At 45.3% G+C, this 72,089-nt stretch overlaps 1 protein-coding gene across 1 annotated transcript; it reads right to left on the reverse strand.

Annotated features, from left to right (window-relative positions):
- Positions 1 to 5,235: 5,235 nt before the first annotated feature.
- LOC144146860 (uncharacterized) lies at positions 5,236 to 24,362 on the reverse strand. Its single transcript, XM_077678818.1, has 5 exons — positions 24,184 to 24,362; positions 21,139 to 21,296; positions 20,738 to 20,811; positions 19,555 to 19,638; positions 5,236 to 5,435 (listed from the first exon to the last, which is right to left on the reverse strand). The coding sequence occupies exons 1-5, from the start codon at positions 24,304 to 24,306 to the stop codon at positions 5,302 to 5,304; spliced, it is 573 nt and encodes a 190-aa protein (XP_077534944.1). The 5' UTR covers positions 24,307 to 24,362; the 3' UTR covers positions 5,236 to 5,301.
- Between the last annotated feature and the right edge of the window lie 47,727 nt (positions 24,363 to 72,089).

A 72,089-nucleotide genomic window follows, 5' to 3' on the forward strand; every position in this document is an offset into this window, starting at 1 on the left:
GGTATACTTGATGCTGTTTTATTTAGGGTTGCTGTCACTAATTTTGTTTGTATTCAGCCTTTAGTTCTACCCTGTATCAGGCAATGTTACCTCCTCACAAATTTTCTGTTGTATTTTTAGTTGGATGAAGTACATGTACGTACCACTCCTCTCTGTAATTCCCCTGGACCTGGAGGGTGACTAAATAAATAAATCGAAAAGCAAAACAACGCGTGGCTTAGTTACAATACCAAAGTTCACAAATTTGGCTTTACAACCATACCAACAGCGCGCCATTTTGGGCCTCAACAAACAGTAATTTTCAATGTTGCGTGTTCAGGTTAATATTTTCCTGTTCACATTTTATTTGTCCATTACTGTACATCAGGTTTCGCACAATACCAAAAATGTAGCGAGAATATTCAGGGTTCGCGTCCGGTTCAGAGCCCTGAACAAACTTGCACCCCTCTGCAGGAAGGTTTAAACGAACTACAATGCAGATAAGATCCGTGAAAAGAAGCTTGTCCGGCAATTTGTAGAATACAAATGTGCAGTTCTTACAGCATCCCACTCAATTGCAAAGAATGGGACATACGCCATATAGGCTGCTGCATTAATGACTGCCAGTGCGAGCATGCCAATGTGCTCAACAAGTCTATTGGAGGTCACCTACTGAACATTGCAAAAATTGCGGGTGGACGCCGCTGTTCGAGAAATCCAGCATCCTAGGCCGATGTTGGGAGCAGAAAGCACGCGGGAGATTCCAGGCGCACTGCAGTGAAGTTTGCATTAGTGCTACAGGTGTCTCACCGATTGAAAAAGAGATCTGTTTTTTGTGAAATTGACCCGTGTCCTGTCATTTCTGGGTAGCATTTTTAAAAATTAAATGTTTGCTGCATCGCTTTTCAAACTATTTTTTCTGTCTTCCTTTCGTGCTGGACCAGCATGCAATAAAATCAGAGCGTTGATACTATTAAGTGTTTGTGCCTGTCCGTAACGTCCTAGCTGTGGCACCACACCTTTATTACAATCCGTCACTGAAGTTATCCTAGCTGTGGCACCGCACCTTTATTACAATCAAAAACAATACCCTTCCTGTTTCGTATAAAAAAACAGGGGTCCGATACGCGCAGATATTGACGAATGCTTTGCACATGACTGGAACAGTTTTAAAAGTGAATTACTCAGGTCCAACAGCCTGTTTGAGGAAACGCTATGATATTTGTTTTTATACCTTCCAGACTCGGCTCTAATTTGGTTCGAGAACGGCGAGATCTCTCTTACGACCTGTGCCGTATTTAAGAGCGCTTTTTTGAAGACCTTCACGACTGTCGTATATAAGGCATGAGTGGAAGTTTTTCTGCAGACTCGCCCACAAAACCGCATCGAAGGGGTGATAATTTTTCTGGAAGAGGTGAACAGATTACTTCGACGTTCTGATGCAGACATGAGCGAAGAGAAGAAACTGGGGTTTCTGATGCGCGGGCTTTTCCAGGACCCTTTCGCTGGCCTAATTCGCGGACACCACAAACCGCTCATGAATTTCTCTCTGAGGCTAAAGTGACTAAGAAAGCGATTGAAATGTGGGCGATGCTATGCAGAACGACTGACAAATTGACGGTTTCGCTGGGAACCGCGTTTATGTAGTTGGTGCCAAAACGGACTCATTGCGGGGATTATACACGCCGTTGTGCGTGATGAACCTCGGAAACGTTTTCCAACACACCGAAACCTCGATTTCCTTCCGTCACTGAAGTTATCCTCTAAGTGCAACACGCACAAGGGGCTTCTACTTCGACGGAACCACCCAGCGAGCCGCAAGCCACGGCGTAGACCGCTGGTGTTCTCCGCCCCTGCCCTCCGGTTACTCGTCAGCAGGAACTGTGCTACCGCCGCCCATTGTCACCCGACTTACCCCTGAAATGCAACACTCCACCTCAAGGCTACCCACCGAAACCTCGATTCCCTTCCATCACTGAAGTTATCCGCTAAGTGCAACACGCACAAGGGGCTTTTACTTCGACGGAACCACCCAGCGAGCCGCAAGCCACGGCGTACACCGCTCGTGTTCTCCGCCCCCGCCCTCCGGTTACTCGTCAGCAGGAAATGTGCTACCGCCGCCCATTGTCATCCGACTTACCCCTGAAATGCAACACTCCACCTCAAGGCTATCCACAAACCATCGCCCACTGTGCTACCAGCATTGCCGGCCACATCTCCAGACGCTGCCCGTACAAGTGACCCGGACTGCGCCGTTTCCCATTGCCGTATCCACCCCGTTCCCCAGACAACGGACAACGCCTGGAAAAAATCCACGAACACCTATCGCCCACCTACTGACCCCCGCTCCAAAATAACCATTCACCGTCGCCTTGTCAGTATACGAATCATCCAGCTACCCCAGCCACCCTGACCTTGGACGTGGAAGGTTTCCGTTACCACATAAGGGAAAATAACAACCGTAGCTTCTGGAGTTGAAATTGCAGTGCAGCGAAAAAGCAAACATCTTCGAACGACGCAGAGACCACAAAGATTCAGGTTGCGACCACAGACTGACGCCCTGTTCACACCCAGACGTAATCTCTGAACACGATGAAGATCACACGGAGTGACGCACACCTGGCGTGACCAAGCCCGCCGCAAAGAAAACGATAACTTGTAGTGACCGACCATCAACACGCACAAGCCGCGATACGATACATAGGCACACCGTCCATGATGACTACGTCTGTTGTTCTTCCATCCATGAACGGACTTGATGTTGGAGGACCACTAGACAGTAGAGCCGACTATTCAGTGATGAGCGGATAGTTAGCGTCGAACCTGACAAAGTTACAAGCTGGGACATTACGCACATGCGCACAGCAAAACGTCACCTCGTATGGCCAAGTGGAACCTGTACGTCGCACATCCCCATAAACGTCACCACCGACCCTGCCATGGTTGTTATATTCACCGACTCCTCCCGCGATGTAGTCCTATGAATAAATGTCTTTAGCGATAACGGTGCCGTTATAGATTTGCAAAAAAAATACGATCAGTTCTACCGCTGATCGCGCTGTGACACCAAAATCAAGCCCTGAACAAAACTCTACACTCAGGACGGCGTACAACCACGTCACCCTGCTTCCGCATGCAAGCGTGATTGCTGTCTGCTCTAAATTGCTTCTCCTGACAGCGACTCCTTCGTAGATGGAGACCAATACTTCATGCTTTAGCGTTGTGTCTCCGTCGCAAGAGGTATTGTCTGCTTGAAGCCAGTTAAATCCCACGTCCTCATAACTAATTTTACCAAGGGAAATTAGCACTTAAAATGGGCAGTTAGTATTGCATTCCTCTAAGATATTCACGGAGGAAGTGGCATTATTGCCATCGCCGACTTTCAGTGTTAATAAGACGATGCCCTTCCGTCCGCCCAACTCTTCGACGTGAACCAGGAGCTGCTTCAAGAAAAAATGAAGGAAGCTCACACTCACGCTTCAGCTTGAAGGTAGGGAAGGTGTACGCAACCTTCACGAAAATGACGGATGTTTAAGTCCACGAATGTAGCCGATTTGCTTCGTCTTCGCAGCTGTAATGACATTTACTCCGTCGGGGTTGCTATAGGTGAGAACTTCCTCCATTTTGCTTTAAGTAATAATCATTAGACATCAACTTGAAGGGCCTTACGCTGTGACGTGTCTTTCTTGTTCCGAGCAAGTGTTGCTGTAGTTACAGCCAATGACGAAAATATATGTTTTGCTAATCTTAAACAATCTGCATTAGTGTGTACGCATGTCTCTACAAACGTGTGTAGGAGACGCGGAGACGCTTGGCTGGCATCGCGAGGCATCACACTTGAACGCTCCGGAATTTCTGGTTTGTTAGGCGCCGAGAGGTCGCTGCGCGGCTCGCCCTCATATGCGGCGCTTCGCAATTTTTTGGCAATTTCTCGGCAATTTCTCGGCAACATCACAATCGCTGTGATGGCACGCACAGTGAGCGGGCGAAGGTTTAGATCTCGTGAACCACAATCACCTGGCTACTAATCAAGAAAAAGTATAACGTCCACGACGCGCATCCAAGGCAAAACTGGTAAGGACATTGCCTATAGCCACCGTCACCTGGTGCATAAGGATGTGGAGTCTGAAAAAAAAACAGGCCACCTACGCCCCGTTTGCGGCTTTGCAGATTCCTTCTCCCGCTGACTACGTGCAAAATTATGCCCTTGCTACCACGGCGGGAGTCAAGATAAAACCCATTCTATCCGAAGCCAGGCAGGCGGCTTAGAATTCAAGCTGGCGTTGTCCAAAAGTCGCACTGTGGCTCTGTCGCGGGACTTTTTGTCCGGAAAATTAAACTTTTGGCTTTATTTGTCCGACATATTCCTTGTTAACATATATTAATCCTGTGGGAGAACTGGCGGTTCCTCGGAAAAGTCCAGAATATCCATTAAAGTACGAATTTTCGGAGCCCGAAAAAACGGTTGGTTACTCTAAATATTCCAGAGCCCTTCTGTACGGCCTGCCTCTTAGCCAAGGTGATAATACGGCCAGTAAAAAACCACCAGTTTTTGTGTTCCCAAACGTTGTAGGACAGAACATCCAATACACTCCGGGAATTGTAATTCAAGCCTTAAATTATTTTCGGGAATATTAGCTCTATTTTCCATTTATTTTTTGTGTACTTTGAACTGGTATAGTTAATCTCTCTGAGGGAGTATTTTGGACTCTCAGTCCAGTACAGTGCTGAGCAAGAAAAAATGTCACTGCTACGTATCAGGTGCCAAAGTGCGATTCCTCTTGTCACTTTTGCTATTATAGTGTGCGGCCAATATATACGTCGCCGTGTGTAATAAACAGAGAAACCATAGTAACACCATTTGGTTAATGCAAGGAGAGAGCAAAAATATCACTAGGGCGTATATGATTCCTATCACTACTAAACTCATCTTGTTGCAGAAAAGAGCAATAAATGTAATAAATACCTCTGGTTCAATCGCAACATGCATTGCCCCAGCATTGCCCAGGATTAGTATTCTATTGTTATTATGGCGCCGCAATAGGCAATGGAAATTCCTTATTACTCACCATCTTTTGTAAAATATTAGTATTACTAAAATGTACAAAACGTCGTATCATAGCAACATCATTGCCCGAACATCTAATCGTGAAAGCAATAGTATGCTCTGTTGCTAGAACCATTCCTTTCTAAACTCACGGGCTCACGCACGCATACAAAGTATTCTATGGCCTATAAAACATGTGGCACAGGGGAACATTCTGGTATGCTTGAAAGTTTATTTAAACCCGACCAGCGTGAAAAAGCGCGGACATCGCCAGCTTAACTTTCTTGAGAGCATTTGCCGTAGATATCGTATTTTGTGGACGTGTTGCACAACAAATCATAGATGAAGTGGCAGCACGTGATATTTTGACCAAGTGCGCTCTCCGGTTGCCACAATGAGCATCCTTGACCTGCGTAGAGAAAATTCAACAGTTATTTTAGGCTGAAACACAACAACTCTCTCTTTCTGGTCACATTTCGTCCATTAATTTTTCCAGGGTCCGCGCTTCTTTTGAAATATGTTGTGCGAAAATATTTTACCACTAGCGTTCATCAGCCGAAAAGAAAGGTACGGCTTGCCTTTATGCTTCAAGTTTAAACAATACATACCCAAGGTTTTTTTAGTAGTTACGTTTTTAGAGCAACCTTATAGCGGCAGAAATATCGTAGACTTCATAATGCTAACGCTGCAATACGAATATAGACAGGTAAAATGCAACGCTGTTGTCCCACGCGCCTGCTTAATTTTTGTAACTGCATTCTTGTCCATGTGTAACCCATGGAGTTCCGCCCATATTTTTGACGACCGCCGCCGTGTCCTAAGCTGCGTATTTTTGCTTTGTATGTAGCGGGGGCGTGTCAGTTACCTGTGGAATATTTATTCAGCGAAGGTGTTAGCGCAGCCTTCTTCCTCATTTCTTGCGATCACGTTGGCATCAACCGTTAGAAAGAAAACTCCTCGACACCTTACGGCAGCGCAACGCTGTGCTAGCAGGTTTCCTGAACACAAATACGAGATGTCTGCTCACGACACCAACAGCGCACACCTCTGGCGCCCCTTTGTCGTCGTACTCGGTGTTGCATCAGCACTTGGTTTCGTGGCCGCTACACAACGTCGACCCTCCCTGCCAACCCAATCAACAGACTCTGTAAGCCATATCAAGTCAATAATTTTAATGAACGGAGCTTAAAGCATCAGAATCGTAGGAACTACAGGGACCCGAGTTTGGGATAGGTGTCCCTGCTGGCGCCACTCAACAGCGCCACCCGTAATCGAAATGTGAAACATGAACTTGACATTCCAATGCGTGTGCATCTGACACGCATTTTTTCGTGATGTAAAAAAGTGCGACTGCTCGCAACCTCTCACGATTTTAGTGATGATACGTACATATATTTCAGAAATGACTGCTGCAAGTATTTTTTAGCTTTACAAAGTGAAATTTTAGCATGTGAGGTAACGGGCGAGCTTCTGATGTTTTCGCCAGTAGACTACTAAAACTGGCAGTTAATCATTAGAGAGAAAGTTCATCAAATTTACATCTTGTTTCTTGGTGATATTGAATCTCATAATTTTTTGTGATATAGTTGAGACGTTTTCGGCTGCCACTGTAGCATATATCTGGCTCGTTGGTTTGACAAATAGACTTTTTTGGTGAATGAACCAGTATTTTTTTTTTTGTTCTGCCCCTATACGTAGCGCTGCCGGAAATTCCGAAGTATGTCAGTTCGGGATGACGTCACACGAGTCAACGGAATGCCTGAGTAAGTGGAGACGGGAGCAGCGAATTAAGTCCCATATTGCTACTCACTACCAGTTAGGATAAGTTAAACTGCTCCCACGTACTAGGGCTGTTAAAATGGCCGCTGACGCGCAAACGGTGTGTCAAACGACAGGTCCGGGCGACGGGAGCTTAGTCCATTCAATGAACGCGTTATGAAGCACTCATGGCTCGTCATACAGTGGGTAAAATTTAAAGGTTTGTTCAAGGGCTTGTGGGATATAAAACAGAGGTCGCAATAAGGGGAATTACGTGGCAGAAATAAACCATGTTGAGTGCTTATAGTATGAGAGATAGTCATGGTGAGTCATAGATTAGGATGAAATTCAATCAGACTCCGCTTTTACAAGCAGGGTAAATAATTAAAGGCCTCGACGAGGGAAATGAGGGACACATAAAAAATGAAGGCTGCTGATGATGGGAAAGTCGTGGTGTTACAGATTCAGTTAAAATTTAAATGATGCCGCTAGGGCATGTGGGACAGTTTAAGATCTTGGTGAGGGCCATCACGTGGGGCAAATTAAACAAGTCTGAGTACTAGTTAAAAGTATTTAAATTTCGCGAGATCACTGCGGATTCTCAAATCGTTGCAGACAACCACGCTAGCTGTGAACAAATAGGTCCCAGTGACGAGCGTTCAGCCTAGTGAATGGCCGTGTGATGGATAGTCATGGCTAGCCCTGGCTTTGGTGAAAATTACAAGTGATGCCACCAGGACGTGTGGGGTTTCAAAATAAAGGTCTAGATTAGGATATTAGGATTAGGGTAAGGTGTAGTGACCACCGTATGGTAAGATCTCGAATTAGGCTAGATTTGAGGAGGGACCGCAACAAGCTAGCACGAAAGAAGCCGATAAACGAACTAACAGTAAGACGTAAAGTAGAAGAATTCAGGATCGCGCTGCAGAACCGATATTCCGCCCTTAACGAGGAAGCCGAGCCTACGACACAGGAAGCCAGCGACAACCTTACACGCATCATGACGGAGTGTGCAATAGAAGTCGGGGGCACTATGGCTAGACAGGATACTGGTAAACTTTGACAGGAGACGAAAGATCTAATCAGTAAACGGCAAACCATGAGAATCTCTACCGCAGCTGACAGAATAGAACTAGCCGAGCTCTCGAAGTTAATCAATAGGCGTAAGACAGCTGACATACGGAAGTATAATATGGAGAGGATCGAATACGCTGTAAAGAACGGAGGTAGCCTGAAAGCAGTGAAGAGACGTCTTGGCGTGGGGAAAAATCAGATGTATGCACTTAAGGATAAGCAAGGCAATGCCATCACAAATAGGGATGAAATAGTCACAGTGGCCGAGAGTTATATAGGGATCTGACAGTAGCCGGGACATACAGGATAATGCCGAACGAGACAGTAGTTCAGAGGAGATAGACATCCCACCAGTAACGACCGAAGAAGTAAGGAAGGCTTTGAAAGAAATGAAAGGGGGCAAAGCACCTGGCGAGGATCAGATAACAGCAGACCTCTTGAAGGATGGCGGAGAAATTGTACTTGAAAAACTGGCAAAACCTGTATACGCAATGCCTAATGACCGCATTGGTACCGGAATCTTGGAAGAACGCGAACATCATCCTAATCCATAACAAAGGCGACATGAAGGACTTGAAAAATTACAGGCCGATTACAGATCAGTCGTCTACAAGGTATTTACCAAGGTAATCGCTAACCGAATCTCTGCAACCTTAGATTTCAGTCAACCTAAAGAACAAACAGGGTTCCGCAAAGGTTATTCAACAATGGACCATATTCACACGATCAATCAGGTGATAGAGAAGTGCGCTGAGTATACTGAACCCCTATATATAGCCTTCATAGATTATGAGAAAGCATTTGACTCGGTCGAAACCTTAGCAGTCATTCAGGCATTACGGAACCAGAAGGTAGATGAGCATTATGTAAGAATACTAGAGGATATCTACAGTGGGTCTACCGCCACCATCATCCTCCATAGGGAGAGCAGTAAAATACCTATAAGGAAGGGTGTCAGACAAGGAGACACAATCTCTCCAATGTTATTCACAGTATGCTTACAAGAAGTATTCAGAACGTTGGATTGGGAACAGGTGGGAGTAAGGGTTAATGGAGAATGCCTCAGTAACCTCAGATTTGCTGATGACGTTGCCTTGCTAAGTAACTCGGGGGACGAATTGCAAAGCATGCTTTCCGCACTGGGCGAACAGAGTAGAACCGTGGGCCTGAAAATTAATATGCAGAAAACTAAAGCAATGATCAATAACCTCGGGACAGCACAGCAGTTTGAGATAGGTGGCGAGGCAGTGGAAGTGGTAAGCGAATATATCTACTTAGGCCAAGTTGTGACCCCAGATCCCAACGATGAGGCAGAGATAACTAGAAGGATCAGAATGGGGTGGGGTGCATATGGCAGACATTCTCAGATAATGAATAGCAGCCTACCATTATCGCTGAAGAAGAAAGTGTATGACAGCTGCATCTTACCGGTACTCACCTACGGGGCAGAAACTTGGAGGCTCACTAAGAGGGTTCAACTTAAATTGAGAACGACTCAGCGGGCAATGGAGCGTAAAATGATAGGTGTAACATTAAGGGACAAGAAGAGAGCGGAGTGGGTCAGAGAGCAAACTGGTTTTAAAGACATATTAGTAGAAATTAAGAAGAAGAAATGGACGTGGGCAGGGCATGTATTGCGAAGGCAAGATAACCGCTGGTCTTTAAAGGTAACAGAGTGGATCCCTAGAGAAGGCAAGCGTTGCAGGGGGCGGCAGAAAGTTAGATGGGCAGATGAGATCAAGAAGTTTGCGGGGATAAATTGGTCACAGTTGGCACAGGACCGAGGTAATTGGAGAATAATAGGAGAGGCCTTTGCCCTGCAGTGGGCGTAGATAGGCTGGTGATGATGATGATTAGGATATTCACGTGAGATGGTTAAAATTTATTCTTCCTATTTGTGGCGGTTACAAGTAGTTAGACTTCGTGAATACACTTTGGACGGTGAAATGGTCGCAGGCACGCAATCAGCGTCAACTGATACATCCCGGCGATGGGTGTATTATGTAATGCCCCACCAATTATGTAATGCCCCACCAAGTAGCCATGGCTAATCATAGATTGGGGTTAACCTAAAAGCGATGCCAATCACGCTTCATCATCATCACCAGCTATCTACGCCCACTGCAGGGCAAAGATGTCTCCCATTTTTCTCCAATTACCCCGGTCCTGTAATAACTGCGACCAATATATCCCGCATGTGTGGTATCATATCAAAGGTATCTGTGCGGGAGATCATACCGGCTAGTAAAACCAGCATGCTGCCAGTACTTGTTAAGAGCTGTTAAAATTCTGGATCTCACTGCGGACGTTAAAATTATCGCACACAGGCAATTGTAGTGTCAAACGAAAGTTCAAAAGCGCTAGAATAACCAACGTTGGATGACCACATCAAACACCCCTTTGTATAGTCGCAGCAGAATAAGAACTTCGTGTCATGTTGGAAGGTCATCCAATGTGTAAATAACGATAATGTGGCATGTGCAGGCAAAGCAAATGCATGCCGATAAATAATGGCGAGTTCCGCTTTTAAGGACGGCAATAATCGAATGCCTCTTCTGGTGGTTCAGAGAGATCAATTGACCTTGTTGCGTGTTCCCACGACATCCTTAAAACGTGGTGAGGTATACACATGCGTCTTGCAGTGTCCGGCAAAACGCTCGCGGAGCCAATAAAAACAAAGCGGGCGTAATGCCGCAGCTGGGGGCAAGATGCATGTGGCGATAGGGGACCCTTTGTAATCGGCTGCATAGGGCCAAAAGCGCAAGCCACCGATCACTAAAATCTACCATGCTAATATACCTTGTATTCTTGATTATTTGTTATGTTATTTATTTCGGCTTATCACGGTCATCTGAGCAATAGGTTACCATTGTCTGAACAAACAACCCGTCCGCAATTGCCTGTCTTGTCTTTTCGTATGTTGCGATACGAGGAGCAAACACACAGGTTTGCACTTCACGTGGTGATTCGTTTTACATTTCCTAAATGTCCGTTGCGCCAATACATAACTGGCTGTAATATTGAGGGCGCCTATGTTACTCAACAAAGGAACCCAATGTTGGCGCAGATTATGTCGTTGATTTTACAACGAGCACCCAGATTGATGATCTCTCTGATAGTACTTTCCTGCAACACTTCGTGAAAGAAAAAAATGGCCCGGTGCCTCAACTATTTATGAGTGGCGGCATCGAAACCCCAACGTCGAAAAGACTAGGAAGCGAGCATTTTATGTTCGAAAGAGATGTCGTGCTTCTAAATTATTCTTCCTGGTGTTTCTATAAAAGAAATTTTCAGGACACAAGAGATATGTTTCCCAATTGCAACATTGTGTTTAACCTTTTGTATTCAATGCTTACAGCCACTCTTGGGGCGATTTCTCCCGGATATGATTGAACCTCATGCCTCATTCTACCATGGTACCAATGGATTTGCTAAATTCCGCAATAAATTTATTAAGAAAGCGCTCGTTGGCAAGTACCATACAGCGCGAACCATGTAATGTCCTGTATCTGCGCAAGAATTCCTAATTGGCAAGACTAACAAGGGTATTTTTATAATAACGTAAATTTAAAATATTGACACTCAGAGAGACCATAATAAATCATATTCAGACAAAAGTCAAGCCCACCGGAAGTATCCTGTTTTACGATGCGGGCGAAAACGCCGTCGCGTGTTATTTTTCATATTTCGCGGTGTGTCTTGACCAGTCAGCATTAAGGTGTGGGCAATTAGTTCATCTCTGATAATACCGCAGCTAGATGCCTCTCGCGGGTGCCTGCCAGCACCTCATTTATACTTTAAATATTAACACAATACTACGTGAATTAGGCAATTATGAAAATCAAATAATTAACTCTAATCAACGAAAACATGGTGGCCGCTACTATACTGTAGTGAAAACATTATGCTCTACGTTTTCGACAAGTAGCGCAATTGAGCATTGTTAAAATAGTGCATGATAGCTGGGACACCCGGTATAAGGTTTAAATTACTTTGAAAACTCTGTGACCCGTATCAACGCCCACAATAGGAACCAATTACGCCGCAGTGGCGCAGTGGTTAAGGCGTTGTGCTGCGAATCCCAAGGCCGCGTGATGATCACGGCCACTCTGCACCTACTTTTTAGACCAATGCGAAAAGCGAAAACACGCGTGTGTCAATATGTCAGCGCATGTAAATACGTCAACGTTGTCAAAATTTAAACGCAGCCCTTCAGTCGGATTGCCTCATCACGGAATGGCAGGTTTGGTTCAATGAAACAAAATTTCAATATGAAATAGCTATGTGGCATATGAAGCAATCTGAACTATGATATAACAGCGCTGCTATAATATTGCGCATTACCGCCATGCAATGGATGCGGATTGCGTGGGTTGCAGGCTTGCTATATGCTGGCGCTTCGGTGCGTAGACATACTATGGTGTGCGCTTCTCAACAGCTATTTCAATCCGGATCTGGGGCGTAAAGCTTGTGGGGATAGAATTTGAAGTAAACACATAGGACTACAAAAAAGAGACGAAGAAAATTAAGAAGTGAAATTACAACGTATGTTGCGTGGCACATATATAAGCGCGCTTTCATTTCTTATCCAGGTGATATGCTTTTATTTTACAGCCGATACATATCTGGTTAAGTGGGGTCATTTGAGTAACATTTATGTAAAGCTGAAGAAAAGCATTAGAACGCGGAGGAACAGTCTAAAATTCAGCTGGCAACACTAGCGACCCACCCTGCTCGGGCACCGGACAGAGTAGAAAGAGCGCAATTCATGATACAGCCAGTCATTTGTAAGCAAACTGATGCCCTATTAATTGCAAGCTATACCATCACGTGAGTTGGTATGAGGTTCGATTGCAACGCAACCATGTTTAGAAATTTTGAGAGCAGCAATATGTCGCTCCAACCACGTTTTGAAGATGGCGTGCCAACACTCCTCGAGCACTTTATAACTGTCGAGCGCCAGATGAGAGTTTTTTCTTAAAAGTGATCATTACTCCGCAGCATGCTTTTCATTGGCTTCATCCGATCCTCCGCCTTTCACAGGTACTTCCGACACGGCCAAGCGGCATCTCTTTATTTTTAAACCAATGTATGACTAGCCATAACTATCTCATTATAGGGTCAATTATGTGGCTGCACGTGCCACCACGACCTCTATGTGACGACTTTTTTATGTATCTGCGACATTTCGATGTCCGTAGTGTGTTTGCGAGGTTTAATCTCTCTAATTACTGTTGATCAGCAAGATACATTGTTCGCTGCATCTGATTTTCCGCATCGAGACTTTTATTTCATAGTCCACACGTCGTAGCGGTATCACCTGATATTTTAACCCTCTTTAAGATTCACTATAACAATATCACCATGATAAGCATAGTGCTCTTTAGTACTTGTCCTGCGTGATTCGCCTCATTCGGGCTTTCAATATGATGCACAACACGTCCTATCGCATCAATTTGAATTTTTCTTTATATTTTACCCAATTCGTTGCTGACCATCATATTGTCATGATGGAAAGCTGGATCCATTTTTTTATTATTTACTACTTGATTCCGCTCATCCAGACCATTAATTCGATACACTACACGCTCTAGCGGCCTGTTTTTAATTTTGTGAATTTTAACCAACCTTATTCTTCACCTTGACGATCTCATGACAATAAGAAGCAATTATTTTTTCCTTAAGTGATTCCCCTCATCGGCCCATGTATTTGGTAGTCCACATTATTAGGCGGCATCTATTTGAATTTTTGAATTTAGCGGAATCTATGAGTCATCATAGTGATGTCACGATGTTAAGCAGGATGTCTTTTTATCTTAAACAGGATGCGGTCTTTTATTTGTTCAACGTGATTCCTCCTGTCGCAAGCTGTATTTTGATACCCCACACGGCACAGCGGCAAAACATTCCATTTTCACGCAATGTATGACTCACCATGACTATCGCGATGAGCCGCATAAGTGTTTTTGTTATTCCTATGCCTTATGGAATTTTTTGTTATTCCTATGCCTTATTCCTATGATACGTCACAAGCGCTATTGCCCCTAATTTGAATTTTAGCCCAATATATAAATCATCTTGACTATCTGAGGGTGTAGACATTACCCATTTTTGTCCCACGTGATTGCCAAATCGATGACTTTAATTTCATATCTTATATGCCCTAGCGGCTTCAATTTTAAATTTACCCCATTTTATGACTCGCCATGGCGGTCTCATGAAGAAAAGAAAGATGCATTTTTATTTGTTCCACGTGATTCCCCTTTGCCTTAGTGGCATCACTTTGACTTTTAGCCTAGCCTTTTACGTCCCACAACAGACGATGCTTAGGCTAAACAGGTAATACCAATACTTGTCATTTGAACTGTCATTTTTGCGTCAGAGACTATGTTAGCGCCCGTAGTGTGCATGGAAATAGAAGTTTTCCTAACTAATACCGATCACCAGTATGCCGATTATTTGTTCCATGGGATTCTGCCAACTCAGGTATTTAATTTGTTACCAACATAGTCGAACCACATAAATCGAAGGGTTAACTGAAGTTAACTCATGACTTTTTTGTGATGAGGTCATTAGCTGGAATAAACAGATGCCTTCAGTACCTGTCATGTGATCTGCCTTTTGCGGGTATACGAGCATTCGGACATGCTTGTTTTCTGCGCACCAGCAAAAAAGCGCCTCTAAAACGGGTGAGATCATTTATCAGAAATTAGGCGTTTCAATTTTATGGCCCGGGTACGAATATCGGGTACGAATTTTCGGCACTACGGTCATTCCAGAAACTGCAGGTGCGGGTTTCTATTGGCAGTGCTAATAAAAGTGACGGCAACCCACAGTTGATTTGTCTTTCGGGTATTATCGTCGAGTTCTGCAACTTTACATAGAAAGACATCATAAAAATGTATGGCCGTCTGTTAAGAAAAAACTGTCGTCTTAAGAAAATTTAACATGTCACATAACTGCCAAGCACGCAATGTAGTAAGTTGCAAAAAATAGCGTTCTGTTTCTGCACAGGGTTCTTTTTGCCTTCGTTTGGGCAAAACCCGTGTCAGCGAAATTTTCAAAAAAATTCTATTTCTAAGCCACGTTGGTAATATATCTTTAATAGTAATTTTTGGACGTACTTTTTAATACACGCACATTTATATAAAATTCGTCAAAAGCCATCCGTACGATAAAACAGTGAACGCTCACGCTACCCACATGAGGCAATAAATTTTAAATGAACGATATAAGTCGTGTTTTATTGAAAGTTAAGCGACGAACTTATATCTTGCTGACACAGGTACCATCGCTGCACTATATTATATGGTTGGAAATTCATGTTCATGCCAATTACAAGAAATAAAATCCGGACAAGCACACTTTTTCAGCGCCATCCCATGAAACCATGCACTCCTGTTTGCGTAAGAACACTCGCAATTCCAAATTTTTTTCAAAAATGTTTGTATTGAGGGCACGCAATTAGGTAGCAGCTTTTGGACCAATACAGGCTAGGTAAGGGGTCTAATAATGTCCAACTCCCGCAAAGGTGAGCCAAAATACTGCACATTTTATCGTATTACGATAAACACATTACCCTCACAAATATATATATGAAATCGATGGACAGCGAAGCTGAATATTCGTGCTCTGTTTCACTTTATGGGTACCTTTCTGGCGGACCTTTCAAAACGGGTGAGAAGCAAAAAACAAAATTTAAGCTGCTTGAAAATTAGGATTATTCAGCCTTTATTGGCCCAAGAAAATGTGTTATTGCAGCATTATTGAAGAACAAAAGTAAACCGAATTCTACAGAGTGTACACTATGCTGAAACACAAGAACTTTCGTCCTCGTGTGACGACTGCAACGTCGATGGGCGCTCGCACGCCAACGGCAGCTCCGCGGTCGTGCAAACTCTACGATATCAAGCAGAGGAATTGGCAGCTGAACGACGGCGGCGGGAGCCTCCATTCTCTCTTCCGGCAGTAGGGGGAGGGAGATTATTTCAACCCAGGGAGACCACTGCACCCTCAATCGGTGGATCTGTGAACCAGTTTTCGCGAGGCGGCCGGCGAGTCGGTGAACTCTATCCTACTATGCGTAATGCACGACATTCAGTACGCGGATAAAAATGCTCGGCCTTCAATACCTCCAGTCTTAAAACGCGCTCTCATCCTACCCGCTGCACAGCGATGAACACCTACCTGCTGGAGCTCCTAAAGAGCTTGGAGCGGTCTGTTTATGCTATAATTGCTAAAGTGATAAACGCAGCACTTCGGAAAGCCTTCTCCAGAAACATAACTACAGAACAGAGGGCAAAACAGAATCGAAAAATTGGCGTAAAAGCGAGCCCTCAGTGTGCATGTCAAAAGAACAGACAGAGCCGATGCTCAGAAGGCGGCGCCATTGGCTGCGTTGTACCCGTGCTAGGCAGCTGCACCTACTTGACGAGCCCATTGTTTCGATTCTCAAAATATCCCGTTACCGCTTGAAAGAGTGTTAGAATGGACAATACCGATCGCAAAGCCGAGAAGGCATCACAGACGAATGCACTAGTATAGACGTTTTCTAAATACCCATACTGCTGGGGCACAAAAACAGAGATGTAGCCTCCGATGACAACAAGTAAAACAAGTAATTGGGTCCATTGAGACCGTTATAATGCACACCTTCGTTGGCACGGTGTGGTAAGCGGGCGGAAAACACCAAACATCATGTTCGCAATCGAGACTGAATCAGTGGTCACGCGCTTGTATTCATGTAGGTACGCAACCTTTACCACTTGGTATTAAAAATGATCCTTGCACTATGGTTCGTATTCACGTTTCTCATGTAGATTCCTCACTTTGTGCCCCAAGTTATTCGCGTTAAATAACCAAACGAGAACATTTCAACTTCAGAGCATTTCCTTTGCCTCTCCAAAATCCATGACAAATGATTACGGAGCAGTGCACGTTTGTATATTCCGTACGATGGGTGTAACAACACTGACGCATTTAGAACAAACTTTTAGCTGGTAGTCGTCGACGTCGATGGAGCTGGTGTCACCACAAATTTGGAATAGCAACCATAAACACCTCGCAATATAAACTGGAAGCGCTATTAACTAACTCAGTCTAATTGATTTTGAACGAAACAGTATATTTACTGTCATTACTCATGCGAACCACAGGAGACACACAGCAATAGTAAATTTTCTAGTGCAAAAGCCAAAGCGGAATAAATGAAAGACACAGCTGCATCAAGAATCTGAATTAGCAACTTCTGAAAGCCGTCATGTAGAAAACAAGATAATCAGTTGAGTGCGTAATTTTTGCGAAGGAACTTTTCCTTAAACTTTTGTGAACGATTTCCCCAAAATATGATCGACTAGTGCGTAATGTTTGACAAAACATTGAATTTGCTCCCTTTGGTGATAAAGATACCGTGGCGCTAATGTGTGAGAGCAAAGCCTTTTGTCCCTCCGTGCTGTTTTACTTACACAAGGCAAAGACAAAATATTCCACTAGGCGTCAAAGTTCCTGCACCCGGCGGACCCTATTTTAGGTGCTTAGCTTTAATGTAGGCATTGCACTTCATGATGCCACACCTATTGGGGGCAACGTAGAGCCCAGCACCAGCCCTCCCTCATTATTTTTGTTTTTTAGCAAAACGTAGAACGTTAGAATTGCTGCCTGCAAGCTTTTGCAATGTCCAAATAATATGTAATAAAAAAGATGCAAAAGTTAGCACAGCCTGCCCAAGTGGCACAAGTGTGGTGACAATGTGGTGCACAAGGCTGGTGGTACAAGTCTGCGTCCTTTCTTCGGGTTCCCAGCTGTTAAACCTCATATTTATTTCCGAACTTTCCGCTTAGAGTTCTTCATGACTGGCAGGCCCGGCTCGTTCGGTCCGCACGCCTAAACATCACTGCCAAAGTGAACAGCGCTAGCACGCGCTGGAACCAGCGGCCAGGTACAAAGCCAACGCCCGTGCAACGAACTCAAAGTAAATGCTGCGCGCCCCGCATAGCATGATAGCTCAGTCGGATAGACGTCGGTTTTTTAACACGATGAACCCAGGTTCAATACCGAGAACGGGAAGCGTTTTTTTTTTCCCAATGGGCTGCAAAAGTGTTTGTTCCCCTTACTGTTAACCTTGTGTCCTCGTGCTTTTGTGCTGATGCAGTGGTTTGGCTTCCGGTGTCTAATGGTCCATGGTTCAATTCCTGGTGCCCTACTACCTACATTTTGCTTGAAGTGCGTGGTCCCAACACTTACTCGAGGGCTGCTTGCCTGTTCGGCACTTTCCCCTAAACTGCCTAATTTTTTGGGGGGATGGACGGATATTGCCAGCCCTAAAGGGCTCCGTTGTGAAAACTTTCGGTAGGAATGTTTTATCAACGCACAGCAAAATGTGTATGCTGCTTTCCAAAATACACAATTACTTTCATGAACCACCGCACAGTGGTTCAGAATATTGCCGGCATAAGCTCACAGCTGTTGTTTGCAGTGTAGCATCGAGGAGTAGAATTCATGGCCACAACAGGAACAATGTGGGTGGGGGCGGAATTAGGTTAACTCAGTGCAGTTGAGCAGCCAATATGCCTTCCAAAAATTTATAGAAACAAATTGGCGGATTCGGAAACTTAACAATTCAAATCAAACGACAACGCGAATGTAGACAGGAGAAATAATTTCACACAGTGTCCACTCTACTTATTCCAATCTTGTTCACAGAATTGCCGCTGTGTGGACTTTCTGTGGAAGTAGGTGGGTTGTCTCCCTAATCAAACATGAAGAAATCCACCACAAGGGAAGCCCATGTTTTAAATATGTTATATATAGTGAGAATAATAATGATTTATTCAATAAAGTCAATCTCTGATATTCTTTGGCGTTCATTTAAACAAAGCATGTTAATCTATGAGCATAAAAGTGTGCGTTCGTACTCCGTCCCGCGTGTCATATGTTTCTCGTATTTTACCCAAAAACGCTCAGAGAGTTTGTAGAGGTAAAAAACAGATTCCAAAACGTCAAAAATAAACGTAATCGTGTGTTTCAACAATGAACGAATGCCACACGAATAAGGAACGGCTGGTGATAACGACAAATATATCTGTTAATTTTTTTCTCATTAGCTACGCCTCAGCAGCCACCTAAGTGATGTACACCACGTGTACAATTATTTTCTCGCATCATAAACCTCTAACACGTCCGATCACTAGTACTTGAGGGGTGCGCCTCAAAGTTAAAAAACAAGCAGTTTGTACGCTAAGGTCAATATTTGGGCTCACAAAATAGCTGCGATTTAAAAACCTGTTCTCCGTCTTAGATTCACAAATGACGTATGCATTCGTGTGCGCTGGCTCTAGCCACCGATTTGTGATATATAGAAATTATTTATTACTGTTGTCACACACCGCCTTTTGAAATTAGCCATGAAAGATTACAGATATTTTGGGCAAACACAATTGTTTTGTTTAAGGTATCCTTCTGTGTTCAGGTTTTCGTTACGTGTTGAGGCGTAGAATCTAATATTGAAGTATTTTCTCCACTGCGCATTTCAAACCGCATCGGGATGAATAATGTATGTTTGTGCCGTATCCGTAATCTACCAAAGTGTTACTGCTGGTGTAATCAGATATCGAGTGCGTGCGATTGAAGGCTTCCGTATTCCCATTGCAGCCACGAAGGCGTAATTTTATCTGCCAGACACAACTTGGGTAGCTTACCTCCATCTGCGTAGCTATGACGGAGCACCTTGCAGCTTTCGCAGTCTGTGTAGACGCTGGTTACGTTAAACATTACTTCAGGGGCTGTAAAAGGAGCATATTTAAAAGGTAAAAAACGCTTCCAACGAGAGATACAAAACGTTATAGCTTGTATACACTAAGTTCTGGATCATAAAGAGACAATCATGGCGAGCCATATTTAAATATAATAGAGCTGTACTAATAAACGCTACACAATTGTATTTTTTGGGGGATGTTCAGTAAGCAAAAAGAGCGCGAGTGTTAAATTTAAAAATTCTTGACCATACAATTACAAAGAACGAAAGATTAACTAGTATCAGCAAGCAGAGACAACGATAAGAATTATTTCAGAACAATACAGATCTATTGTGAATAACTAGAAATCCAAAGTTGCACGCTTCGCTCTGGAAATGACCATTTTAGGCTGTTCTCTGCGTAAATAGAAGTGCATAGTTTAATTCCGAAACCAGATTTGGAAATCGTGTCTCAATTCTCCTGTCTGTTGCAATACAGTGTCATTTTTGCTCTGGACCCAGAAAAGGCAAATTCTACCAGAAACAAATCTGCTCCCTTTAAACACATTCGCAAGTCCCCTTTTGAATACCCAAGCGTCATTTTGTTCTTCTGAATGAAAAACAATAGTGTGTATTTGAAGAGAGAGGTCTCGTATCTGGTTTCGATTTTTGCAGTCTACAGTGCCCAGTGATGAATGGAAATTCTGTGTGTCTTTGACACAAAGTAAGGTCGCTTGGGAAGAGCAATTAAGGACAACATAGGCAAGGCTAAGTCCGCCTCATCAAACAACCAACACTCATAACACCACCACCAAAACTACTACTATTACTACTACTACATAGCTCTCGCTGAATCAAGTCGTCAACTCCGCAACCTCGCACAAAATACAGTATTCAAAAGCACACCTGCAGTTTTAAACAAATTAAAATGTGAAAGCCTGCCTCCGTTAACAAATTTTAGGTCATATGAATGCACCAATTTCTAGAGAGCAATACACTCTATTGCTTTTTCGCTAGTATTTGTGGGGTCTAAGCGCTCTGTAGTCTTCGACGTTCTGTTGACATGTTCAGTATTTGGGATAGGCAACTTTAACGTTGAACTTAAACATCGAATACCTAAAGGTTTTGCAAGGCTGAGGATTACTTACCTCCATCTACTGATATATTAAGTACATTCTTTACTTCATAACCAGGCGAGGATATCAAGGTGGCAGTTGCATTCCTGAAAAGAGTTTTCCAATATAACCAGAAGATGAACAACACAGTGAATATTTATGAAATTGAAAGTGTGTACGTAGCGCGCTTGCTTCTCTTTATTAATTTCCATTTCGTAAAGGATAGCAGTAAATTATCGATTAGGAATTTTAACGTTGCTGTTTAGACGGACGCTTTGTAAGACCATGCTCGAGTTAGTAAAGGCGAGGAACTGCCACTCTTTTCATGGAAACAGCACAGGTGGTTATCGTTTTCAACTTCTTTGGCAGCATAAGATATAAACGTAATAGATAACCCTGAGCATGAACCCGCAACGTGGGTTATTTATACTTACACTTTGTCTTTCCCACCCACTTCAACAGTGATGCCTCCAGAGCCGTTCTCGAAGGGGCCATTTTCGTAAACTGCGATGCACATGGGACTGCCTCCAAAATAGGGATCATTTTCGAAGCTTCTATACATAATGTACCAAGTGCTCCTCAGAGGAAAGCACTGCAAGTAGATAAAGAAACCGTCGTACAATTAGCGTTCTTTAACCTTTTCCTCAAAAACGTTCACAGACAAGGAGACAAAATTTATCCGCCAAAACAAAGCACACTTTACTAAAAACACGGAGTACGTTGTTACCCTTGTTTTCCAGAGCAAACGCTCGAGATACACTACACACGATGCTTGTTTCTTTTCGTCTGAAAAGTTAAATGTAGCTGCTTAGGTGAGCTGATGGATAAACATTGTTTTGGGCACGCTAGATTCACCTACAGTTTGAGAAACAGCCCTATTCATTAAATATAGTTTATGATCTCTAGAATCGGTTTATTTCATTCATCGATCATTAAAAATGTTTCGGGTATTTCGGACAGCTAGGTGATTGAGATGCTGCTAACCCTTTCCCTTCTAGTGTAAACTTTAGTAAAGACCAATATTTTTAAAGCTTGCTCTATAAAGTAATTTACACTGCCCTTAGTTGTTCTTCCTAAATTTCTACTAGGCATACAAAATACTGTTGTAAGAACTACAAAATATTGTTTAGAAACAAATATTACACAAACCTACCCTTTAAAGGGACACTGAAGTGATATGTAAACATTGCGGGATTACTAGCGCAAAGTGTAGTCCGGAGTCCCCAGGCCATGTTTCGACCACTCTAGGCGCGTTTACGCGATTTTATTTAGTAGAAAAACTAATTCGAAAATGCTGTCCTCCTCTCTTTACGCTCGCCCATGTTCTGTGGCGTTTTCGTGTGACGTCAAAAGGGGATGAGCTGGCAATTGGCTGCGCCACGGCTGCGCTACTGCACGGCTCCCCGGCCGACAGAGTCAGTCGGCCCAGCGTTTCGTCCGCCGGCCGCCGACAGGTCGTCGCAATTCGTTCGCTCAGTTGAAACCAGGACACGTTTGTGAATGGAAGAATGTGCCTTTCTTTACTTGGTTAGTTTGTACACTGTATCTAGCTCCAAGTCAAGGTCGCTTCACACAAGTGCTGCACAAGCGCACATGCGACGCTTCGCTGACTGGTACGCCAGTAGGAAAATATAAGGCCTCTTGAAGGCGGGAGAAGAGTCAGCGAAGTCAATATAGGTAGTAAGGAAAAAAAAATCAACTGATATTTTTACCGTACAGCGTAAAACTAGGGCGCGGGAAGCACTTTTTTGCGCTGGGCGAACAAGCACAGCGGTCAGCAGCACGACTACGCATCTGCGAACGCTTTTCCGTCTACGAAATTCAATTGCTAGACGTGAGCTACTGTGGAAACTCGGGCGACGCTTACTGCACGATCGCAGGACAACAAATAGTAACCTAAGCTGCTTGAAACGCCAAAACTAAATAAAAGTGTAAACCGGTTATACAATATCTACCCTATATTAGCCAATCGTTCGAGTCCCGCTCCAGTGCGTGTTGTGTTGTCGCCAAACAGGCAATAAAGAAAAAAAAAAAAAGCTCCGTGGCTTAGTTGTCTGAGGCCCTAGGTATGTCACCGCAAGTGTTTTGCAAGTCACGAGTTCAAATCCCTGCGAGTACCGGCTTTTTTTTTGTAAGTTAACTTTTTTGTTTTCCGCCGATGTTTTCTATATTGAGTTCACCTTTTTTTGGGCCGCAACGTTCATGGCTACACGAACTAGTTCACAAAACGCGCGCAGGCTGGCACTAGCGCGCTAGCGAGTTCTCGTACGTGCTGTTGCCATAAGCACCGACTGCTTGCAGGCAGTGGGCACAGCAGGGCACAGGCCAGAATGAACAGACCCTTGGCCTGGTGCGAACACGCTTTTTACGATACAGGCATGAGGGAGGCAAGCTCCAAATATGGGGGAAAAGCGCATGACATTTGGGCGTCTGCGGGTACGCGGAAGGCGTTCATGCACTGCGTAGGTCTCGGCTAGTGAATGCTACGACTACAAGCCGTCCTGGGAGGCTTATCTTGTGCATTTTACAGCCGACAACATGGCAGAAGCGCGGTACGATAATTTACTGAGATATTGAAAATGCCCATCCAACAACGCCATTGGTTATGTTTTACAAAACAGAAACCGAAACCGAAACTTGTGTGATTGCTAACCTTGGGCATCGTCCAATCACGGCGCCCCTCCTCTCAACGTCACAGCCTTAGTTGGTGCGGCCGCCGCAAACCGCGCATGGTAGTTTTTCTTTTTTCGCGCTTAGTAAAATAATTACCGATTTGTCAACCGGATAAACGATGAAAAGTGTGTTAATTTGAGCCAGTCTACGCAGTGCAAGCAAAAACGGGAGCTTGAGAAATTCACTTCAGTGTCCCTTTAAGAAAATACACAGGGGGAAATGTTGTGTATGTCTTTTGGTATAAAAAGAACAGTAAAGACTTTTTGTGGGACAAATATACATAGATGCTTATTACCGTCCACTAACACTATACAAATCAACCATGAGCTAGCAAAATAATTTCGAGTATAATTTTTTTTAAGAGCACACCATTTGGCAGAGGCTATGCAGAACTTACAAATTTTCCTTGAAAAATACACAATGTATGTATTTGGATGAAGTTTAGTCAATTCATTATAAATTGGTAGAAAGAATATCTATACTGGCTTACGTATTGCTAACAGGCAATTGTGATATTGTGCCCCGAAGTAAAAATTGCACTTTTGGCAACAAGTTCCCCAGTAGAAATTTTTAAAATTGCAACTATTCACTCAAGAAAGCTTGTTTTTCCAACTAGTGCAATCGCACAGCCTGATACGCGAAAAAACGTTCAGTTACTCTAAACTGAAAAAATACCAATATTGGCTCGTCTATAAACAGTGCGTTTTGTTAAAGACAAAAGAGAACATTTTAAATTAAACCATAATTTTTGCTGTAGATTCTCATGCGCAACAAAGAAGATTCGAGAGCAGCGAAAAAATACTTGCATTGGATTCGTCTTGGTAAACTCCCAACTGAGGGTTGTTTTCAGGAAAGGACTGGCCAGCATAAAGAAGGCCAAATGCCCTGAATAAAATCAGGGAAGCTACGATGTGGGACGCCAAAGTCATCTTCGGAAGCTTACCTTCTTGCAGAATAGTTCTCAGCCACAATGCACCGCCCTTTTAAACGCCCAAGTCGTGTGGAGCAACCAATGGCGGTTAGCGTTCGCGCTCTCCTTTGTAGACACGTGCGGGGTTATTGCGCAGTATTTTCGAAACGGGTAACCTAGTATCATTTCAAAATAAAAAAAAATGCTCACGGAACAGCCCAGGCCAAATTGCACCCGTATTTTGTTTTTCTTTTCAATGCCACCTGGTAAGGTGAAGACTGTTTTAAGGCTGTGGAAAACTATGAAAATATAAACAAAAGCAACTGCTGCACGCTGAAACATGTAATAGCACAGATGGACGTTCGAGGAGCACAGGAAGCACCTGTATTTAAAGTTGTTCACGTCACTACTCTTTCACCTTGAAACCGCTTACCTATAGCACAAACCCATTTATTCGCGGTTCCCCTTCATACAGGTTCTGCGTTATCAGTACATTGCATGAGGAAAATGTTCAGTTTGTTATCTATAAAATGAAATAAGACTAAAGAAATACAAAGGAACCATTCCGTGACCCAAATTTTATCTTCCTGTCTTTTTCATAGGAGAAAGCAAAAAATGAGGAAAAGTAGAGGCGATTTTAGGAGGCCTGTAGTGAGTAGCTTTGGAACGTTCGCGTTCTTGCAGTAACTACTTCTACATGAATTTTTGTTATGAGATGATGCATGGTGATTAACGCCTATCACCACGTTTTTGAGTAATGATATAACAAGAATTAATCAAACATTGACACGCGAGACTCATTACACGGATTATTATTAGCCTGGCCAGCCATTTTCATGAGGAAGGTAAGTGAGAATAGTGCCTGTTCATGATCCGAATATCTGTGCCGCTTCCAAGCTTCTAAGTGCTGCTCTCATCGTCAACGACAAATCCTCTATTGTGTGCGTGTGTAGGAAATATTGATAATTATATCGACAACGTGGAAAATTGGCACAATTATTAGACCAAGAGCTTGAGTCAGCAGCAGTTACCGTCTTAAACCAGTCGCCTTGACTGGGTGTATGTATTAGAGTCGGTCTTGAAGGCGTCAAGGTTTCAACAAAGGTAATGTGTGAATAGGTCGTCAGGAAATGATGATAGTTATAATTCAGTGGCCACTTCAGTCACCTAACTTTGTTTTCATTGGATCACGTATTTGTCGTAGCTTTGTTTGTTTGAACTCTAGGTGTTCGCCAGCAAGCCTGCATTAACACAATTGTTCCAGGAGCAGGTACGCCTTTAGTCTACATTGAACCTCACAGCTAACAACAACAACGTTGAACCAAACTACCTATCAAGCAAAGTAAATCTTAAGTTGAATGGGTCGGTGTATGAGTTTCAGCATCAAAAGGAAACATTAAGCAAAACAACTGGCTGTACCCGATGCAATAAACATGTAGGACCTCGCATACCCTACTTTGCTACTACATGACGGGTCGTAGCCTATGAAGACATAGGTACCGCACTAGCAAAAAGCTCTTTTCATGAAATAACATGACAATTGGTGGGAATTTGTTAGCATCTCCGCCAATGAGAATTTCATTAATACTAGTGATACAACGCCGGATGGGACCGAGTTTGTGGGGAATGAACCGTAAACATTAAATTTTTAAAAGCGAAGGGGCCGTACCAAAAGCACCATAGCATTTATAACGCAGCCCTTTCTCTGAAGCCACATCCAAACACAACATTATATTTGAACACTAAAATACACAGGCAAACCTAAATCTATAAGTGACAAAAATTGTACTTACGAAAACAAGAGCGGCTACCAAACAACAGCGGCTCCATGCCATTCACTCTAGGCGGAGGTGCCACCCCGCCCAATACGCGGAATTCGATGACCAGAAATTGATTAATACTGCTTTACAAAACGTTCAAAGAGGGAGTGGTTAGCAAATGTGTGTGGAGCCGAGCCTCTAGACAGCCCTACGGGTTCATTGGGTGCTGTAAACGTATCGGCTTTCTCCTCTAAAAAAGCACCTTCTCTCTCTTACTCCTTGACCTGGTCCGCACAAGCGAGGCAAAAGCTTTTATTGCTGATTACAATTTGTAGACATCCGAGTTGCTTGGACTGCGCAGCCTCAACGGAAATACCTTAAGAATGAGTAAGCTACAATGATTAGGGAAGTCGGTGCCACCGATGTTGCCCAAGTGTTGTCAAGCCTGACGTCTACGTACCGAGGAGTCACGGCACCGAGAGAGCTTAATCGAGGAGGGATGACACCTAGATAGCTTAATCGAGGAGGGATGGCACCTAGATAGCTTAAGTACACACGTTGTCGTCGGTATGGGAACTAACGACGTTTGAGCAATAACGACCTGTTGTGCGCAGGAGGGCCTGTGCGCTTTAACCTTTTGTGAAAATTGGACTTCTGCATTTAATCGCGGGCTTTCTTCCGCCCCGTCGCATCGCCATTTATGGACACACCAGCTCCACGCTGAGATGTCCTGCTCCCACAGTCTGGACGGGGGCGGTCCCGTCAGTGTATGAGGTCTTGTAGAAGCTTGGCATAGTAGTTTCAAAAAGGACACACGTACTTGTAACCTGTCCTGGTACGCGAAGAAGCACTAGAATGAAGGAAAAAAACAATGTAATTTGTCTACATTGCTGAATGTGTAGTCAGGTGTGATGTTAGAGCAGCAAATCAATAGCGCGTACTTACGCAAGCGTTTTGGCCAGCCTTGAACACACCGTTTTTCACTGCGAAGGAATATACATCTTAAACCCCGCTTTTCATTATAGTGAAGCCCATTGACTCGGCGCCGCTCCGGGGCTATATCTCGCCACCACCGCCAACTCTTTCACAGCGGTTAGCGCAACAGTTATGCCCCAGGACACCATCGATGTCTCTTTCACAAGTGGCGCAGTGGCCTTCCAGCGGCTGCAGCGCTGTTATCAGAGGATTGCGAAGAATCAACAGCACCGCGAATGGGTGTAAAAACGCCCGAAAGCCACCCCCACCGCCCCCGTCCAGAATTTAGCCGCAGCCGCGGCCGCCTCCAATTGTGCCTCGCCCACTAGAGGTAGGTCCCTCCAAGTTGAAAGCAACTTGCGCCGTTGGAACTCTGGTGTGAGCACATATTTCTTAAGACTGGAAGCCATGCCGAGCGAAACCGTCACGTCGGCGGCCTTCGTTGACCGGCTGGTCATAATTTATGTGGCGGAAGAATAATGAGAGATCTTAGTCTGGGCGCATAAAAAAATCTTTCTCGCTCCTTTCACCGTTTTGTTTTCACGGGTAATTATGCGTCCATCCACGGTTTTCAGTTTAGGCGTGCATGGGTAGGGGTGGACGGAGGGTGCACGCGCGCACAGCACGGCTTAATGCCACTACTGATGATGACACACCCGTGGTGATGGTGGGAGTTCTAACCGTGGGAGGGTCATGGCTCAAAGCACCCTGCCGGCTGCCCCCAAAATCGACTGGTTGGGGGTGGGTTGGTGCGTGCGGAAACAATAAGATGCCTATCACTGGGGAGCGAGAGGGACACCCACTTCTCTGTCTGCTAGAAAAGGTCTAGGTGTTCGAGTGTTTACCTGACTATGGGGCGGACCAATGTCGTTCGCATGTAGGAGGAAGAGCTCAAACCCAACAAGCATCATCCCGAACAGAAGCGTGCATCGAAGCGAAAACAACGGAAAGATGGTGCCACCGCCATTGTCGTTTCAAGTTTTAGCTGGTAAAGTAGCTGCGAATCTATTACAGCAGAACAGCTACCGGCCCACTTGGTAGCTTAATTAAGCGGCTTTCAGTGCGACATGTTCGAGAGTGTCTTTTACGTCAAAGCACCCGCTCATGACGAGTTGCCGATTAAGCGTACAAGGCTTAGCAGTGCAGAATAAGGTAGGGGTGGGCATGCGGTGCTATAGGTTTCATTACCTTACTGATTGTCGTGGCGTAAGGTTCAAATTTAGCCCTCAAACAGCCCAATGTGACTGGCCCGGTGTCCCCAGTGGTAGAGTGCATTGGGTTGGCGGGTTACACAAAAAGTTATTTGCCTACGACGGGGAAGAGAGAGACGCGTGGCCACCAGGATATATCTCGGGTCTTTCCATATTTTATTGAGGTAATTGGCTAGAAAATATGCTCAGTCGTAAATTACAACCAAACGTGATTTGTTTCGTGCACTCCATGAGAGTGCGCAGCTTTGCAGGTGATCCTTTTCACAGAATGGAAGGGCACTAATGTTTGTATATTTCCTTTCAGCCCCAAAAGTGGTGGGAAAATATAAAGCCGACGAGACTGGCTCTCTAATGGTAATAGCATTTAAAGCCTCTATACATAAAATCACACAGAACTGCACTGCGCCCTTACGGAGATTCGTTTCATAAATGTAGTTCGTTAATTTTCTGTCACAAAATGTAATGTTTTCCAAATTTCCGTCGTTGAAATATGCGTCTTTGAGCGTTCAAACTTGCCTATGCTTTAAGAAAAGAGACCCAATTGTTTTAGTGAAACGGGCACGCCAATTTCAGTACCACCAGGCAGCCAACACCAGAATATTTGTTGTGACTGCCAGGTGCACGTTGACATTTCTCTAGTTGTTATCAGAATCCTGCGGGCATGCTTTCAGCGCTAACGTTGCAGGACCAACAGAACATGGTGTCTTTGTATTAACATCAGGTGGTGGTAAGGTGAGCACGTTTGGTGCTACCGAGAAGACATGTTTTTGGAAACAGGGTTGAAATGTTCAGCCTTGCACAATTTAATCATAAGCTAGTGCTCTCGCCCTGGTAGGCATCTACCAATAGCTTTGCTAGCTTAGGAGTACAAATGTATGACAGCTAAAAGGAGTCCATATGACTTATGCTACGACATTGCCAGGAACGTCCTTTCGCAATAAAACATATCCACGAGAAAAAAATTGGCTCCAATCCACATTGGGAAGGTGGTTGAAAAGCAATGCTTTAAGCGACACCCGCAACAGTTGACCATGAGACCGCAATTGAATTCACCCACGTGGCTCTAGAAACAGTTAAGCCAGTGATTCTGACAGCCGTTACCTGAGTGGTATCCCCAACGCATCAGCGTCGGCCACGTGCCGGGCTCGAGCGGCGGACGCCGCCGCTGTAGCCGTGCCGTACGTCAGCAGAAAGAAAACGGAGATGAGCGTGTTTAGAAGTGTGAGGCAGCGGAATCTAGCCATCATGATGTGCTAGCGCCGGGCTACAGCACGGCGCTACACAAGCGCCGACACCAAAACAATTCGGGGTCACACTACGGCGCGACACACGCGCAGACACCGAAACAATTCGGCATGTGAGCTTAGTGATTCCCGTTTATACTGATATAAACTGGTTAGTTTATTAGTTTAGTTGTTGGAGAATGGCGCGTAAGCACAGGAAACTTTTATAACCTGTATTATCCGAAACATTTGGTCCTTTCGCATGCTGTAATAGCTCCTAAAGTACACCCGAATCGCTATTCACCAATTCCGGAAACGTGTCCCATTCTTGGCAAGCAGTGCGCAAAAGGTAGCGTTTTATTAGCGGCCATATCTCCATACGTTTTCTCTACATTTTGTTCTCCCGCCCTGCAAACCAATCCTTAACGTATCTTTGCCGTGCGACCACTTGATTACGTCAGGCCCGGGTAACCAGAAGGTGCTGTCGAACAGGTTAATCAAGCCGTGCAAAGGAAGCGAGCAATGGATGCCAAGACGCGTCAAAACAAGCCTAAAACTACCGTCGCTAAAGCAAACGACAAAGCTGTCCCGCCGACGCGCCCGCCGATGTGTGCAGCGCACAGAGAACGCTGGGTAACCGTTATCCGCGCCATATAAACTCTGCTCCATGAGTAAAAACCACCCTACCGCTCACCAGCAGCGTTGGAGTTTCTTGTCCCGCGCCTAACGAAGGATTTGTTGGCTGGTAGAGGTAGAAAGTTTTGCTTTAAAAGGAAACGTGGTGATAGTAGCTACAATGGATTAAGCAACCCAGGTGACAAATGTGATAAATCCGAGTGTGTACCTCCAAGGAAGTACCTTCGAATTAAGATTGCCACCCCTGTATAAGTGGTAAGTGCGAAGTAATGGGAAACACACTTCACTGACGTACAAAAAATGCGTGCGCTTGTTTTGCTGGGTGTTTCTGCAGATCGCGAGAAGTAACTGGCGGGTTTTGTCAGCCACATCATGAGGGTCTCGTCGCAGCCAGTGCAACCGACAGCAGCTCTTTTACCTCTGCATTAAAATCTGCAATCTTTGAGTCTGTTTGTGTATACGACATCCTGCGTCATTAGAGCCACCAAACATTAAGTCTACTGGTTTAGAACTGTGTTTTGTCAATGACGGGAGCATTGCCGTGAGCCAACGAGAATGTTTTGGTGTTCCCTAGCCCCCATTCGCTAAGGAATTTCCGCTCAACGAAGTGGAGATCGCCGCCGGCGTGTATTCATCATGAGGATATGTTTTATTCGCTCGCTCGGCGTAAAGCGCGCGGAACGTGCAGGCAATAATGGCGTCGCCACTTCACCGGCATACAAACTTCAACACACTGTTTGCGCCGTTGTGCGTGTGTATAGTTGTGTGTTCACAAATGTATGTATGTGTGTATACTCACATGTATGTAAGTATATCATTCACCTACATTTATGAAATTTTTTCTTCTGGTGCATGACAACTTAAATGCGCACCATTTTTTGTTACTAAGTAGAGCGATTGTACATATATCCACTAGTTTGTCCCTTCTGTAGCTTTATTTTCTTGTATGTATATAGAAATGTGTATATGGGGTGTGTATATAACTTAATAGGTTGCTATAAAAATCCAGCTACGCTAATCATAATCGTTTCTTTCCAGTTTGTAGGTAATATAGACCGGTTTAGGCGTGGTTTTGTTTTCTATAGCATATTTTTGTGCGTTTATATTATGTGTCCTTAGCTATGGTTCCTACTCTGCCATATCAATGGTAACGACAATCTTCGCGTCAAGCTGCAGCTGTGCTGTATTTCACGTTTGTCCTCGCAGTTATATGAATGACAAAAAAAAAAGTTGCAGTTCATTTTAAAGACAGGGAAAGGACGCTACTTGGATCGAAGCGGAGCATTCTAGTAACATGCCTCGAGTAAGCCGGTATGAAGATGCACGCCATTGGACGAGACTGCGGGACATTTTTCGTGGCAATATTTCAAATATGACGACTTCGTTGTGACGAGGACTTACTCTAGTGGAAGCGTGTGATCTTGTGGGCGTTTATTCGCTGTCTCTAATTACATTTCTTAATAATGTTTTCAAGGGACATAAATTGTCACAGCCCCACCGTGCAAAGGCCTGCAATCCAGGACGACGAAGAAGGCTGCTTCGACATACAGTAACTAGATTGTTCGATCTAGCATTGTTCGTCGCACTTTCTGTTCTGCCGTGTAACAATTTTGGGCAAGTGCTGAGTACACCGCCATCCGGGCCCTCTAGTATCACCCCTTCAAGGCTTCGGAAGGGTGCTCCCGAGGGTTCTTGATACGTGTCGGTTACTCCCAGCCCCTTGATCCACGGACTCGCCCATGTTCCCAGCTTCCGTGTCCCCAGCGGATGACCAGCTGAGAACCGCTGTCACATGACCCTCCCTGTCCAAACCAGACGACGATGTCTCTTCACCTCCGTCCAGTATTGCAGCGCGTATCGAAGGGCCTTCGGCGCTTTTTAGACGCACTGGGAGGTGTTGCTGTTACGGGGCCCTGATACATTCATCTATTCATCTTCTTACGCGACAGACTCCTATACGAACCAGTCTATCTATGGTGGCTTCGACTGGTATGGTCGCCTTGGGCGGCGTAATGTAACAGAACGGGAATTCTCATGGCTGCCTGGACATATTCTATATAGCTACATACATCTGTCATCGCTCCCCACATTTGCTGTGTCACCACGTAAAAAAAACCTCATATTCAAGACTACATCCCATACTACTACGTTTAGGTTATTTCGAAACTGAGAGTTCCTCTATGTGAATCAATGTCTTGGCAGAGGCATCGCAATAATGCTGATAATAGCCACGGGATTACAACGCGGGCCCGCTACGTTTTTTCTGCTATGGAACGGAAAATAAGCAAAGCCCACCCTAACGCTCAATGTTTCTTTCTCCGGGAGAAGGATATTGTGCGGTGGAATGTTTTGTTTTTCTACGTAGTTTTTGGGCACTTTTAAAGACAAAAAGTAAACAAATGCAAGTGTCCCTGGCATGTTTTTAGGAACACAACGCTGCTTTTCAAGGCACTTATTACTAAAATATGTTTTCAAGGGAAGGTTTTATTTAGCAGAGAGACTCTTTATACTTTGTTTATAGCGAAAATTCAATGCCATTGGCATGAGCAACAACACAAGTGGCCTTGCTTGAAGCACATGATGGCACGTGGGAAGTTTTTATGGTAGTGCTCTGAGCCAAGCTTTAAGAAAAAACTCTAAACATAAAAAAATGCACACATGCCTGAACGTTTTACCACCGGAATCAACTTACTTCGTGCATGATCTGACACGATCCCACCCCACCAAGTGACAGCTGAATGACCACCGTTAGTCCAATAAATGCTTTTGAAGCTAAGCGTAAATGTCTTCACAAATGCCATTGTAGTCCAATACGCCCTGCAGGAAAACCCACTTTCTGTAACGATGATGATTAATGATTTTGGGTGATGTAAAAGAGAAAAAAATTAAAGAAGTTCCACTGAATTTGAAAGCTGTCCGAAGTGCAGAGCAGTGATCCGCCATACTGCGCTGGAGCGCTGTTTTCCGCTCACTGCTACCACCCAATTCAATTAGAATTTCCGCTTTCGCAGTGCTCGCAAGCCTCCTGCCTGAAACAGCGCCTTTGCGAGTTCTGTTCTTTTGGTGCTTGCTATTCCTCGCACAGGTGCCAGCGTTACACTGCCACCTTTTCTGGCTTGCTACCGTAAAAACCAAACCAACGAGAGTTCATAAATAAATGAACTCGCATGTTGCCGGTTAATTACGTATATTTTGCTTCGAATATACTTGCAGTTTTTTTACCTAAGCAACGCGGAGTTGTGTCACAAGCGCCAGTGGTTCACGAGTTTAAAACTCTTGTGACTATATAAACCGTTTGGCTTTTGCAGCCTTTGGGTTCCGCCGTAACGACAGCCGCTACGCTGAAGCGCTCTGTGGTTTTACTTGGGTCCAGCGAGCGAGCTACGACGACAAAGCGAGCCGTTAAAGTGCTCTGCACTTAAAACTTGCTCGGTGGCCGGATACCACCCTGGGTCATTCGTGTTACGAAGCTGTAGTTTATACGATTGCTCCATTTCGACGTGGTCAAAGCCAGTGAGAAACAGCCCGTACCGATTCTTTTCGTGCACCCCAAAACCAAACTTAAGGCACATCCGAGAGATGCTATGGGTATTCTAGGAAAGTGGTTGTACTTCCAGAGTAGCAGGTACTCGCAGTGTGGAATTGGCCAACCAAAGAACTCGTAACGACAAAGCTTCTCGTTCAACCGTCGTCGTGCTTAGACGGAGGGGTGCATGCTTGTCTTCCTCTTGGAAATTTATTGCTGTAAAATAAAGTCTAAAAGTCTAAAAAAAAATAAAAGTCCAGGTAGCTCAAAAATCTCTCAATAGGCGATGATCCTGTTCACATATCTAATTTGTTGTTGATTACTTACTTATTAAAATGACCAAATCGTACATTGGCATTTTGTTCAAAAAGCTCCCCTCAGGCACCTAAGTATGCTCAGTTGGTAAGCCAACAAAACCTTGGAAATAATTACTAGTAAATGCTTACTAATACATTATATTGGCCCCTCTTCCTCCCGTCTCACCTCTTTACTTTGTGGTTGGCGTGAAATGATTGAGGTGCACCGGCACAAGTCGCGTCATTTCTTCAATCAGAGATATGCGCGCCTATTGTGCAACTGTTCTACACACGCGCCTAAATTTGGGGGAGGGACGTTGCGCCACTCAGTATTCCATAAATATACGCTCTGAATTGATTCTTTGTGAGTTTGTCATAGAAACACCTCAAAGATACTGTTTATGGCAAATTATCTAAGCGCGTATATGTCCCTTAGAAACAAGCAGCAGCGATAAATTTTATTCTACTGCTGCGAACGGGCGGGCATAGCGTGTGGTAGCACACTGGACTCCCACCATGTTGTCCATGGTTTAAATGCGCTGCCAACTCGACTGTGTTATTCTTTACTCTCTACAGCGGCGGTTATTTTCTCTGCTAAAATAGTAAATATAACTGAGGTTTTTTTTTTCGAATTGGGAAATTGTTCATTTCACCATAAATGATTGTAAGCTGTAGAATGAATGAATGAATGAATTATATAATAACAAACAAGCGCGATTTCTAGGCCAGCCACCCAGCGAAAGAGATCCTGGGCCCGCTTGCTCGAAGCCAAATAAGACAGTCTTATTCGCAGTCTAATCTTATTGGCAGTCTTATTCGGGGTCTTATGTTCCCTAGGCTATAAGACGCTTTCTGGAACCTTATAAGACAGCGAATAAGACTCTAAATAAGAACGCAATAAGACTGTGAATAAGCCTGCTCCGAGCAGTCTTATTTACAGTCTTATGCTGACGTGGTTGGTCGTTTCATCATAAAGATCAACCTCCATACCGTGAAAAACGAAGGCAGTAGCCGTACAAGTGGCGAACGATACCAAGCGGCGGCCGTTCGACCGTCTGCTTGGAACAAATAAATGCCTGTTCCGAGGAGATCGACGCCGTTGGAAACGCCGTCGGATGGAAATCGACAGACAACGCAGGCGCCGGAAGCCGCTACCTACTTTGAAGCGGCACCGATGGCTGCAGCCAACCACCGTTTTCAAATTTCGCTGCGCGCTATGGGCGTGTGCTTGTTTTTCTCGGGTAGGGCGGCTTTTTTTCTCCCTCAGGTCAAACAAAGATGGACACGAGTGATAGTCTGCGGCCCGAAATTAGTCCCGAGAAGACATCGGGCGGCCAAGCGCGCGGTGTGAATGTGTGATCATCTGCTATGTCGGCTCTCACCACAGTAGCTACGAAAAGGTGGCACGGAAAGGACGGAGCAAATGTATTGTTTTATAAAACCATGACCATTAACCCAGGAACAACAAATAGGCGTTCACAATAGAACTATAATGTGACAACAAAATTACACACATCATCAAAACGCTAGCAGCCTGTAGTACCTCTGCCCATGAGCGTCAAATAAAATCACGTTTTCAACGAGAAGCTGCGCAGACTCGCGTCTTTCCATCCTTCTCTTCGAAAGTGGCGGTTGTACGAAGCGCATTCTGCTTGGGCAAATGGGATCCGGAGGCGACACGTAAAAGCAGCATGCATAATACCAACATTCGGCTATATTCTACAGCGCGATTGTTTAAATCGGCAACCCTCGCTAACGTGCTGCCAGCTAGGCAGCGGGCTGTTGCGATCGTGTGACGTGTCGCCGTTCCAGGCGACGTGGGCCGCTGGAGTGCTCGTTGCATCCGAGTCTACGACGATGAACCGGAAGCCAATTCGCAACTTTCTAATTTACGGTGAGATGAAACGCACGACTCGTGTTGTGACAACGTCAGTGAACGTCGCTGCTTTTTGCGTCAGCCCAGTGGGTTTCTCGGGCCCATCTTCGAGCAGACGATCTTTGTTTTACGCGGCCGGGCGACCGAGGCCCGGCCGCGTGAGTTGGCGTACCAAGGAAGGCGGATCATTGTAACGTATGTGTCACAAGGACCAAATACGGTGTCTGATGGTCAGCATTTCTTGAATTTATCCAATCATGGTTGAAAATAAACGCTTGCCCAACGCCGGCGACGGCAACAAGCAGTTTTGCGGCGTATTTCCCGCTTTTCCCTAGGGGCCTCTCTCGTGCTCATCTAGGTACCCGCTGTCCGTATAGCCTTCAATAAGACCGCTCTGTAGCCTGGACCGAGTGCTTTCGAGCAAGCGCACTAGTCCGAATCTTATTAGTGGTCTTATTGAAGTCCGTGAATAAGACTAGACTGTGAATAAGACTGCCAATAAGAACGTGTGTTCGTGCAAGCGGGCCCTGGTCCGCCATTCCCTGGTTGCAGCTGGTTGCGCGTCAGGTTAGTGCAATTTTGAAACCTAAAACGCTGACGAAGTCTGGTGGTCTCTTACCTTGGGACCTCCTCTTGTATACCTATATTATGTTATCGCACGTCATTGTGTATCCAAATAAACTTTTAAACATTTAAACTTTTGAAATCAAAACACCGCTAACCTGATATCAACAACGAGCATTAAGTAAGAAACTGCCGGTTTGCAAATGTTTAATACATTTCTTTGCCTGCCTAATTCGTAACGCTAGCTCTATTTAAGAGCGAACACGTTATATGTTTCATAAATAAAAACCACAGTGATGCTATATGAAGTATCTTGCAATATTGATCTCCAGCGTGTCACGAGCTTTGGACTTCTTCTTGCAGCCATGTGATGGATGGTTTTCCTTTGTGTTTCCCCTTTAGTTATATTGGCCGCCTAGACTGGTATTACTAAAACACCTGCTGCTTAGGCTATCTGCTGGCTTCAAAAGCACAGGAAACCGGGACGAAGCAAACAGTGGCTTAGGTCGAAACGGCACAAGGGGGCATCCACCGGAGTTTCCATACTTGCCAAAGACTGTACATGAGGCCAACAGGGAGATGGCTGAATATTTAGTTATAAGAACGTCGAAAGATAGCGAAAACTGCTTTTAAACGGATGTGCCGTATGGTTTTTTCGTCATCTGCTGCTTCATGGAAGGATGTACGTGCACAGAAAACATAGTAAGAAAAAAGTCAGTGGAATGTTAAAACCATGGTGGCGTACTCGGCAGGCACCGCAAATTATGTATAAAGCAGAACACCTGTTTCTGCTTCCCTTCTCTACGCCACGCAAGTGTTTTCTCGTGGCATAATAGCCTTGCGTTCATCATTGATGTACCGCAGTGCTGAGCCAGGGTACCTATTTTCCGAATGATAGATACGCGCCAGAAATATTCGATCAAGCTGATTTTTCCGATCCTCATATTGCGTACAAAGCAATCGTCTTCCAAACATGGGGTGTAAGCGTAAATTTTTTTAGTACCCATGGTCAGATCTTGTTTGAACAACCAAAAAAATGACGAATACTGTAACCTATTCCGTGTATGCACCGATACGAACACGGGAAACACACACGCAATAGTGTGCTGAGTGGGCACGTGTACAATGCCGCAGATGTGCGGCGCTGCGCAACGCATGCTGCAATGGTTGTGACGTGCAAATCTTTACTGAGAATTGAGCGCAGCTGCCGGAAGCTGCAAAATTTACGAACCTGTCAGCAAGCAAGGACGAGAATGTGCACAACGTTGGTCTCAAAAATAGGAGTCTGGAACTCCAATAGAATCGACAGTGGTCTCAACCATGCGCTATCATTACCAGGGAAATAGGTTCCCACATGTACGCCTTTTCTGACAAGAAACTTATGATTGACGTATGATTGCGCACGCGAGAGCTCCCACTGAAAAACTCTCTAGATAATATGGCGGCAGGTTTGCAGATGCGCTCCTGCATTTCTTGTCATCTGTATGCATATACGCACACACAGACATGGACATAGAGTTTACGACACCAAGCTGCCAATCAACGTTCGGACACGCGTTTGTGTTTACGTGCCCGTGTTGAACACGCGCGACTGCCGCACGGACTGAAACATGGGCGGAGCTCAAGACCGAGCCCGTCTCAAGCGCGGTCCCTCAAAAGAGCAGGGGCGGCCTCTGCTGAGGGGAGCGAATGCAGGGTGTGAACGTGCTGCCGCGGGTACTTGCGAAGGTACCCAAAGCCTTCAAAGATTTCCCTGGCACCGGTCTTAAATCGTCTACAACTGTGATTAGGGAAGTCGGTGCCACCGGTGTTGCCCAAGTGTTGTTAAGCCTGACTCCTACGTACCGAGGAGGCACGGCACCGACCCAGCTTAGTCGATGAGGCTTGGCACTGAGATAGCTTAAGTACACGCGTTGACGTCGGTGTGGGAACTAACGACGTTTAAGCAATAACGACCTGTTGTGCGCAGGAGGGCCTGTGCGCCTTAAACTTGTGTGAAAATGTGACTTCTGCATTTCATCGCGGGCGTTCTTCCGCCCCATCGCCTCGCCATTTATGAACACGCCAGCTCCACGCCAAGATGTCCTGCTCCCACTGTCATTCAGTGTAGGAGTTTTTGTAGAACCTTGGCATAGCAGTTTCAAAAAGGACACACGTATTCGCAATCTATCCTGGTACGCAAAGAAACTCTGGAATGAATGAAGAAAAACAATGTAATTGGTCTAAATTGCTGAATGTGTAGTCGGGTGTGACGTTATAGCAGCAGGTCAAATAGCACGCACTTAAACAAGCGTTTTGGCCAGCCTTCAACACGCCGTTTTTCACTACGAAGGAATATGTATCTCAAACCCCGCTTTTCATTCTAGTGAAGCCCATTTACTCGGCGCCGCTCAGGGGCTATTTCTTGCCACCACCGCCAACCCTTTCACAGCGGTTATCGCAACAGTTATTCCCCACGACACCATCGATGCCTCATTCCCAAGTGGCGAAAGTGGGCTGACAGCGGCTGTAGAACTGTTATCAGATGAATGCGGAGTAGCAACAGGAGCGCGAATGGGTGTAGAAACGCCCGAAAGCCGCCGCCACCATATCTGCCAAGAATGTAGCCGCCGCCGCGGCCGTCTCAAATTGCGCCCCACCCACTAGCGGTAGGTCCCTCGCGGTTGAAAGACACTTGCCCTGTTGGAACGCTGGCGTGAGATATATTTCTTTAGATTGGCAGCCATTATGAGCGAAAACGTCGCGTTGGTGGCCCTCCTTGACCGGCTGGCCATAGGTCTTGTGGCGGAATAATAATGAGAGATCGTAATCTGGCCACGTAAAAAAATCTTTCTCGCTCCATTCGCCGGTTTATTTCACGCCTAATTATACGTCCATACGCGTTTGCCGGTTTAGGCGTGCATGGGTAAGGGTGGAGGGACGGGGCATGCGCGGACAGCAAGGCTTTAAGTCGCTACTGATGACATACCCGTTGTAGTGGCGGGAGTTCTAACCATGGGAGGCTCATGGTTCAATGCGACCTGTGAGCTGTCCCCCGAAATCGAGCGGTTTGGGTGTGGGTTGGTGTGTGCGGAAACATTAAGATGCCTATCACTGGGCAGCGAGAGGGTCACCCACGTGTGTGTCCGCTAGAATAAAGGTCTAGGCGTTCGAGGTGTTACTGGGTATGGGACCGACCAATATCGTTCGCTTGTAGGAAGAACAGCTCAAACCGAAGAAGCGTGAGCCCGAAAAGTGGCGAGCACCGAAGCGAAAAAAAAAACTTAAAGATGGTGCCACTGTCATTACCGTTTGAAGTTTTAGCTGGTCTAGTACCTGCGAATTCCTTCCGGATGAACAGCTACCGGCCCACTTGGTACGCTGACCTGGGTAAGTATTAATTGTTCAACTTAAACGGCTTTCAGAGCGACATGTTCGAGAGTGCCTTTTACTTCTAAGCACCCGCTCATGACCAGTTGCCGGTTTGTGCGTACACAAGTTAGCAGTGCAGAAAAAGGTAGGGGCGGACATGCAGTGCTATAGGTTTCATGCCCTTCCTTATTGTTGTGGTGTAAGGTTCAAATGTGGCACTCAAACAGGCCAACGCGACCGGTCCGGTGCCCTCAGTGGTAGAGTGGATTAGGTTGGCCGCTTACACAAACAGTAAGTTGCCTACGACGGAGAAGAGAGAGACAGCTCTACGCTTGGCCGCCAGGATAAAGCTCGTGTCTTTCCAAATTTTATTGAGGTAATTAGCTAGGGAATACACTTAGTCGTAAGTTGCAAACAAACGTGTTTTGTTTCGTGCACTACATGGAGGGTGCCCAGCTTCCCAGGTGATCCTTTTTCGCAGAATGCAAGGGCACTAATTTTTAATATTTAATTTCAGCCCCAAAAGTAGCGGGAAAAAATAAAGCCGACCGGACTGCCTCCCTAATAGTAATCGCATTTAAATCCTCTGTACATAAAGCCCCAGAGAACTGCACTGCGCCCTAACGAAGATTCGTATCATAAATGAAGTTAGTAAACATTCTGTCAATAAAGGTTCTCCGAATTTCCGTCATTGAAATATGCGTCTTTAAGCGTTCCAACTTGCGTAGGCTTTAACAAAGCAGACCCCCGTGGTTTAGTGAAACGGGATCGCCAATTTTGGTACCACCACGCCGCAACACCAGAAAATTTGTTTTGACTGCCCGATGCACGTTGACATTTCTCTAGTTGTTATCAGAACCCCGCGGGCATGCTGTCAGCGCTAACGTTGTAGGACCTACAGAGCATGGTGCCGTTGTATTACATCAGGTGGTGGTAATGTAAGCACGTTTGATGCTACCGGCAAGACAAGTTTGTGGAAACACGATTGAAATGTTCACCCTTGCACAGTGTAATGATAAGCTAGTGCTCTCGCCGTGGTGGGAATCACCCAATAGCTTTGCTATCGTAGGAGTACAAATGAATGACAGCTAAAAGGAGTCCATATAACTTAAGCTACGGACATTGCCATGAACGTGCTTTCGCAATAAAAAGGTATGCACGAGAAACACATTGGCTGAAATGCACACTGTGAAACTGGTTGGAAAGCAAAGCTTTAGGCGACAACCACAACAATTCACCTTGAGACGCCAATTGAATTCACCCACGTGGCTCTACAACGAGTGAGACCAGTGATTCTGACAGCCGTTACCTGAATTTTGTGGAGGTCGTATCCCAAAAGCGGCAGCGTCGGCCACAGCCTGGCTCAAGCGGCGGACGCCGCTGCTGTAGCCCTGCCATGCGTCAGCAGAAAGAGAACGGAGAAGAGCGTGTTTGAAAGGCTGAGGCAGCGGAATCTAGCTGTCCTGATGTGATAGGTTGGGGTACACCACGGCGCGACACAACTGCAGACACCGAAACAATTCGGCATGTGCGCTTAGTGATTCCCATTTACACAGATATAAACGGGTTAGTGTATTAGTTTAGTTGTTTGAGAATGGCGAGAAAGGACAGGGAACTTTTCGTATCTCTATTTGCCACAAACATTTTGCTGCTTTTGCCTGCTGTGATAGCTCTAAAACACAGCAGAATCAGTATTCACCAATTTAGGAAACGGAGACCCATTCTTGGCAAGCAGTGAGCAAAAGCTAGCGTTTCTCTAACAGCCGGATGTCTACACGTGTTCTCTACATTTTGTTTTCCCGCCCTGCAAACCAGTCCTTAACGTATCTTTGCTGTGCGAACACTTCATTACGTCGAGCCCAGGTTTCCCAGGGTGTGCTTTCGAACAAGTTAACCAAACCGTGCAAAGGAAGCGAGCGATGGAAGCGAAGATGCGCTAAAACAGACCTAAAACTACCGTCACTAAGGCAGACGATAAAGCTGTCCCGCCGTCGAACCAGCCGTCCTGTTAAGTCCGCATAGAACTCTTGGTAACCATTAACCGCACCATCTACATTCTGCTCCAGGAGTAAAAACCGTCCTCGTCCTCCCCAGCAGCGTTGGGAGTTTCTTGTCCCGCACGTCACTAAAGATCTGTTGGCTGCTAGAGGTAGAAAGTTTGCTTTAAAAGTAAACGTGGTGATAGTATCTAAACTGAAATAAGTAACCATGGGAAAAAATGTAATGAATCCAATTGTGTACCTCCAAGGAAGTGCCTTCGAATTTGGATTGACACCTCAGTAGAAATGGTAAGTGCAAAGTCATTGCAAGCACACCTCACTGACGTACAAAAAACACGTGCGCTTGTTTTGTTTGGTGGTTCTGCAGATCGGGAGAAGTAACTGGCGGGGTTTGTTCAGGCACATCATGAGGGTCTCTTCCCCACCTGTACAACAGACAGGAGGTCTCTTGCCTGTGCGTTAAAATCTCAATTCCTCAAGTAAGTTTGTGTATATGACATTCGTCGTCATTAGAGCCAGCAAAAGTTAGGTCTACTAGTTTACAATTGTATTTTGGCAATGACGGGAGCATTGCCGTCAGACAACGAGAATGTTTCGGTATTCTCTAACCCCCATTCACTAAGGAATTTCGCCCAACCAGGTGGAGATCGTCGCCGGTGTGTATTCACGATGAGGATAATTTTTCATTCGCTCGGTCGGCGTAAATCGCGCGGAGCGTGCTGGTAAAAAGGGCGTCGGCACCTCACCGGCATACAAACTTAAACACACTGTTTGCGCCCTTGTACGTGTATGTATTTCTGTTTGCACGAATGTACGTGCGTGCATGTGTACGCTCACATGTATGTATGTATGTATGTATGTGTGTATGTATGTATGTATATATGTATAACATTCATCTGCATTTTTGAACTTTGTTTTAAGCGCGAAGCTCCTCTCGCTCGGGTCTCTCCAGTCCCTTGTTGCTGCTGTATACGGGACGGCCAGTTGGTTGGCCATTCCCCCTAGGGATTGGCCAACCAAAGATTGGCCGAAGAGGCCAAAACGTTCAACGCGTTCGTTGCTACCCAACAAGAAGAAGAAGAGGTAGTCGTTCGTCGCCTGCGAGCTCAAGACGCGTACCGGGGGTAGACGACACAAGACGCTCTGCAGAAGGCGATGTCCAAGTTGGCTAAAATGTCACACACCGAATTCGCCAACTTACCCACGGAGGTACTCATCGTCCAAAACAACCCCTAGATAACCACCACAAACATCGACGTTGTCGACGGGCTTGTCAACGGAGCGGTGGAAAGCTTGACTTGTGGAGTATTTATATGGTGTGCGGGCGAATGTTTCACGGTTTTACCGATAAGCATTTTTGCTTCGCCCCTCTCATCATCATTCACTGCGTGAAGATGGCGGAATTTTTTTTCGGGTGCATGACATCTTAAATGCGCACCATTGTTTCTTACTAAGTAAAGCGATTGTGCATATACCCACTAGTTTGTCCCTTGTGTAGCTTTATTTTGTTGTATGTATATGTATGTTCGTATATGCGGTGTGTATATAACTTCACTAGTTGCTATACAAATCCAGCTACGCTGCTCATAATCATTTCTTTCCAGTTTGTAGGTAATATAGACCCGTTAAGCCGCGATTTAGTTTTCTATAAGCTATTTCTGTGCATTTATATCATGTGATCTTAGCTCTGGTTTCTACTCTGCCGTATCAATGGTAACGGCAAATTTCCCGTCGTGCTGCAGCTGTGCACTATTTCACGTTTGTCCATGCAGTTCTATGAATGGCAAAATAAAGAAAGTTGAAGTTCACTTTAAAGGCAAGGAAACGATGCTCCTTGGATCAGACGGAGCATTCTAGCAACACGCCTCGAGTATTCCGGTCTGAATATGCACGCACGTCGACGAGACTGCGGCACATTTCTAAAAGGCAATATTTCAAATAGAACGACTTCATTATGAGGAGGACTTACTATAGTGGAAGCATGTGCTCTTGTGTGCGTATATTCGCTGTATCTAAATACGTTGTTTAATAGTGTTTTCCGAGGACATAAATTGTCAACGCCCCATAGAGCCATGGCCTGCAATGCAGGACGACGAAGTAGCTGGGGCGCAGCTGGCGCGGCCGCTGTCATGGCTGCTTCTACATACAGTTACTATATTGGTAGATCTGTCATTGTTCGTCGCACTCTCTTTTCTGCGATGTAACAACATTGAGCAAGTGCTGAATACACCACCATCTGGGCCCTGTAGTATCGCCCTTTCAAGACTTCCGAAGTGTGCTCCCGAGGGTTCTTGATACGTGTCGGTTAGTCCCAGCCCCAGTGTTCCACGGACGAGCCCATGTTCCCAGCCTCCGTGTCCCCAGCGGATGACCTGCCGAGACCCGCTGTAACATGACCCTCCCTGTCCAAACCAGACGAAAATGTCGCTAAACGTCCGTCCAGTATTACAGCGCGTATCGCAGGGCTTTCGGCGTTTCTTATATGTACTAGGAGGTGTTGCTGTTATGGGGCCCTGGTACATCCATCTACTAATTTTCTTCCGCGGCAATCAGTGTCCTCAACGAACCAGTCTATCTAAGGTAGCTTCGACTGGTACGGTCACCTCGGATAGGGATAATGTAACAGAACGGAATTCTCACGACTGCGTGGACATATTCAGAATAGGTACACACATCTGTCATCGCTCGCCACATTGGCTTTGTCAACACGTAAAAATAACCTCATCTTCATAACTACATCCCATACCACTACGTTTAGGTTATTTCGAAGCTGAGAGGTCCTCTGTGTGAATGAATTGTCTTGGCGGCGGCATCGCAATAATGCTGATAATAGCCACGGGATTACAACGCGGGCCCGCTACGTACTTTCTGCTATGGAGCAGATAATAAGCAAAGCCCACCCTAACGCTCAATGTTTCGTTATCCGGCAGAAGGATATTGTGCGGTGAAATCTTTTGTTTTTCGATGTAGTTTTTCGGCACTTTCAAGGACAAAATATAAACAAAGGGCAAGTGTTCCTGGCATATTTTTAAGAACACAACCCTGCTTTTCAAGGCACCTATGTAAAATATTTTTTCAAGGGAAGGTTTTATTTAGCAAAGACTCTTTATACTTCGTTTAGAGGGAAAATTCAATGCCATTGGCATGAGCAACATCACAAGTGGCCTTGCTTGAAGCATATGATGGCACGTGGGAAGTTTTTATGGTAGTGCTCTGAGCCAAGCTTTTACAAAAAACTTAAATATAAAAAATGAACACATGCCAAAACGTTTTACAACTGGAATCAGTTTACTTCGTGTATGATCTGAGACGAACCGACCCCACCAAGTGACAGCTGAATGACCACCGTTAGTCTAATAAACACTTTGAAGCTAAGCGTCAAAGTCTTCGCGAATGCCATTGTAGTCCAATAGGCCCTGCAGGGAAACCCACTTTCTGTAACGATGATGATTAATGATTGTGGGTGATATAAAAGAGAAAAAAATTAAAGAACTTCCACTGAATGTGAAAGCTGTCCGAAGTGCAGAGGGGCAATTCGCCATAATGCTCTAGAGCGCTCTTTTCCGCTCACTGCTACCACCCAATTCAATTAGAATTTCCGCTGTCGCAGTGCTCGCAAGCCTCCTGCCTGAAACAGTGCCTTGGCGAGTTCTCTTCTTTTGGTGCTTGCTATTCCTCGCACAGGTGCCAGCGTTACCCTGCCACCTTTTCTGGCTTACTACCGTAAAAACCAAGCCAACGAAGTTCCTAAATAAATGAACTCGCGTGCTGCCGGTTAATTACGTATATTTTGCTTCGAATATACCTGCAGTTTTTTTTTACCTAAGCAACGCGGAGATGTGTCACAAGCGCCAGTGGTTCACGAGTTTAGAACGCTTGTGACTATATAAACCGTTTGGTTTTTCCAGCCTGTGGGTTCTGCCGTAACGACAGCCGCTACGGCGAAGCGCTGTGGGGCTCTACTTGGGACCAGCGAGCGAGCTACGATGACAAAGTGAGCCGCTAAAGTGCTCTGCACTTGAAACTCGCTCCGTGGCCGAAACCATACTGGGTCCTTCGTGGTATGAAGCTTTAGTTTATACGATTGATACATTTCCACATGGTCAAAGCGAGTGAAAAATAGTGGGTACCGATTCGTTTCGTGCACCCGAAAATCAAACTTTAGGGTTACAGAGTGCACAACCGAGAGATGCTATGGGTATTCTAGGAAAATGGGGCGTACTTCCAGTGTAGCAGGTACTGGGAGTGTGGGATTGGCCAACGAAAGAACTCGTAACGACAAAGCTTCGCGTTTAACCATCGTCGTTGTTCGACTGAGGGGTTCATGCTTCTCTTCCTCTTGGAAATTTACTGCTTTTGAAATAAAGTATAGTCAGCCAATAGCTGCATCTGTCCTCCCATTCATATTTAGTAAACGACAGAAAAATGTGTAACTTTTTTTCGGCTTTCTTTATTTGATCCGGCTGCACTTTCAGGGATTACAGTGGTACCTCTCATATAACAATTCCATAATCTGGCCAATAAGTAGGCAATCATTTCAATTGCGAAGTTTCAGTGGAACAGACCAGTTGACCAAGACGTATAACAGTGAATTCGATTGGAACAGTAACACCGGAAGAGGCCGCCGAGTTACCCGAAGAGAAAACACTAAAGAAAAGCCTTCGTCGTATCACTTAAAGTAGAAGGCCAAAGCCCGTCACGTTTCTTATAAAGCACGAGGCCTAAGCGCCTTTTCAACCAGCTGCCGTCCCAAAAAAATGTTTTTTTTTGCATGTGCGGAGAACAATAGAATATGCTTTATCGTCCAATCTTGTCATATTGTTCTCCGGAAGAATTATTCAGGTGTGGGGGCAACTGGTTCATACTTTTCAATGACGACCAGTAGATGTAACCCATGCAACAGGGAATGCCAACCAATGTATGCATCAACGCATGCGTGCACGTGAAATTCGGGAAATACAGCACAGGAATAAATGGAAGAAGGTCAGTTTGAAAGAACGCGCTGATTTTTCTATGTATTTTTTTGAAATCATGCTGTATAATAATGCGTGTTTTAAAGGCGAGGGTTTGTCGCATGCGCTATATTTTAGTTGCCAATTTCACTTCTCGTAATGATAGGCATTTTGTAGTTTTCTGCAGTTTGGCGAAACAGGCCAGGCCAGGCCAGGTAGCTCGAAAATCTCTCAATAGGCGATGGTCCTGTTCACATATCTAATTTGTTGTTGATTACTTACTTATTAAAAAGACCAAATCGTACATTGGTATTTTGTTCAAAAAGCTCCCCTCAGGCACCTAAGTATGCTCAGTTGGTAAGCCAACGAAACCTTGGCAATAATTACTAATAAATGCTTACTAATACATTGTATTGGCCCCTCTTCCTTCCCTCTCACTTCTTGACCTTGTGGTTGGCTTGAAATGCTTGAGTTGAACTCGCACAAGTCACATCATTTCTTCAATCAGAGATATGCGCGCCTAGTGTGCAACTGTTCTAGTCACGTGCCTAAATGTGGGGGAAGGAGGGGAAGGTGTTTGCGCCACTAACTAGTCTATAAATTTATGCTATGAATTGATTCTTTGTGAGTTCGTCATACTAGCGCCTCAAAGCTACTGGTTATGGCAAGTTATCTAAGCGCGTATGCTTCCCTAAGAAACAAGCAGCAGGGATAACGTTTGCTCAACCGCTGTGACCGTGCGGGCATAGCCTGTGGCAGCAAACTGGACTCCCACCATTTAGTCCATGGTGAAAATGCGCTGCCAACTCCACTGGGTTATTCTTTACTCTCTACAGAGCCGGTTATTTTCTCTTCTAAAATAGCAACTTTAACTGAGGTTTTTTTCCGAATTCGGAAATTGAACATTTTACCATAAATGATTGTAAGCTGTTGAATGAGTGAATGAATTAATCATATAATAATCAACCAGCGTGATTTCTAGGCCAGCCAGCCAGCGAAGGAGATCCTGGTACGCGATTCCCTGGTTTCAAATGGCTGTGCGGCAACTTCCCTGGTTTCAAATGGCTGTGCGGCAACTTAGTCCAATTTTTAAACATAAAACCCTGACGAAGTCTGGTGGTTTCTTACCTTAAAGGGACCCTGCAGCACTTGCCATCGACTACTAGTAATGTATTTTGGGTTAAAGTCTATTGTCCCAAAAATCTCCTCCCGCAAGAATTATGAAAATCCGTTCACAATTAACGAAACTACGCGCGATGAGAAATCGCGCATAATCGTTCCCTCTCAACTCGACCGCGGGCAACGTGACGAAAGCTGCGCGCTCTCTCCCGGAGAGGGGGGCGGCTCGTGGCGTTATCTTCGGCGGCCTTCGATACATCACATGCCGGGTAGTTTTCTCCTTTTCTCCGCAACGCGGAGGGGCCTATTTCCGGTCTGGTGCCACAAAAAAGCAGGCATGGGTGCCTGCTCGCAAGTGCGCGCTCGGGCTGGTAGGGCGTTTTTGAAGCAATAAACGTTTGTAGTCGAGTGGTCCCGTTGAAAGGGAAGTATTGCGCTCATCACTCAAACTCCGCCCGCACTCAAAACACAAAAGAAACGGCAAAACTGTGCCTCCAGGTTCAGGCATAGAAGAGGTTCGTACACAGCGATGACGACGACGGAAATGGGAGACTCTAGCCGCGAAGTTGACCAGTGACAGCAGATCGGGCAGCCTTGGCCTATGTGACATCCCTTAGGCCTTGCCAGGGGTTACATAATGAGGACAACTGAAGAGAGAGCGGTTGGTTTTTCCGCGTCTTTCACATCGATTTGCGCGCTCACCGCTTCACGTGCACGTGTAATATTTGGCTCAGGTATTCCTGGCCGTGTAATCTTAACGTCGCGCAGGTTTAATTGCACTGCTCAAAGAGTGTTGCAGGTTCACTTTAAGGTCTCCTCTTGTATACCTATATTATGTAAGCGCACATCATTGTATATCGAGATAAATTTTTAAACATTTGAACTTTTAAAATCAGAACACCGCTTACCTGATGTCAACAACAAGCCCTAAGTAAGAAACTGCCCGTTTGCAAATGCTTATTGAAGTTCTTTCCCTGCCTAATTTCTAATTGTAGGCCTATTTAAGGGCGAACACGTTATATGTTTCACAAATAAAAACTCCAGTGATGCTACCTGAAGTATCTTGCTATATTGATCTGCTGAGCGTCAGGAGCTTTGGACTTCTACTTGAAGCCATGCGACGGATACTTTTCCTTTGTGTTTCCACCTTAAGTTATATTGGCCGCCTGACCTGGTATTACTCAAAAGCATACTGCTTAGGCTATCTGGTAGCTTCAAAAGCACAGGAAAGCGTAACAAAGCAAACAGTGCCTTATGTCGAAACTGCACAAGGGGGCACCCACCACAGTTTCCTGACTTGCCAAAAACTGTACATGAGGCCAACAGGAAGATGGTCAAATATTTTGTGAGAAGAACGTCGTAAGATTGTGAATAATGATGTTAAACGGGTTGTGCCGCATGGCTTTGTGGTTATCTTCTGCTTAATGGAGGGATGTACATGCACAGAAAACATAGTAAGGAAAAAGTGAATGGAAAGTTAAAACCATGGTGGCGTTCTCGGCAGGCACCGCAAATTATGTATAAAGCGGAACACCTGTGGGTGCTTGCCTACTCTCCGCCACGCATATGTTTCCTCGTCACATAAAAGCATTGCGTTCATCATTGATGTACCGCAGTGCTGAGCCAGGGTACCTATTTTCCGAATGATAGATACGCGCCAGAAATATTCGATCAAGCTGATTTTTCAAATCTTCCCATTGCGTACGAAGCATACGCCTTCCAAACATGGGCTGTAAGCGTCAATTTTTAAAGTACCGATGGTCACATCTTGTTTCAACAACCAAAAAAGTGACGATTACTGTAACCTGTTCCGACTATGCACCGACACGAACACGGGAAACACACACGCAATAGTGTGCTGTGTGGGCCGCAGTGCCGCAGATGTGCGGCGCGGCGCAACGCATGCTGCACACGTTTTGACGTGCAAATCTTTACTGAGAATTGAGCGCAGCTGCCGGAAATTGCAAAATTTACGAACCTGCCAGCAAGCAAGGACGCGATTGCGCACTACGTTGGTCTCGAAAACAGAAGTCTGGAACTCCAATAGAAGAGACAGTGGTCTCCACCATGCGCTCTCACCGCCAGTGAATTAGGTTCCTACATGTACGCCTTTTCTGGCAAGACACTCATGATTGACTCTTTTTAAATCAATCGACTAGGGTGAGCACGTGAGAGCTCCCACTGAAAACTCTCTAAATAATATCGCGTCCGGTTTGCACATGCACTCCTGCATTTCTGTACATCTATATGCATACGCGCATACACAGAAATTGACATACAGTGTACGACACCAGGCTGCCAATCAACGCTCGGACACGTGTGTGTGTTGACGTGCCCGTGTGGAACACGCGCGACTGCCGCACGAACTGAAACATGAGACGTGCTCTAGATGGAGCCCGTCTCCACGCGCGGTCCCTGAAAAGAGCACGGGCGTCCGCCGCTGAGGGAAGCGAATTCAGGGTGTGAACGCGCCGCCGCAGGCACTCGCGAAGGTACACAAAACCTTCGAAGATTTTAACTGGCGCCGGTATTAAATCGTCTTAAAGCTACTGTGATTAGGGAAGTCGGTGCCACCGGTGTTGCCCAAGTGTTGTGAAGCCTGACTCCTACGTACCGAGGAGGCATGGCACCGAGACAGCTTAGTCGATGAGGCATGGAAGCAAGATGGCTTAAGTACACGCGTTGACGTCGGTATGCGAACTGACGACGTTTAATTAATAACGACCTGTTGTGCGCAGCAGGGCCTGCGCGCCTTCACCGTGTGTGAAAATGTGACTTCTGCATTTCATCGTGGGCGTTCTTCCGCCTAATCGCCTCGCCATTTATGGACACGCCAGCTCCTCGCCGAGATGTCCTGGTCGCACTGCCATTCAGTATATGAGTTCTTGTAGAGCCTTCGCATGGCAGTTTCAAAAAGGACACACGTATTCGTAATCTGTCTTGGTACGCCAAGAAGCTCTGGAATGAAGGAAGAAATACAATGTAATTGGTCTAAATTGCTGAATTTTCAGTCAGGTGTGACGTTAGAGCAGCAGGTCAATAGCACGCACTGACACAAGCGTTTCGATGGCCTTCAACACGCCGTTTTTCACTGCGAAGGAATATGTATCTCAAACCCCGCTTTTCATTCTAGGGAAGCCCATTTACTCGGCGCCGCTCAGGGGCTATTTCTCGCCACCACCGCCAACTCTTTCACAACGATTATCGATACAGTTATTCCCCACGACACCATCGATGCTTCTTTCACAAGTGACGCAGTAGGCTGACAGCGGCTGTAGAACTGTTATCAGATGATTGCGGAGTAGCTACAGGGACCCAAATAGGTGTAAAATGTTTTTTCTTCCACCTCCCCTCGCGGTAACCCCGGTGTAGATGCGACGCATAGGGGGTTCCGTTGTTGTTCCGTTAGGGTGATTCTCCCATCGCGTGAAACGTGCGGTGAAACCCCTGCCGCGGCTATGAGACAACACAATCCAACACAATCCACTCTATTCCAATCCAAATCCAATCCAATCCAATCCAATTCAATCAATCCAAGCCAAGCCAACCGAATCCAATCCGATGCCCCTCGCGAAAGAGTGTTCGCTATCGGAGAGGAGAGGGGGTGAGCGGCGGAGAGCGCAGCTCGTGCGGCGAGGAGAATGGGACAGGGGTGTGGACAGACAACAACAACGCCGTATGGAGGGACAAGGCGAGTGAATGAGATGCAGTCGCATCTAAAACACCCGAAAGCCGCCGCCACCGCCCCCGCCTATAATGTAGCCGCAACCGCGGCCGTCTCAAATTGCTCCTCACGCACTAGCGGTAGGCCCTTGCCGGTTGAAACAACTTGCCCCTTTGGACCGCCCGCGTGAGCACATGTTTCTTCAGATTGGAAGCCGTTCTGAGCAAAAACGTCGCGTCGGCGGCCCTCGTTGAGCGGCTGGTGATAGTTCATCTGGCGGAAGAATAATGAGATCTTAGTCTGGCCGCGTAAAAATTCTTTCTCGCTCCATTAGCTGGTTTATTTCACGCTTAATTATGCGCCCGTCCCCGGTTGCCGCTTTTTGGCGTCCATGGGTAGGGGTGGAGGGAGGGGGCATGGGCGCCCAGCCGGGCTTAAAGGCGCTACTGATGACCTACCCGTTATGGTGGCGGGAGTTCTTACCATGGGAGGCTGATTGCTTAATGCGCCCTGTCAGCTGTTCCCCGTAGTGGAGCGCTTTGAGTGTGGGTTGGTGTGTCCGCAAACAATAAGATGCCTATCACTGGGTAGCGAGAGGGACACCCACGTTTGTGTCCGCTAGAATAAAGGCTTAGGCATTGGAGATGTTAACTGGCTATGGGACGGACCAATGTAGCTCGCTTGTAGAAAGAAGAGCTGAAACCGAAGAAGCGTCAGCCCGAAAAGTAGCGAGCATCGAAGCGAAAACAACGGAAAGATGGGGCCACCACTATTGCCGTTTCAAGTATTAGCTGGTCGAGTAGCTGCGAATTCCTTCCGAATGAACCGCTACCGGCCCACCTGGTACGCTGACGTGGCTTATTATTAATTGTTCATATTAAACGTCTTTCATAGCGACATGTTCGAGAGTGTCTTTTACATCTAAGCACCCGCTCATGACCCGTTGCTGGTTTATGCGTACACGTGTTAGCAGTGCAGAAAAATGTACGGGCGGGCATGCGGTGCTATAGGTTTTCTGCCCATACTGATTGTTGGGGCGTGAGGTTCAAATGTAGCCTTCAAACAGCCCCATGCGACCCGTCCGGTGTCCTCAGTGGTAGAGTGGAATCGATTGGCGGGTTACACAAAGAGTAAGTTGCCTACGACGCGGAAGGGAGAGACAGCTCTACGCTTGGACGCGAGGATGAAGATCAGATCTTTCCACATTTTATTGAGGCAATTGGCTAGGAAATATGCTCAGTCGCAAGTTGCAAACAAACGTGTTTTGTTTCGTGCCCTCCATGGAGGGTGCGCGAATTCACAGGTGATGCCTTTTCACTGAATGGAAGGGCACTAGTTTTTTTTATCTTTCATTTCAGTCACAAAATTAGAGGGAAAATATAAAGCCGACGATACTGGCTCTCTAATAGTAGTCGCATTTAGAGCCTCTATACATAAAACCCCAGAAAACTGCACTGCGCCCTAGCGGACATTCGTTTCATAAATGAAGTTAGTAAACATTCTGTCAATAAATGTTTTGCGAATTTCCGTCGTACAAGTATGCGTCTTTAAGCGTTCTAACTTGCCTCAGCTTTAACAAAACAGGCCCTCTTGTTTTAGTAAAACGGGCACGCCAATTTCAATACCACCGCGGAGCCAACACCAAAAAATTTGTTGTGACTGCCCGGTTCACGTTGACATTTCTCTAGTTGTTATGAGAATCCCGGGGGCATGCTGTTAGCGCTAACGTTGTAGGACAAACAGAACATGGTGTTATTTCAATCACATCAGGGGGTGGTAATGTAAGCACGTTTGATGCTACCGACAAGACATGTTCGTGGAAAAACAATTGATATGTTCAGCCTTGCACAATCTAATTATAAGCTAGTGCTCTCGCCCTAGTGGGCATCACCCAATAGCTTTGCTAGCATAGGAGTACAAATGAATTACAGCGAAAAGGAGTCCATACGACTTAAGCTATGGACATTGCCAGGAACGTGCTTTCGCAATAAAAAGGTATCCCCGAGAAAAAAAATGGCTGAAATCCACACTGTGGATGTGGTTTGGTGGCAAAACTTTAAGCAACACCCACAACAATTGATATTGAGACGGCAATTGAATTCACCCACGTGGCTCTAGAAAGAGTGAAACCAGTGATTCTGACAGCCTGTTACCTGAATTTGGTGGGGGTCGCCCCCCCAACGCAGCAGCGTCGGCCCCAGCCGGTATCGAGCGGCGGACGCCGCTGCTGTAGCCCTGTTGTGCATCAGCAGAAAGAAAACGGAGAAGAGCGTGCTTGGAAGACTGAGGCAGCGGCATCTAGCAGTCCTGATGTGCTAACTTGGTGTACACCACGGCGCGAAGCAACTACAGACACCGAAACAGTTCGGCATGTGCGCTTAGTGATTCCCATTCATACTGATATAAACTGGTTAGGGCATTAGTTTAGTTCTTTGATAATGGCGAGAAAGCACACGGAACTTTTATAATCTCTATTTATCAGAAACAGTTTGCTCCTTTCGCCTGCTGTATTAGATCCTAAAACACAGCCGAATCGGTATTCACCAATTTAGAAAACGGAGTCGCCTTCTTTGAAGGCAGTGCGCAAAAGGTACCGTTTCTCTAACAGCCACATGTCTAGACGTGTTCTCTATATTTTCTTTCCCCGCCCTGCAAACCAGTCCTTAACGTATTTTTGCCGTGCGAACACTTCACTCCGTCTGGCCCCGGTTAACCAGGAGCTGCTGTCGAACAGGTTAATCAAGCCGTGCAAAGAAAGCGAGCAATGGATGCGAAGATGCACTAAAACAGTAGTAAAACTACCGTCACTAAAGCAGACAACCCAAGCTGTCCTTCCGACGCGCCTGCGGGTGTGAGAAGAGAGCAGAGAACGCTGGGTAACCATTAACCGCACCATCGACACTCTGCTCCTGAAGTAAAATCCGCCCTCTTCCTCTGCAGTAGCGTTGCGAGTTTCCTGTTCCGCACGCCACGGAGGATCTGTTTGCTCCTAGAGCTAGAAAGTTTTCTTTAAAAGGAGCGTGCTGATAGAAGCTAAAATTAATTAAGTAACCCAGGGAAAAAAGTGATAAATTCAAGTGTGTACCACCAAGGAAGTGCCTTTGATTAAGGATTGATACCTCTGTAGAAGTGGTAAGTGAAAATTCATTGGAAACACACTTCACTGGCGTACAAAAAACACGTGCGCTTGTTTTCGTTTGTTTCTGCAGATCGCGAGAAGTAACTGGCGGAGTTTGTTCAGGCACATCATGAGGGTCTCGTCGCCGCCTCTGCAACAGACAGAAGCTCTCTTGCCTGTTTGTTAAAATCTGCATTCCTCGAGTCAGTTTGTGAATATGACATGCTTCGTCAATAGAGACACCAAAAAAGGGTCTACTAGTTTACAACTGTTTTTTGGCAATTGCGGGAGCATTGGCGTCATCCAACGAGAATGTTTCGGCGTTTCCTAGCCCCTATTTATAAGAAATTTCCGCCCAACCAGGTGGAGATTGTCGCGAGCGTGTATGTATATTGAGGACTTTTTCATTTGCCCGGTCGGCTTAAAACAAGCGGAGCATGCAGGTAAAATGGGCGTCGGCACCTCACCGGCATTCAAGCTTAAACAAACTGTTTGCGGCTTTGTGCGTGTATATATTTGTGTGTGCACCAATGAACGTATGTGTGTATGCTGACATGTATGTACATGATTATTCTGCATTTTTCAACTTTGTCTTTCTGGTGCATGACAACTTAAATGCGCGCCATTGTTTGTTACTAAGTAGAGCGATTGTACATATATCCGCTAGTTGGTCTCTTGTGTGCCTTCAATTTCTTGCATGTATATATAGCTGTGTATAAGCGGTGTGTATACAACTTTATTATTGTTTTAAAACTCCAGCTACGCTGCTCATAACCGTTTTTTACAGTTTCTAGGTAATATAAACAGGTTTAGCCGCGATTTAGTTTTCTATAACATATTTCGGTGCGTTGATATCATGTGATCTTAGCTCTGGTTCTCTGCCATATTACTGGTGACGCAAACGTCCCGTCAAGCTGCAGCTGTGCAGTATTTCACATTAGTCCTTGCCGTTCTATGAATGACAAAATACAGAAAGTTGAAGTTCATTGTAAAGTCACTGAAAGGACGCTACTTGGACCGAAGCGGAGCATTCTAGTAACATGCCTCGAGTAACCCGGTCTGAAAATGCACGCACTTGGACGAGACGGCGGGACATTTTTAAAAAGAAATATTTCAAATATAACGACTTCGTTGTGACGAGGACTTACTCTAGTGGAAGCGTGTGCTGTTGTGTGCGTATACTTGCTGTCTCTAAATACGTTGCCTAATAATGTTTTCCGACGACATAAACTGTCAACGCCCGATAGTGCCATGGCCTACAATCCAGGACGACGAAGTAGCTGGGGCGCAGCTAGCGCCGCCGCTGTCATGGCTGCTTCTACATACAGAAACTGGATTTTTGGATATGTCATTGTTCATCGCACTTTCTTTTGTGCCGTGTAAATACTTTGGGCAAGTGCTCAGTACACCGCCGTCCAGGCCACCTAGTATCGCCCCTTCAAAGCTTCCAAAGGGTGTTCCCGAGGGTTGTTGATGTGCGTTGGTTCGTCTGAGCCCCGGTGTTCCGCGTACGCGAACATGTTCCCAGCCCTCGTGTCCCCAGCGGATGACCTGCCGTGACCCGCTGTCACATGATTCTCCCTGTCCAAAGCAGATGACGGTGTCGCTTCACCTCCGTCCAGTATTACAGTGCGTGTCGAAGGGGCTTCGGCGCTTCTTGGATGCACAGGGAGGTGTTGCTGTTATGGGGCCTTGGTACATCCATCTATTCATCTTCTTCCGCGGCAATCAGACTCCTCAACGAACCAGCCTATCTATGGTGGCGTCGACTGGTATGGTCACCTTGGACGGGGCTAATGTACCAGAACGGGAAATCTCATGGTTGCGTGGACACATTCTAGATAGGTACACACATCTGTCATCGCTCGCCACATTTGCTCTGTCACCACGTAAAAAGAACTTCACATTCTAGACTATTGCCATACCGTTACACTTATGTTTTTTCGAAGCTGTGAGTTCCTCTATGTGAATGGATGTCTTGGCAGCAGCATCGCAATGATGCTGATGATAGCCCCGGGGTTACAATGTCAGATCGCTACGTTCCTTCTAATATGGAAAGCATAATAAGCAAAGCCCACTCTAAAGCTCAATGTTTTCGTTCCCCGGGAGAAGCATGTAGTGCGGTAAAATGTTTTGTTTTTAGATGTAGTTTTTTGGAAATTCCAAGGACTAAAATGTAAACCCAGGGCAAGTGTTTCTGGTATGTTTTTAGGAACACAACGCTGCTTTTCAAGGGACTGAGGTAAACTATTTTTTTCAAGCGAAGGTTTCATTTAACAGAGACTCTTTATTCTTTGTTTATAGGGAAAATTCAATGCCATTTGCGTGAGCAACAACACAAGAGGCCTTGCTTGAAGCACATGATGGCACGTGGGCAGTTTTTTTGGTAGTGCTCTGAGCGAACCCTTAAGAAAAAACTTTCCACATAAAAAATGCACATATGCCAAAACGTTGTACGACCGGAAAAAACTTACTGCGTGCATATTTTGATACAAACCCACCCCACCAAGTAACAGCTGAATGACCACCGTTTGTCTAATAAATGCTATCCAAAATAAGCGTCAGTGTCCTCACTAATGCCATTGTAAGCCAATACGCTCTGCAGGAAAGCCCACTTTCTTTAACGGTGACGATTAATAATCGTGGGTGAAGTAAAAGAGAAAATAATTAAAGTCGTCCCACTGAATGTAAAAGCTGTCCGAAGTGCAGACCGGTGATTCGCCTACTGCGCTGCAGCACTGTTGGCCGTTCACTGCTACCACCCAATGCAATTCAAATTTCCGCTTTCGCAGTGCTCGCACGCCTCCTGCCTGAGACAGCGCCTTCGGGAATTCTGTTCTTTTTGTGCTTGCTCTTCCCCGCACACGTGCCAGCGTTACACTGCCACCTTTTCTTGCTTACTAGCGTAAAACACCAAACCAACGAGCGTTCCTAACAAAATGAACGCACGTGCTGCAGGTTAATTCCGTATATTATACTTCGAATCTGCAGTTTTCTTAGCTAAACAATGGAGAAATGTATGACAAGCGCCAGTGGTTCACGAGTTTAGAACGCTTGTGAATATGTAAACCGCTTGGTTTTCACAGCCTCTGGGTTACGCTGCGACGACAGGCGCTAGGGCGAAGAGTTGTGGGGCTCTACTTGAGTCTAGCGAGCGAGCTACGACGACAATGTTAGTCGCTAAAGCCCTCTTCACTTAAATCTCGCCCCGTGGCCGGAATACAACCTGGGTGCTTCGTGTTATGAAGCCGGAGTCTATACAATTGTTCCATTTCGACATGGTCAAAGCGAGTGAGGAGAAGCAGCGCGCACAGATTCGTTTCGTGCACCCCAAAACCAAACTTTAGGATTACAGAGCACATTCCAGAGTGGCTGTGGGTGCTCTAGGAAAGTGATGCGTACTTCAGAGTAGCACGTAATCGCAGTGTGGGATTGGCCAACCAAAGAACCCACAACGACAAAGCTTCGCGTTCATCCATCGTCGCGGTTAACGGAGGGGTGCACGTTTCTATTCCTCTTGAAAATATATTGCGTTTAAAGTAAATTCTACTGAGCCTATAGCTGCATCCGTCCTCCCGTTTATATTTAGTAAACGACAGAAAGATTCGTATCTTTTTTTCGGCTATCTTTATTTGGTGCCGGCGGCGCTTTCATAGATTACACTCGTACCAGTCATATAATATTTTTCGGAGTGAGGCAAATAAGGAGGCAATGATTTCAATTGCGAAGTTTCAGGGGAACAGACCAGTTGACCAAAACATATAATAATGAATTCGACTGGAACAGTAGCACCAGACGAGGCAGCACTGTCGCATGCGGGATTGTCGCATGCGTATATTTTACTGACCAATTTCTCTTCTCGTACTCATAGGCATTTTGTCCTTCTCTGCAGTTTTGCAAACCTGAACGTCTAGGCCAGGTAACTCGAAAATCTCTCAATAGTGATGGTCCTGTTCACATACCCAATTCGTTCTTCCTTGCCAGTGTTACTAAAATAAAATGACCGAATCGTACATTGGTATTTTGTTCAAAAAGCTCCCGCCAGGCACCTAACGATGCTCAGTTGGTTAGCCAACAAATCCTTGCAATAATTACTAGTAAATGCTTACTACTACATTATATTGGGCCCTTTTCCTCCTCTCTCACTTCTTTACCTTGTGGTTGGCATGAAATGCTTGAAGTGCACTGGCACAAGTCACATCATTTCTTCAATCAGAGATATGCGCGCCTAGTGTACAACTGTTCTAGACACGTGCATAATTGGGGGGAGGGGGGTTGCGCCACTCAGTATTCTATATATTTATGCTATGAACTGATTCTTTGGGACGTCGTCATACTAGCACTTCAAAGCTACTGGTTATGACAAATTATCTAAGCGCGTATGTGTCCCTAAGAAACAAGTAGCAGGGATAACTTTCGTTCAACCGCTGGGAGCGTGCGGACATACATGTGATAGCACACTGTACTCCAGCATAAAGTCCGTGTTTAAAATGCGATGCCAACTCGACTGAATTATTCTTTACTCTCTGCAGCGGCGGTCATTTTCTCTATAAAATGGCAACTATAACTGAGGTTTTTCCGAATTCAAAAATTGAGGATTTCACCTCCAATGATTGTAATCTCTAGAAAATGCATTCAACCGGCGCGGTTTCTGGACCACCCTCCCAGCGAAGGAGACCCTGGTGCGCGATTCCCTGGCTGCAGCAGGCCGTGTGGCACCTCAGTGTTATTATTAAACTTAAAGCCATGACGAAGTCTGGCGGTTTCTCACCTTTGGATCTCCTCTTGTATGCTTTTATTATGTAATCACACATCATTGTGTATCGAAATAAACTTTGAAACATATAAACAATTGAAATCAAAACACCGCTAACGTGATATCAACAAGCCCTAAGTACGAAATCGCCGGTTTGCGAATGTTTAATACATTTCTTCTCCTGCCTAATTTCTAACGGTAGGTCTATTCAAGGCCGAACCCGTTATATGTTTCATAAATAAAAACCCCTTTGATGCTACATAAAGTATCTTGCAATATTGATCTACGGGGCGTCACTTCTTTGCAACCTTGCGATGAATGCTTTTCCTTTGTGTTTCCCCTTCAGTCATATTGGCCGCTTCGCCTGGTATTACTAAAAAACCTGCAGCTTAGGCTATTTGGTGGCTTCAAAAACGCAGGAAAGCTGGACAAAGGCAACAGTGGCTTAGGTTGAAACGGCACAAGGGGGCATCCACCACATTTTTCTGACTTGCCAAAGACTGTACATAAGGCCAGCAGGAAGATGGCTGAATATTCACTTAGAAGAACGTCCGAAGATTGTGAATAATAATTTTAAACGGGATGTGCCGTATGTTTTTGTGGTTATCTTCTGCTTAATGGAGGGATGCACATGCACAGAAATCATACAGAGGAAAAAGGTAATGGAAAGTTATAACCATGGTGGCGTACTCGGCAGGCACCGCAAGTTATGTATAAAGCAGAACACCTGTGGGTGCTTCCCTACTCCACGCTACACAAATGTTTTCTGGTCGTATAATGGCATTACGTTCATCATTGACATACCGCAGTGACAAGGCACTGGGCCTTTTTTTCCAAATGATAGATACGCGCCATAAATCTTCGATCAAGCTGATTTTTACAATCCTCATATTGCGTACGAAGCAATCGTCCTCCAAAGATGGGGTGTAAGAGTAAACATTTTTTAGTACCCATGAGGAAAGCTTGCTTGAACAAAAAAAAAATGGCGATTACTGTAACCTATTTCGAGTATCCACTTATCCGAACGCGGGGAACATACACGCAATAGTGTGCGGGGTGGGCACGTGTACAATGCCGCAAATGTGCGGCGCGGCGCAACGCATGCTGCAAAGGTTGTGACGTGCAAAGCTTTACTGAGAATCGAGCGCAGCTGCCGCACGCTGCAAAATTTACGAGCCTGCCAGCAAGCAAGGACGTAAATGTGTACTGCGTTGGCTTCAAAAACAGGTGTCTGAAACTCCAATTGAAGCGACAGTGGTCTCCACCATGCGCTCTCATTGCCAGGGAAAAAGGTTCCCACATGTACAACTTTTCTTTATGATTGACTCATTTAAATCAATCGACTAGGGCACTCCTGCGAGAGCTCCTACTGAAAAACTCTCTAAATAATATGTCTTCAGGTTTGCACATGCGTTCCTGCATTTCTGTACATTTATACGCACACACGCACGCACACAAATGTACATATAGTGTACGACCCAAGCCTGCCAATCTACGCTACGATAGTTTACTGTAGATTTACCGTAGATTACCGTAGAATACCGTATACGGTAATACTTACGGTAGTAAAAATTTAAAGCCACTCTACTATAAAAGGTACATTGACGACATATTCATGATCTGGAAGCATGGTGACGCGGAGCGTCTCACCTTTATTGAGACATTTAACCTAGCCCATCGTAGTATTTCTCTTGCTCATTCCCATTTGGAACACAGTGTAAGCTTTCTGGACGTCACCGTTGCTGCTTCCTAAAGTCGGCTTCAAACTAAACTGTATAGAAAACTGAGAGACACGCTTCAGTATTTGCAATTTTAAAGTACCCATGTCAGACAATGCAAGACAGCAATACCTTACAGCGAAGCCCACCGGGATTTGCACATATCAAGCCGGCTTTGACTGAAACTGCCGATAACGTAAGAACGTCCTCCTGAATAAGAAATGCCCCGATCCAGTTATCGACGCGGCTATTTTGCGAGCCAGGCAATTAGACCGTAACGAAACTGTGAGAAAAAAGCCCTGGACGTTAACTTGCAAACAAACTTAGTAATAGCCCACTCAGCCTCCGCTCCAAGAGTGTCAACCGTACTAAGAAAACATCACAATACCCTAATTCAAAGTGAACGTTTAAAAAGCATATTCCCCGAACCACCACGCGTTGTCTACCGGCGGAATAAGAATTTAGGCGACTTTCTTACTAACTCACTTATCAACCGACCGGAAATTGCTTGTTGCATGTCTTTTATAAACCTCGATGTAAAGTAAGCCCACACATGACCACTACACAGCGCGCCACCAGCACGGCTTGAGACTACTACGTAAATATAAAATGGAACTTTAACTTTGACTCTGTTAATGTCGTATACCTTCTAGAGTGCATTGTTTGTAGGCAACAATATATCGGCCAAACTGAAACGGCCTTCTGTGTACGGCTCAATAATCACCGCTCTCATGCAAAAAGTTGTCTTTATTTGCCCCTGTGAAGGCACATGAACAGTCCCGTGAATGCATTTGAACATCTTAAAGCAACAATTTCAGAATCCGCTTTCAGAACTCTCCACGACCGCGAGGTTCGAGAATCTTATCTCATTTATACGTTTGGGTGAGCGACACTTGGTATTATTGAAAGTTAAGGAAAACTAACGTGCTTATCGCACGACTTAAATTGGCGACCTCATTATTTTTTTCACAACGTTCATCAATCCTACCCTTGAGTTTCCCATCAGAAGAATTCGCAGAACCTCTCCAAATATAGCAGCTTTATTAGCCTAATGCGGCTCAACACGGCGATTTGTCCTTTGGAAAGAGGCCGCGTTCCTCCCGCGCCACCCCCCCACCCCCCCCGCAACTCCTAGAAACGTTTAACTCTTTCTGATCTATGGACCCTACCTGTTTCCTGTTCAGTTGCTAGCTCACTATGCAATGCTCTTTTGTGATCTGTATCTATTCTTTCACTCCGCGGGGGCACACCCAACATATCTTCGTTCAGGCCTCTATGGATCCGTCCGAACCAGTCTCTCCACCCACTGAATACCTTATTGTATACTTTCCCTTCTTTTTTAAACCGTGATTGTCCAGTCTTCCGCACATTCTGAACTTGCAGCCCACGCCACGTAAGTTTCCCCGTCGTGGTGCAAACTTGAGAGCTGCCTTGTTAATACAACACATTTCTCTCTCTCTCTCCTTTCGCTTTTGTTGTTGTAGTTGTTGTAACATAGGCATAGCCTGACAGCATACTCCCCGTTTCCAAAATATCTTCCGCTCCTTCTCGCAATTTTCTGCAAACATATATACGAAATGTGTTCGAAATGTTTGTGACCGCAAAATCCTGTAACTGTACTCTGATGGAGGCAAGTCTCGTTGCCGCTACGTGAGTAAACCTTTTTTGTTATTGTTCTTGCGGTGTATCCGACTATTTACTTAGAGTATATATATATATATATATATATATATATATAGCGAATCAGAAATGGGAAATGAGGGGCTTCGGGAATTGGGACAGAATAAAGGTTAGCAGTCAAGAAAACCTCGAAAGCAACGGGGGGAATGCGGTAGGTCAGAGAAATAGATGAAGAATTTCTTGAGTGAGAAAGAAAGTGGTGAAAAAATGCCCGCCGGGTTAAATCCCAACCCACCACCTTCAGAATACCAGTCTTGTGCGATAACCACTACGCTACCGGCGGGGCTGTTTCCCCACCACTTTCTCGGGTATTTATATTAACGTATTTTTTGTTTCCTGCACTCGGGGGTGGTAGCCAGCGCAACTCTGACTACTCGGGGTGAAGGGAAACCTCTTCTTAACGCCCGGGCCGTGGCTCGAGTGTCTATGGCATGTCGAGAGTGGTCGACCAGCGTCGAACCCTCTTGAGCTACCTTTGGCACCAAGACTGCCAGAACAGACATCCTCGCTATGCGTATAGCGAATCAAAAATGGGAAATGAGGGGCTCGGTGAATTAAGACTGTCTAAGGGTTGGCAGTCAAGCAAACCTCGGAAAACAAAGGGGGGAATGCGGTAGGTCATCGAAATAGATGAAGATTTTTTTGAGGCAGAAAGAAAGTGGTGAAAAAATGCCCGCAGTCAAGAAAGCCAAGGGAAGCAAAGAGGAGAACGTGGTAAGTTATTTATTATCCGTGACACGTATACAGTGTTTTAAATGACAGAGGAGAAAACCATGCCCCCCGGGTGGGAGCCGACATCCCGATATCCAGTATAGACGCCTGGCGCGATGATCACTACGCTATCGGCGTCGCTTTGATCCGCTCCACTTTCCGAGGTACTTTATCATCATCCTACTCTCTACTCCCACTTCAGGAGAAATGCCTGTCATATAGATCTCAAATTATCCCAGCACTGTGCTAACTGCGAATAATTTAATACTGCAAATCTCTTGATCTTGTCTGCCCATCTAACTTTCTGCCGCCCCCTCGACGCTTACATTCTATAGGGTTCCACTCTGTTACCCTAATGACCAACGGTTATCTCTCCTTCGCATTACATCACCCGCCCATGCCGATTTCTCATTAATTTCTACTAATACATCCTTACCACGCGTTTATTCTCTGGCCCACTTCGCAATCATCTTGTCCCTTAATGTTACACCTATCATCTTCTTTTCGGTTGTTCACTGAGTCGTCCTCAATTTAAGGTGAACCTTTTTAATGAGAATGGAAGTTTCTGCCCCGTAGGTGAGTACCGGGAATATGCAACTGTCATACACTTTCTTCTTCATGGACAATGGTAGGCTGCCATTTATTATCTGAGAATGCCTACCGAATGCACTCACCCTATTCTTATCTTTCTAATTATCTCTGCCTGATGATTGAAATCTGGGGTCACAACTTGGCCTCAGTATATATATTCGCTTAGCACTTCCACTGAATCGCCACCCATTTCAAACCGCAGTGCTCTCCAGAGGTTATTGAGCATTACTTGAGTTTTCTGCACAATATTTTGAGGCCCGCGGTTCTACTCTGCTTGTACAGTGCGATAAGCATGCTTTGCAATTCCTCATCCCAGTTACTTAGCAAGTTAACGTCATCAGGAAGTCTGAGCTTACTGCGGTATTCTCCATTAACACTTACTCCCCCCTATTCATAATCCAATCTTCTAAATACTTGTTGCAAACATACTGTGAACAACATTGGAGACATTGTGTCTCCTTGTCTGACGCACTTCCTTGTAGGTATTTCACTGCTCTTCTTATGTATCACGATTCTAGAGGTGGACTCTCAACAGCAAGTCTGAGGTTACTGAGGTATTCTCTATTAACCCTTACTACCACCTGTTCCTAATCCATTGTTGCAAACATACGGCGAATATCATTGGAGACATTCTGTCTCCTTTTCTGACGCCCTTACTTATGTGTATTTTATGGCTCTCCTTATGCATCGCGATTGTAGCTCTGGACCCATTGTAGATATTCTCAAGTATTCTTACATATTACTGGTCTACACCCTGATTCTGCAATTTGTGAAAGATGCTGACATCTTGAACGACTGCAATGCTTTCAATATTCTATGAAGGATATATATAGGAGTTGAGTATACTGCGTGCATTTCTAAATCACCTGCTTGAGGGGCTGAATAGGGTATATTGTTGAATACCCTTACAAAACCCTACCTCTTCATTAGGTTGACTGGAATATAAGGCGGCAGAAATACTGTTAGCTATTACCTTGGCAAGTACGTTGTAGACGACGTAGAGTAAGCTGATCAGCCTCTAATTCTTCAAGCCCTTCATGTCACCTTTATTAAAAATTGCGACGGTGTTCGCGTTCTTCCAATATTTCGGTGCACTCGCGGTCCTTAGGCATTCCGTAAAGAGATTGACACCTCATCAAGTATAGTTTACCCGCATCCTTCAAGAGATCTCCTGTTATACAATGCTCACCAGATGCTTTGCCCTCTTGCATTTCTTTTAAAGCCTTCTTTACTTCTCCCTTCCTTATTGGTGGAGTGTCTATCTCCTCTGATCAACTTCCTCATTCGGTATTATCCTGGATGCCGCGGCTAATTTACATAGCTCTGTACAGTTAATATAGAGAGAGTAGAGCATGCTGTAAAGAAAGGAGGCAGCCTGAAAGCAGTAAGGATACGTCTAGGCATGTGGAAAAATCAGATGTATGCACTCAAATACAAGCAAGCCAATGTCATCGAAAATAGTAATAAAAGTTATAGTTGCCGAGGAGTCCTCTGGTTTATTTGTGTTACAGTAATTGTTTCCTGAGCTTGGGGGTGGCAGCCAGCGCCATTTTACTACTAAGGGTCAAGGATATCTTTTTCGGGGTGAAGGATACCTTCTACCTGAAAGATACCTTCAGGTTACCTTAGGTTATCCTATGAAGAATACCCTACCCAGGGCTGTACCTTGAGTGTCTACAACATGTCGAGAGCTGTCGACCGGCGTTGACCATAAGCTACCTATGGCACCAAAGCTGCCAGAACAGATACCTCGCAATGCATCTAGAGAATTACAGTGTTTAATGAGGTGCTTGTTGGTATAAGACACAGATAAAGCCAAGAGATCCAAGAAAAGCTAATGGGAGAATGTGGTAGGTAATTTATTAAATGCAAAGCATCTCTTGCTCGGGGGGATGTCCCGCGTCCGTGCCCCGTCCGCAGCGCCTCTGATGATGATTGTGGCAGAATGCCCCTAAAGATTGGCCCACCAAAGAATCCATCACGAGATAGCTTTGCGTTCAACCACTGTCGTCATCTTCCCGTAGGGGAACCGCTGAAGAAGAAGGAGAAGAAGATTAGATTCGAAGCATCTCTTTCTGGAGGGGATGTCCCGCGTCCATGCCCCGTCCGCAGCACCTCTGAGGATGATTGTGGGAGGGTGCCCCTAGGTATTGGCCAACCAAATAATCCATCACGAGATAGCTTCACGTTCAACAACCGTTGTCATCTTCCCGTAGGGGAACCGCTAAAGAAGAAGGAGGAGAAGACAAAGCTGCGAAGCGGAGGGCGTGTACGTTGCTCTTAGCCGGTGCACCAGCGTCAACAATCTTTACCTCACCAACGCTGACAGAGACTGCCGATTCTACCACAGAGACGACAACATCGACAAGAACATGATGGACGAGTTCCGGCGCCTTGAGAACCACCACCTACTCACTGTAACACAGCAGTACTTGCGTGCCTATGCCACCGGTGTGGACCCGGACACGGAATTTCCTCTGGCACTACTAAACACCAGATCACTCAACATAACGGCAACACAATGGAACCACACGGAACCCCCATAATGCTTCGCATCATCATCAGGGTTCCCCATGCGAAGATTGTGTAATTTTGTTATGCTTGAAACAGTCAGTTTTTCGAAACGAAGAAAGAAAGTGGTGAAAAATATGAACGCAAGGTGGGATCACAACCCACAACTTCCAGGATACGCTCGGGTGCGACTACCACTATGCTACCTGCGGGGCTGTGCTCCGCTGTACTCTCTCAGGTATATATGCTATAGTAATTGTTTGCTGCGATTGGGAATAGTAGCCACTGCCGTTTTACTACTCAGGGTGAAAGAGACCATCTTTTTAACCCCATGACGTGACTCGAGTGTCTACGACATGTCGAGAACGATATAGCAGCGTTAAACTCCCTCTATGGCCCCAACGCTGCCGAAGACAGACCCTGGCTATGCATATAACGAAACGGAAAGGAAAACAAGGGGCTCGTTGAAATGAGACACAAAATCTCGGGCCATCTCTATTAACACTAAACTTGGGGAGGGGCCGAACATGCAAGGTATAAACGCAATTTTGGCTCCTTTGCGTGTTTGCCAACAGAGAATAAACCGTTGGGGGGTAGAGGTATACAGCCTTGCAGTAAAAATCTCTCGTCTTTGAACTCCGAAACTGTCAGGCTCAAGGCGTTAACAAGTGTCCCATTGTTTTGTAGAGAAAGTTGCACTACGCTACCTGGGCAGTCTTCACGGGGTGCCAGTTTAGACCTTGTAAGCTAGAGGTAAAACTACACCCCCTTCCGCAACCTCCGCCGCCCCGCAGGGAGGAGCGGCCCGATGGCGGTGTGAGGTAGGCAGCAGGGGAGAGATAGGCTTAAGCTTGGATGAAACCAGCGCGAACATAAACAAAGACAAAGGAAGTTTAACGCAAGGATAGCCGCTAGTCTAAAAACTAAAGTTTGATATCAAAAAGGGTGAATATAAATATTTCAAACAAAACAAAAAAACTGCGCATGGGTAAAACAAGTTTACAAAATCCACGGTTACAGGGCAAGTAGACAGACAGCGGCTACAGTCAAACCCCCGTAGATATGCAATCTATTGCGGATGAAGACACACACTTGCTTGGCTGACACATTTGTCTCCTCTTTCGGCTATGTGAACGGTTCCCTAATTTTGTGGGGTGCTTGTTCAGTGTGCCGAAAAATATCTGGGGCAGAAAAATTAGGTTTACATCCGCTCCACTCAGTACAATGTGAGGTAAGATGCGATAACGGGGCCCTTTAATGACAATCTATGTCCTCAAACGCACGTTGATACAACTGGTGTTCCACTTTCATTGTCTTGGTTTAGGCTCGCGATGGTTTTATGCAAAAATAAGTGTTTTAACTAGCCCAGTTTGAAACCGTTCCGCTGAGAGATAGGTGAGGTAGGGACGGAGGCACGCCGGAGACCCGCGTCACCATCTGGCGCAGCGATCGGCACGGAGCAGTGCCCCGATGACGGGGAGCAATATGAGGCACGGGAGAGGTAGGAGAGGGGTAACGGAGACCTGCGCGGGACCCGTGTCGCCACGTAGAGCAGGAATGCGAGGAGGCCGCTACATGCATCCTGATTAGTAGGCTGCATGAATAGTAGTAGGCTGCATGAATGGCAGCCTACTATTGCTCATGTAATGTGAAAGCAGGATAGCCATTAATGTCATTAAGGGTAACCGCGTGGATCCCTAGAGAGGGCAAGCGTGGCAGGGGGCGCCAGAGAGTTAGATGATCAGATGAGATAAATAAGTTTGCGAGTACAAATTGGGCGCAGTTAGCACAGGACCGGGATAATTGGAGATCCTTGGGAGAGGTCTTTGCCCTGCAGTGGGCTTAGATAGGCTGATTATTATGAGGATTATTATTATCTTGTTGTTGCTGCTGATGACAATGACGACAATCTATCGCGAGGGGTAAAGGAGTTTCCCGGTGTCTTAGTACTGCCAGTACGTGTTACGACGATTACAATGACGACAACAGACGTCAATGGTCCCATCCCGTAAGGGGCTTCGCCCTTAAAAACAGTAGGCAGTCAAGATAGCCACAGGAAAGCAAAGGGGAGAATGTGGTAGGTAATTTATTATCCTTGAAACATGTACAGTTTTTTTGAAAAAAAAAGTGGAGAATAACATGCCCGCTTGGTTGGATTCGAACCAACGACTTCTAGAATACGCATTTGGTGCGATTACCACTAATGTACCACCTTGGTTGTACTCCCCTCCACTCTCCTGTGCATTTATGTTAGAGGAATTGTTTCTGGCGCTTGGGGGTGGTACCCAGTGTCATACGACTACTCGGGGTAAGGGGATCTTCTTTATAACACCTGGACCGAGACGCGAGCGTCTACGACATTTTTAGAGCGGTCGACCAGCATTGGACCTTCTTCAAGGAACCATGCAGACGAAACACAAGTTTGGTTGATTCGAAAGGTTGCCTCGTTAGAATCATACTGGTACCACTTTTAACGCAAACTTTGCTCAAACAAGCTATATTTAGAAAGAAAGGGAATGGCGGTACTACGTACTACCTGCTAGCTTATTTCCATGACCAACTATACTTCGGACCTGCCCAGCGAGCTTCGCTCTGTGGGAGCGCTTGCGCCGAGTCTCGTTTCGCGCCCAGCCGCTAGGGGCGCTTTTAGGCCCTGTTGCGTAGAGTTCCTGTATATAGCTCCCCTAGGAGAGCAGAGTTGCGCGTCTACCCGCCACCTTAAGTTCCTGGTCGTGCGGGAAAGCCACCCTTCTCGCATGTAGGAGCTTTCGACGAGCCACCGCGACCGCGGCATCGGCGAGAAAGAGTGGCGAGGAGCAGTGAGGACAAAAACTGGCCTACTGTAGTTGGCTGCTTAACAGTTGAGTGGCAGCCGCTGCCGCCGCTTTCGCAACCGCCGATGCTCAGTTGAGCAGAACTGACTGAATACGGGGTCTTGTGCGCAGCACCGAAAGCGGGCTTTCCTGTCGAACTGGAACACGCGGCATGTGGTAATCAGATGCGCAACTATTGCGCTACGCCATATACACGAACTCTACTGTTGCGGGGAGCAAAAACTGCTACTTATTCATATTGAAATTGCGGAAATCATTTACCTGAAGTGTCAATAAACACAAATTCCCGTCCCAGAATGCTTCCACTAGCGTTCGAGCACGCAGTACGTAGAGAAGCCACCTGATTAAGCGTGTTAAGGCTTGACTGGCTTTCCCATTGTGGGATGCGCTGCGATACGGGACGCATTTAGCTTCGTGGTCTCATATGAAGTGATGACAAAAAGAATTACATTACCTCACGTGCCGACAACACAGCTGGCTAGCCAATCAAACTGTACCGGTTCATACTTGATGGTGAGGTTATTCCCGAATATGAGGTACATTGGGAAGTTCATAGCATGAACAAAACTTCGTTAGTTTCGTAAAAGCTTCTCAGGAACACTTTTTCTCGTAGTAAATACAAAAAATGAAGCCTTCTGTAGAAATTCTTCATGATGTATAGCAGGTTTTGTTTTTTTCTATGACGTATTGGAGTAATTTTCTATGCTCGGAAAATGCAAATTCAAGCACCGAAGAGGCCAGTTACGGTCATACATGCACTAATAAACGCAGAATATTTGGCACCATCATTGCGAATAAATTGTAAATTCTTTATCGCGAATGCTTTTGAAGTGGCACAATGGCCTGCTACACTACTAAATAACGATGTCCCGTTAATTGTATATACATGCTAAATTTATTTGTATACACAATGACAAGCTTCACGAACACAAGCACCACGCTAGTAAGGTTTTCGAAACCCTAATGAACGCTGGATTTACCCTATCATTTTTACTTTGGCATTTTTATCAAGAGTTCATTTTCGTTCACAATTCTACACTGCACTTGAACAATGCAGCGCAGTAGTCGCACTTTCGGCACTTTTCTGGTGGCTGGTTTCTTCCGCAATCATTTTCACTTTGCCACGCTTGGCTTTTTTCTCTACAGCAAAATTTGCGAAAAAAAATCTACAGAAATTCAGAGAATGATCTGCTAATGCGTAGAATTCTTCTGCCGCTTCTCTTGAATGGGAGTTCTTACAGTTTCATCTTTTGTTTTTTCCAAATCCTGTTCGACTTATTATCCCCGATTTACGCTATTAAAACGATTACACGGGAATCGGCAATATTGTGAAAATGCATGTGTTATACGTTTTACTATTTCCCGTATTTTTTTCAATATTTTCCCCAGTTTTTAGTTTCTTCAAATTTCGCCAGACCAATTATCTTCAATTAGGTGATTATAACGATTACATTTAAAACTTTCCCGAAATCTGCATTTTTGGAATGCAGGGCGTTACACTGTTCGCCATAATCGTAATTATTTTATATTTTTGTTATTTTTGGGTTTGCAAAATTTCGTTCAGCAAATTATGTCCATTTGCGCTATTATGAGAATTACAGGTGGAGCTTTTGAGATATCGGCATTTTTCTGGAAATGCCACGCCATATACGTATTGATATTTTCGTAATTTTTTTCTAATTTGCTAATTTTTTATTTTTCGAAATTTTGTTGGAAAAATATTTCTATTTACGGTATTATAACGATTACATTTGGACTTTCCCGAAATCTGCATTATTGTTGAAATGCAGGGCGTTACTCTTTGAAAAACCTCTTGCATTGAAAAGCCCCTACAAATGTCATAAATTTTTCTGAGTTGCGTATGTCCCTGTCGTACGCCCTATCCGATCGAGAATTTGTCGATTTGTTTGCGAAGGATTATCCAGCCCGTACATTCCTCATATATGTCGTCTGGAAGTGTCATGCAGGTTTATTTTACTTCTTGGTATTTAATGCTTCAGCACTTTTGTGGTGTGTACTGAATGAAACACGTTTCGTAGTGTATAAATGTCTTGTATTTTGTTTAGTAAGTTCTGCGGATTTTCTATTTTTTTAATAACGACATCGTAGAGATCAATTGATAATTATATTTCCCTGTGCGCAGCCTGCCCTCTACGTTGTCGTGAATCTAGGCTGTAGCATACATGGTTAAATATATCCTTTGTAAACAGCCTCCATAAATCCGAGGGTAGGCTGAAGGGTGTGATATTCGTTTCGCCTTTGCTGTCCCCTTTATTGGGAATTAAATTTATGTGGCCGCTTTTCCAGCCTATAGGCCGCATTTGAGTCATTAAAAATTTCCAAATATAGTAAAGCAAGCTGTGGCAATACAATATCTACATCTTTTTAGGGCTTTTTTTTTCGAAGTGGGTCTAATCCAGCTAAACATATTTTAGAAAAATGCGAAAATATATAACCGGATATGAATGCATCAATTTGAAAGCTGTTATGTCATATGCTTCAGATGCCAGCTAGGGGAAGTATACGTCCACAAGTAATAAAAAGTATCTGGAATAGTTGTCAAATATTAGTATGGTAAGTTTTGACTTGGCTTGTATTGAATTGAAACACTGAATTTCATGCGACATCCTGAAGAAACCTTTATTGAAATTGAATTTCAACAAGGCAGCCTTAGAGTTATGGCAAAATAGCCATTAAATATAGGCAATAGGAATTCAACAACACCAAAAA

The sequence above is a fragment of the Haemaphysalis longicornis genome, unplaced genomic scaffold (assembly GCF_048455015.1).
Source record: "Haemaphysalis longicornis isolate Haplotype H1 unplaced genomic scaffold, Haemaphysalis longicornis Haplotype H1 scaffold_7, whole genome shotgun sequence".
In the NCBI taxonomy this organism is placed as follows: domain Eukaryota; kingdom Metazoa; phylum Arthropoda; class Arachnida; order Ixodida; family Ixodidae; genus Haemaphysalis; species Haemaphysalis longicornis.

Bases quoted from the DNA above. Each gene is read 5' to 3' on its own strand.
- LOC144146860 (XM_077678818.1), bottom strand. From the start codon at position 24,306: ATGACTTTGGCGTCCCACATCGTAGCTTCCCTGATTTTATTCAGGGCA. The intron at 21,297-24,183 runs GCAAGTATTTTT...ATCTACTTGCAG, and splicing joins TTTACCAAGACGAATCCAAT to TGCTTTCCTCTGAGGAGCAC. The intron at 19,639-20,737 runs GTAAGTAATCCT...CTCCTTTTACAG, and splicing joins TAATATATCAGTAGATGGAG to CCCCTGAAGTAATGTTTAAC.